The sequence below is a fragment of the Tiliqua scincoides genome, chromosome 3 (assembly GCF_035046505.1).
Source record: "Tiliqua scincoides isolate rTilSci1 chromosome 3, rTilSci1.hap2, whole genome shotgun sequence".
In the NCBI taxonomy this organism is placed as follows: Eukaryota; Metazoa; Chordata; class Lepidosauria; order Squamata; family Scincidae; genus Tiliqua; species Tiliqua scincoides.
Window position 1 is genome coordinate 182,612,336 of NC_089823.1, and position 72,089 is coordinate 182,684,424.

The 72,089-nt window shown below is 44.9% G+C and overlaps 1 protein-coding gene and 1 pseudogene across 1 annotated transcript; one reads left to right on the forward strand and one right to left on the reverse strand.

Moving 5' to 3' along the window:
• Positions 1 to 17,490: 17,490 nt before the first annotated feature.
• On the forward strand, positions 17,491 to 26,939 carry LOC136645225 (protein FAM200C-like). Its single transcript, XM_066621463.1, has 4 exons — positions 17,491 to 17,505; positions 18,271 to 18,402; positions 19,963 to 21,375; positions 26,835 to 26,939. Exons 1-4 carry the CDS (start codon positions 17,491 to 17,493, stop codon positions 26,937 to 26,939), a joined length of 1,665 nt encoding a protein of 554 aa, XP_066477560.1.
• A 2,431-nt stretch (positions 26,940 to 29,370) lies between these two features.
• On the reverse strand, positions 29,371 to 29,489 carry LOC136646705 (5S ribosomal RNA; annotated as a pseudogene).
• Between the last annotated feature and the right edge of the window lie 42,600 nt (positions 29,490 to 72,089).

Here is a 72,089-nt window from a genome sequence, read left to right on the forward strand (position 1 = left end):
TGGAAAAACAAAAGAAGGAAAAGAAAATGGCTAGTTTCTGAAAGGATTTCTCATGCCTTTCCGCTTAATGAAGAATTCTGGTGATTGACACTGGTTTTTAAGCAAAAGCTAGGGGTGTAAAGCGAAGGGCCATCTCAAGGGCGACTTCAAGAAGCAAGCCTTTGCAAGGCATGCTAGTGTGGAAAAAGACACAGCCTTAGGGCCCAACCCTATCCAACTTTCCAGGGCCAATGCAGCTCTGAAGTAAGGCAACAGTCATTACTATCATGAAACTAAATCAGTGCCCAATTGTGTAGATGAAGAAAAAAAAAATGGACTGAGCAAATCCAAGAAGTATCATCTTTACTGCTGTAGGAGCTCCTACTGGTAGTAAGGGGTACTTCCTTCTTGAGTGTTTTTTGGGGCCCATTTTCATCAGATTAGGACCATTCTTGTGCTGTTGTATTCCTCTCAGCCTACCCGTTGAAGTGGACTGAGGCACAGTTGCCTACTCATGAGTAAATATGCACATGCAGCTCAGTTTCACTTTCAATGAAGCTCAATACATTTTCCTTGTGGGTTAGCAACTTGTCAGTTTCATGACCCACCAACAAACCCTCCAGTTGGTCCAGACCCGCAGATTGGGAAACTGGATAAAATTCAATAAAAATGGTAAAAAAAAATGATAGAAAAACTTAAATATACATGAATAATGCCCGTGAAAAGGGCCTTGGCACAGTCCTCCTGTGCAAAGCACAACAAGCTGTGTTTGCAAAATATCTTTATTATAGTCTGAGCAAAAATATGGCCAAATTGAAAAAAGGATATTTAATTAGATTTCTTGTGAAAATGTTGACGACAGAATATATAAGACGACAGAAATCTATCCAGGTTGACAGGAATTACTGGGAATAATTTTTTTAGATGCCATTACAGTCAGCTCTGAGTCTTCAACATGCTCTCTAAAAATACACCCACACAGAGTGAATTATTTTCCACATATAGTCTTACTACAGGAAATGCACATGTCACAAACACAAACACACATATGGGTTTACACATGCACATGTACTCAGAAACATGATTAAAGTCATTCCTGTGAGATACAGGCAGTCCAGTCCTACCTATCTTCCTCCTATGATGCAGGCATATCAATCCTATCCCCTCCATTTTGAACCTTCTCGCCCCTTTTCTCTCCTTGGAGTTGTCATATCTCCATGGAGACTCATAGCCAACCCGAAGGCTTATGAGGGAGTAGGGATAAATGTTTTACTTAGTTCCCATTTGTGAAGGGAAACTCAATGCTGCCAGAATTGCCCCAATCTGAAGAACATGGAGCTCTGTAAGTGCTCAAGAATGCAGTCACCCCCCCCCCCATAGTAAAAAGGATAAAAACAGATGCTTGAGCAACTGGTAAAGTGAAACTTTTTTAATCTCATAAAGCTAGGTGGGTCTTGATAGAGTGTCATTTTAAAAAGTGGGTCCCAGTGCTAAAAAGTTTGGGAACCACTGCATTAGACATTTAATTATATGTAACCAGTTGTGGGATTCAACCGGTTCGCCCCAGTTCTATGGAACCCCTACTTAATCAAGGTCTTGGTTCTGAGAACCGTTTGCTGGCGGGGAGCACACGCGCAGCTCTGACGCCCCCTGCGACTGCTCTAAGAATGTAGGAGAGGCCGCGATCCCTGATGAGGGCAAGAGGAGCAGTTCAGCTGCCCGCCGCGCCTCTCCTCCCCAGCAGAGCTAGCCGACTCAGCTCTCCCGGTGGGTCGGGGCATGGGTGGGACGAAGAGGAGGGCACTGGAGCTGCTCCCACCCAAAGAGCCCCCACTGCCTCCGAGGGCGAGCCCCCCCGCCCCGCAACCCCTCCTGCCCGAGCCTGCCTGCCTGACCCTGAGTAGACATGCCTAGCATTGCGTTGTCACTCCAGAGGGGGATCTCCAAGGGGCACCTCCTCCTTCCAGCTCCAGACTGCAGAAGTTTTTGGAGCTCCCCCTCCACCTTTGATCCAGACAAGAGGGTCAGTCTCCCAGTGTCTCACCACACCAGTGGCTCTCCCCAGAAGACTTCTCCATCTCTCACACAAGAAGGGACTGAAGATCACTTACGTCTCCCCACACACTTCTCCAGCTTGGATGGGCTCGAAGGGCTCGAGGTGCCCAGTGAGAGGAGCCAAGGGAAGACTTGCCTTCCCCTGTGAAGTGCAGGTGCAGCTCCGCAGCTGCGGGCCTCCTGCTGCTGCCACTCCAGGATGAGCGACTCCATCACCCCCTTTGCCACTTTCACCTGGAACCGCAGCAGATGGGTTGCGACCCCTGGACTAAGCTAATTACTGGGCTGGGGCACCTTCCTTATGAGGAAAGGCTACGGTGTTTGGGCCTCTTCAGCCGAGAAAAGAGGCGTCTGAGGGGGGACATGATTGAGACATACAAAATTATGCAGGGGATGGACAGAGTGGATAGAGAGATGCTCTTTGCACTCTCACATAACACCAGAACCAGGGGACATTCGCTAAAATTGAGTGTTGGGAGGGTTAGGACAGACAAAAATATTTCTTTACTCAGCGTGTGGTTGGTCTTTGGAACTCCTTGCCACAGTATGTGGTGATGGCGTCTGCCTGGACGCCTTTAAAAGGGGCCTGATGGCATCCACCCAAGAGTTAAACTACCTTTCGGTATATCTTTTGGTATACTGGTAAATGGTCATTAGGATATAGAACCTGTTGTTAATTGATTTGAATCCCACCACTGTATGTAACCATTCCAGCCTACAACTGCAGACTCGGGAAATACTTCATCTGATTTGCACAAGAAGAAATCACTGTCAAACTCAATATTCAAATCATCTAGATTGCATCCAATTTGCTCTGAAAAGAATCCAAGTTGTTTTTTAATGGAACTAGGTTAGCTGGCTTTTTTCTGAGCCAATTGAACTTCAAAAGTTGCTATCTAAGCAAGCTTCCCAGTGCAACTCCCAGTCCTTCCAACTTGGGCTGCAATCCTACACTTCCCTGAGAGTAAACTCCTGTGTATAGAATACATAGGACTTAACTTCTGTCTAAACACATATAACAGCTATTTTCAACCACTGTGCCGTGGCACACTGGTGTGCCATGAATGGTCCCCAGGTGAGCCGCAGGAATTTGGGAGAGGGTAATTTTTTAATTGGCCATTGAGGGATGTGAGCCCCTCATTGGCAGCACAGTGTGCCTTGTCAATTGTCAAAAAAAGGATAGCGTGCCTTGACCATTTTAGTGCCTTGCCAATGTGCCATAAGATGAAAGAGGTTGAAAATCGCTGACATATAAGATGGTGCAGTTAGCTGAAAGAGCCTATTGGAAAAACTACATTTCCCAAGGGTCACTGGGTGTTTTCATACTAGCGTGTTACTACACTGCTCATCAGCTGAAGCCAGTGTAATCCCTCTTCTATCTACTTCTTCTCCCCAGGACAGGACAGGACTGGACTGCAAGCAGTGCCTGCTGCAGCAAGCTTGCCAGGTAAGTTCTATGTAAAGAGAAGGGAGGATGGAAATTCTTTTCTATGTCAGATTTTTGTAGGAGTTAGTACCCAGAGGCCTTACTTCATCTTTTTGGTAAGCATTGCAAACCCCCAAAGTGCATATCTGGGTGTAAGTTTGGTGAGCTTTGCCTTATCTCAGGGGTGCCCAAACCCCGGCCCGGGGGCCACTTGCAGCCCTCAAGGCCTCTCAATGCGGCCCTCAGGGAGCCCCCAGTCTCCAATGAGCCTCTGGCCCTCTGGAGATTTTTTAAAGCCCGCACTGTCCCAACGCAACTTCTCTCAGCGTGAAGGCAACTGTTTGACCTCTCATGTGAGCTGTGGGATGAGAGCTCCCTCCACTGCTTGCTCTTTCACATCTGTGATGCAGCAGTGGCAGCAAAGGAAAGGCCAGCCTTGCTTTGTGCAAGGCTTTTTATAGGCCTTGAGCTATTGCAAGACCTTCATTCATTCATATAACTTCATCTTTCATATATTCATTTGTGTAAACTTATGTAAATTTATTCAAATTTTAAATGTAAATTAATTCTTTTTTTTCCTCGGCCCCCGACACAGTATCAGAGAGCTGATGTGGCCCTCCTACCAAAAACTTTGGACACCCCTGCCTTATCTCTAGGGTGCTAAAAATGATCTTGAGCAACAGCCCAGCAAACACTCCATCACATACTCAATAAGAAGGCCTCAGTGCGCAATGAAAACACCTGTCTTCCTAACCAAACAACCAGGGCATCGCTTAAGTGGCACTCAGATTGTATGTTTCCTCTAAGATCAATATTATAGATTTTGTTTTTCTTTCCCAGATAAACATTGTTGGTCTCAGTGGGTGCCTGTAGCTAATAAGTAATGCTATTAACAGTTTAATTAGTAGCTTCCTTTGCAAATATAAAATGGTCTAATCCAGTGGTTCTCAAACTTTGGGGAAGATTTACTCCCTCAGTAAGTCTTTGCAGGGAAGGGGCAAGGGCAGCAACAGGATCCCGAGGATTGTGTTGCTAAGGAGGAGGTGAGTGGGGTGCTTTCCCCTTTTTTTAAGTAGGTAGGCTGCAGGAGGTGCTGAGAGCCCTGCACAGCCCTCCAAAGTGCTCCCCGAGGCTTGGAATGTCCAGTAAAAGCAGGTGCAAAGCACCTTTGCGCCCACTTTTACTGAAGATTCCAAGCCTCAGGAATGCTGTGGAGGGTTGCACAGGGCTCCCTGCACCTCCTGCTGCAGCCCTACCTACTTAAGTGTAAGTCAGGGGTGCCCAAACCCTGGCCCTAGGGCCACTTGTGGCCTCGAGGCCTCTCAGTGCGGCCCTCAGGGAGCCCACAGTCTCCAATGAGCTTCTGGCCCTCCGGAGATTTGTTGGAGCCCGCACTGGCCTGACGCAACTGCTCTCAGCATGAGGGCAACTGTTTGGCCTCTCATGTGAGCTGTGTAGGATGAGGGCTCCCTCCACTGCTTGCTGTTTCATGTCTATGATGCAGTAGCAGCAGCAAAGGCTGGTCTTGCTTTGTGCAAGGACTTTTATAGGCCTTGAGCTATTGCAAGACCTTCATTCATTCATATAAGTTCATCTTTCATATATTCATTTATGTAAACTTATGTAAATTTATTCAAATTTTAAATGTAAATTAATTATTTTTCCCCTGGCCCCCGACACAATGTCAGAGAGATGATGTGGCCCTCCTGCCAAAAACTTTGGACACCCCTAGTGTAAGTGAAAACAAACCCCCTTCACCCACCATAGAGATGTGATCCTGGGGATTGCTTCCCTGCCTCTCCCCTTCCCCTGCCCCTTAACAGGATAGGGGAACCTTTACACAAACCGGTGGGTCACAACCCACCAGTTTGAGAACCACTGGTAATTTGTTTATTTTACTAGGGTAGAACAGCAATAGATTAATTGTACCAGAGAAACTATCCAAGAAGTCTGTCTCAATGCAGGACTAGTTTTGACTCATTGTCCCAAGTATCTTCCATGAAAGGAAGAACAGCTATAGCAATTAAAACAAAGAAAACCCCACTGGATTGAGGATTAAGAAGCTCACCACCAGACCTGTTTTCTACTTTGCAGCCTCTACAGCACTAAAAGAAAGGTTGCTGAGGACAAACTACTGAAGTCCATATGTAGTTTGGCTCTTGGTGAAATAATACTGTATAGAAAAATAATAAAAAAAAGTCCAAAGCTCTGTGGACAAAAAAACATCTGCACAAATACCAGATGAATTTGGTAAATTCCAGAAGAAATTCCAGAAGAAAGAGAGAAGGTAGTCTAAGACCCTAGAGTGCTGTTAGTCACAGAGTTGATAATACTGGCTAAAGATAGGCCAGCGGTTTGGCTGAGTATAAGCGGCTCCAAATGTTCAAGATTACAATTGCGGACCAATCTTAAAGCCCAAACCAAACTAAATTCTCTGCCAGTGGAATGTGTGTTCCATTGGTGGAGCTGGCAGGATCCAGGTGGAAGTGCCTGGACTCAGCTGGAAGTTGTGCAACGTTGTTACGGGCTCTAGTGCCTTCGGCCATTATAGTGAGACTACCAGCGCAATTGCTGACAGCCACTGTGAAGGGCAGCAGCCAGGCTACCATCCACCTGCACAAGGTAAGGTGGCAGTGAGGGTGAGCAGAGGGAGGGACGGGCGTGGGAGGGGAGGACCAGAGGCGATTCTGGGCAGGAAGGGAGGCAGAATGAGAGAGGGAAAGAATGAGTTCGGTGGTACAAGCATGTGGCTGTGTCTTGTCTCTCTCCCTATCACTGTTTCATGCCTTGGTCCTGTGCCAGTAAAATGAGCTGAAGGAATTGAGAATTCCTTATTCTTATCCATCTTTGCAGTGGAATAAGGCAAAGAACTAAAAAACACCAGAGACATTCTAGAGTGAGTTAATCCTTTTATAAGGGCAGCAGGCTTATACACATTCACCTGGGAATAAGCTCCATTGAATTAAATGGGGCTTACTGCTGAATAGACATGCATAGGCTTGTACTGTAGAAGTCATTTGTGCTTTTTGGGGTCATGAAGTATGATTCTAGGAGGACAGATGGAAATGGGATAAAGCTCACTAAAAGTGGAAACAATCGTTTTTTAGAGATTGGCTTGCTGACCGAACAAGCTTCCTTGCTAATAAGCCTGGCAGATGTTGGAAAAATGTGATAAAAATAGTTGCTTCAAGAAAAAGGAAGACTTGGGGAGATAGTTAACCATATCTTGGAGGGCTTGGGTTAGAAAGCAGCTTTAATGTCTTTATAATGATGAAACCCCCCTGGGGGCTGGGGATAAGAATAGGCCCTCAGTTTGGCTGTACTTGTAAGATGCGACTAAACAGCCACCGGGTAGATGGGACTCGTCAGCCTGGGAAGGCAGCTCATCTGAGAGAAGAAAAACTCTGATCCCAAACCTCCACTGCCTTGTGGCTATATCCAGTTATGGAAAAGGCTTCAGGAGTCATCCTCAAGGCAAAATCCGGAGCCGGAGTCCCTGAGGCAGTTCATGGCTGAACACAGTCACGTTCTGGCAACTCCTGCGACGCCGCTGGAACCAACCGTATTGGCCTCTGCCTTTCCATTGGACCATTTCAGCGACGTGGAGAGGGGGGATTTGCTGCATGGGTAACAGCCTATCCTCCATACCTGCTTTACCCAGGCTTTGCGCACTGGAGAGGACACTCTGTTCCAGAACCACCATTCAGAGCGTGACACCATAGTCTTCCAAGACTGAAGGATGCCAACAACAAAATTATGAAAAATGTTTTAGAAGAATTTGAATTGCAATGCAGGATAAAAAAAATATGAATTGAGAAATGATAGCATCACATCCATGAGTAGAACATATCCTCAAATGTGTATGTGTAGTATAGGAGTATAGTATGGGAACTATAAATAGCAGATTTGTGATATAAATGATGAAATGAAGAGATCTGTGACAGACAAAGGTCTATCTTTGAGCAAGTATGAAAGGGTCTGTGCAAGGCATATTTCTGACATCTGGTTAGGTAGTCAAACTAGTCAAAGCTAAGATGATGCCCATGTAGTGATTGGCATGGAACAAGACAGACATGAGTTTCAGGCTTGCCAGTTGCTGAAACAAAAGTTTATTGGTCTATATAGCTAAGAGGCTCCCTACTTCTGATCTGTTCATTCATATTTGAATATCCTGTAAATCTTTTTGCACACTTAGTACACACATAATTATTAGTAATCAACAGCACCCCTTTAAAGAAAAATATATATATAAGGCTGTGCTAGCCAGTGTCAGTCAGACTAAATAATAAAAAAGATTGCTTATGGTCTCTTGAGTCAGATGGCTGTTCAATGGAGTTGTCAGCCTCTCTTTAAATGCAAATTGTGATTCATCATCTGGGGACCATCATGAACTCCAAAGAAGCACTAGAGACAAGTGAATCTATCCAGTTCATTAAAACATATCCCGTTTTAATGAAAAGTATCATTCTCTCAAGAGTATTGACTGGTGAAGTTTGCTCTTAGCCGAGTCTGCTTCGCCAAGAGCGCACAATATTTTAGTTACTTTAAATACAGAATGCAAGTTTCATTATTCTAATGCAAACTTAGCCTGTGGGGAAACATCTTTGATCCTGGAAATAAGTCTGTAGCAGTTCTGAAGACTGTAAGGTTAGACAGGACATTAGGCTTCTCTGTATCCTTGCAGATTGAAAAACACCAAATCTATATGGGAAAACCAATCTTTGCGAAATCTCTGCTATTTTCTCTAAATGTTTTAAAACACAATAATATAGGGCATAAACAGAATAGCATATACTAAGTAGGCCATATTTGCAAATATTGACAATATGAATAAGATACAAGTGCACTACTGCTCTCTTGATGCTGTCCTTAGCGTGGGATTTGCTTGGTCCCTTTTTCCACACAAGGAAAGAGTGGGCAGTTGGAAGCATGCTGTTGTCTGCTTCATGGAAAGGTGGGTTGAAGGCAGCCATTAACTCAGCATGCCTTCCTTCAGTGTAGTGTGCCTTGAGCTGCTTTTTACTCCCACCCACCAGATGAATAGTCTGAGGCTAGCTGAGGCTTGCCAGTTGGGCCCAGGTAGAATTTGTTTTTACGTACATCTGATTGGTTGGTGGTGAGCAATTTTTCTGTCTCCCCCAGACTGTTGATAAGGGTGGTGCCTTTTACTAGGCAGGTTAGTTACAAATGGTACATGTAGTGTGAGAATAGGAAACTTTGGTGAGCACCTTGAGACAAGTGAAAGTTAGTGAAGGAGCCAGTGCCAATCTCCAGAGCTGTGATGCTCGGAGATGATGTGGCTGGTAACCACAGGGCTTGGTTTGTAAAGTCAACCTCAAAAGCTTTCTGGCTTGGGGAAGGCAGTGCCTCAACCCCATCTGGGGTTGGCATTGAAGTGGGAATTGGCAACAGATAGGTTGAATCTTTGTCTGTATGGGAATACTTGAAGGGAGAATTGACAGCTGCTTGAAATCTCCTCTAGAGTTGGTTCCTGCAGTAAAGGAGAGAGGAGTGTTTGTGAGATAGGACTTGCTGCAGGACTGCCAGATTGCTGACTGGAGCCTGGAAGAGTAGGTCATTTAACTCCTATTCCATGGTCAGTCGTAATATGGTTTTATTCTGATGCAATTATCAAATTGCTCTTGTTAACTTTTATTGTTTTAATTGAAATGTTGCTTTTGATGTAATGTGACTGCTTTACTGTTGCTTTGGGCACACATTATTATGAAAAAGTGAGTTCCACAGTTTTTGAAATGTTACTACTAGCAGTTTAGCTAAGTGAATCACAGTACTATCCTATGCATGCCTGTTCAGAATTAAGTTCCATTTTACTCAGTGGGGCTTACTCCCAGCTAAGCTTGCACAGAATTTCAGCCTAAATCCATGTTTCTTAGAGACGTGGGGGTTTCTAGCATCCCTCAATCCAGAGAAGGCAGAGTACACATAAAGCAGAACAAGGGACAAGTTTTCATCCCTATACTCTATTGAAACAGGCAGGATCACATCCTGTTACTCCATATTCAAACTCAAACATACTAACTCTTCTCAAATATATAGTCTGGATAGACCGAACGTGTGTGTGGTGGTGGGATTGTGGCAGTAAGCCCTCTTTCCAACCTATGCACTTTCAGTTCACTGTCTGATCATGCACATACTCACAATATGTGTGACCAGAACCCTCCTTGGGGATGGCAGATGTACTGTATCTCCACCTTGGCTGCAATACATTACTACCTCTCATGTGACATTCCATTTGTGGAGGGCGGATTTTGCAGAATATGTTTTGCTTGTATGAAAATTCAGCTATTTACTTCCTGAAAATGGATGCCGCTAAAACAGTATAATGGGCATGATAGGAATCCTGAAGCTCCATTTTCCCTTGATGCATCAATTCCATATCCAATCATTGCAAGTAATTATCTGTCTCAAGTTATACAAGCTCTTCAGTTTGGCTGAGGTCATCTATTGATAATTTATTTAGAAATCAAATCCTCTTGGGGGGATGGGAAAGAGAAGAAAAAGTTTTGAAATTAATTTTTTCCCCTTAACATCCCATGGTCATGAATAAGTATCTCTCATTTGCTGCAATTTCAATTCGAAAAGGTTTTTCCCTTGGGAATATGTTTACCTCTCATGGTTTGCTCCTGTGAAAATTGGTTTTTTAACTATACTGTAGGAACAAGCAATTTATAGTGCTACATTAAATTGTCCAATTTCTGCACCCCATCCTATTGTTCATGGCATTACTGCACAGACCATAATGCCGTTTTGTTTGAAAGGTGTGGAGGGCAATGTTTTAATGTGGTTTTATTCCAAGAAATGTTGTTCTGCTTTGGGCTGTAGAACAGTATGCTTAACTATAGAAAATAAAATAAAGAATGTCAGTGAAAAAGTGACCTGCTCTTAGTTAATACTTGGTAAAGTTTCAACCGTGAAAGACTTCAGACTCACAAATACCAACAGAGGCTAGTCCAGTCTTTTGTTTTATAGTAGGCAGTTCCTTCCAACAAATGAAACCAGCTGAAGTGGGTGACATCTCCAGATGATTCTCTTCTTCAGGTTGGATGCTTATGTATCTCATTGTTTACTCAGAGGTGATAATTTATGTGTTTGGTACCAGATGATTCCATGATCATAGCAATTGCAAAACAAAAACAGGAGCCAATTAGTTGGGGAGAACTAGTAGTAACAACTGCATCGCTACGATGGCAGTGTCTGCACGAAATCTGTAGACATCCTTTCAAACCTGTTCAGTTTGTGGGCAATATAACCTGTTTATGTCCCTTTAATCCTTGTGCTCCTTTAACTGTCTCTCTCTGCTAGAATTGTTATTGAAGCTCCTAGGAGCTATGCTGTAACACTAGGATAGTTTCCCCCCCGTTCGTGCTGTAAGAATAGACTACACACTGCTTTCCCAGTCAAGCCTTCTAGGCTAGACCTGTAGTTCCTCTCCTAAGAAGGCTTTAGTGGGCTATCCTGCCACATGTTTTCTATTCCCAAGGAACTGAGTAGTCTGTGGACTGATCAATGACCATAGTCCCCTGATTCCTCAATGCCTTACCTTATTCCCTCACTCTCTTGTCTCCCTAACTTGGGAGCAGGTGAGTTATACTTTCCTACTATAGTGTTGCTCCTGCAACCTCTTCATTGCCTCTGATGGCTTTCTGTTATGGACAGCTGTTTCACTAGATACACTAGACTAGCACTAGTCTCTAGCATTCCACTGAGATCAACAGAGATGCTGCCATTTCCACATATTGTTGAAATACATGCTAAGGCTTGTACAGCCCAGCCTACATAAATCTAAGGTGGTCCCATCTTCTGACAGCTGAACAGAAACCTACTCTCCCAGAAAACAGTGCCAGTTCACCAACTGCTAGTGGATATCATGTCTGCAAAGAAGCTCAAAAAAGAACTTGTGGCACTTCCCATATTCCCCTGAGATACGATTATAAGAATCACAGATCCACTCTTGGGGATAATTTTAATGCTCATCTTGGCTAAAGAATAATCTTTGGAGGGTTTCATCCTCTCACTTCATTAAGCAGCGTTTATACTTAGTTTTTCCTATTGAGAAATGTAAGCAAACAAGATGGTAATTTTGTTTTCAAATGTGCTTTGGAATCAAGACTACAATTTTATGCGTTCTTATTAAAACTTAAGTGATTAATACTAAAGTTTGTAGTTCTTAAAAGATTAGGCATTCAAAGTGCTTCTCAGCAGTCTATGCTAATTGGAAGCCCCCAGTGGCACTAAGAGACTCCTAAGCATATCAAGAGAGAGTTTAGACTGAATTACACAGAATTGGCCTGGGCTTTCAGGGTTCTAGTCTGGAAAAGAGCAATTATGAAAAGATGCTAATTGCTTAAAAATGAAAGTCATAATGGATTCTGAAGTTTGAGAAGTATAAGCAGGAAGATTAACAAGCATAGGTGAAAAAAATATAATTTGGTACCAAAATACTTTTGAGTGGGTGCAGAGCCAAGGTGACCCATGTTGGGTCATCTGACTCAGGAGGGGTGGATAGGATGAGGCGGCGGCTGCCATCTCTGCCCCCTGCTGGGTCTGATCCTCCCCTCCCTTCGCCCCGTTCTGCCCACTCCCTGCCTCTCCCAACCTTGAAAATACTCACCACTGGCCAGTGATGGAAGAGTGCCGGCTGGCCGTCCGCATGGTGCTGAGGCCCTGTGCCAACTGACACTGGTCCAGTGCCGGCGGCCCCTCCACTCGCCGTGGATATGCCTTATAGGTACAGAGCTAAGACTGGTTAGGACTGGGCCCCAAGTCTGTGAAAATAAATTGATATGTGCATTTCATGTCAATGGAAGTAAATACATTAGCTACATTTTATAAGAACCTCAGGCATAGGGAATAAGTAATTACAAAAGTGGAAAAGAGCACAGCACTCAGTTGGCAGCCATTTTACAAGCACTTTCTCTAGAGGCAGCCGTGACACAATCACACCAACAGACTGTGCCTGCCAGACCAGTTTAAGGTAGTGTGGGGGAGAGAGCGGAAGGAAGGGAAGGTAGGGGGAATGGGAGGGGATGTGTACTGGCATGCATGAGCTGTCTGGTCATGGGCAGGAGGTCTGGTCTAGAGGGTAGAGCCTCCATTTGCCTGAAGATTAACATCCACAAGGTCGCCAGTTCGAGGCCACCGGCACCGTGCGACCTTGAAGCAGCTGACAAGCTGCAGCTGAGCTGTTCCATCTGCTCGGAGCGTGGGAGGATGGAGGCCAGAATGTTAAACCAGATCGGAGTGTAACACCTTGAATGTGGTGGTTCTTGAAAGAGAGAACCTTCTTTCAATTTGTAAAAATCCCTGCGTGGATTTAATAAGCCTGCCTGTGTAAACCGCCTTGAATAAAGTCTTGAATAAAGACCAAGAAAGGCGGTATATAAATACTGTATATTATTATATTATTATTATTATCCTATCTCGCTTCTCATCTCCCAACATGCCCCCTTTCTCTTCCCTTCTCTCCAGAGAGGACGTTGGAGAAAGGTAGTAACAATTAAGCTATTTGTTGCTTTAAAAGGGGCAAGGGGCAAACTATAGGCTGCAGGAGTAGTGCAGGGCCATGGAAAATGATATTAGACCAGTTTCATCAGAACCTGGAAATTTCAGGTTGTTCAGGAAGTACAACTTTTGCTCTGAAGTCAAATATTTGGATGCAGAGAATATTTCACTACAGCACAGTGGCCTACTCTCAAGAGCATCCTTTTTTGTCTAGCCCTCCCAAATACGTAGTTTCCTACGCAATTTTCCTGTGCCATTTTCTTTTATTCTTTTTGCTATTCATTAGCTGACAAACAAAAATGCCAGAGAATGTGCATGTTTGAAATACGTTGGTTGTGGTTTATAATGCCGGAGAGTTGTTCTGATTTAAAACTTTCGGGGATGAAACTCTTGATGATTCCAATCTCAACTTTCCTTAGATGAGGATTGCATTTAAGAGAGCTCTGTGAATAAGCCACTTACTGACATTTGGCTATTGTAATGTTTTTTCAAGCTACTTGCAAGGAAATAATAATTTTCTAAGAAATTCATATAGAAAGCTTAATAACTCCAATGCATTTGCTGTTATGAACAAATGGCAGTTTGGGGGGGGGGGGGGAAACTGAACTGATGATAGACTGAAACAAGCTACTCAGGTGTTTTAATGTAATTTTTATGAAATATTTTGTCGCAATTATTAAACACAAAATGGGGGCCATAACAATTTGCCTTGAAACTGCGATTGTTTTCCCCACGCTGCTGTAGATAATTCTCTACAATTTTCTCCACATGTTTAGGATGACTACAAATGAAAGACATTGCTGCTGTTTCAGAGCCCTAGACAAAAAGCAATTGTAGAGTTTGACATATTTCAGAATATGTGTGATGAAAGCCCTGTTTCTTCCTCTCCCTTTTTTGCCTATTTTTCTGAATTTTGGGAGACTTTTAACTCCCCAGATGTTCCTTTGCAGCTTCAGCAGCCTAAGGAGCTGCTGACAACCAGCCTTTGCCCTTTGTTTGTTTGAAAATTGCCATCCCCAGACAACTGCCCATGTGCTGGTTGTAGATTTGTCCTGTCTGAAGAAACAATTCTGCCTAGAGATAGCCTGCACCTGGCTGCAAAGGGTGGGATGGAGTGACCAGATGGTTTCCACTCCCCCCAGTGAAGAGACAATGACATCATCAAGCTAAGTTCTTTTAAGCCCCAGCCCACTGGAACTGGGTGCGTACTACTGGTCCTGCCATGGATCCATAATGCTGGTACATGAAAGCACATCTGCTTACTCACCTGTAAGTGTAAAGGATCAGGAATCCTTGGACAAATGTAAGTCGGTACGGCTAAGGACCATTTCTAGCTAGGGAATGCTACTACCCTTGATCAGCCTGCCTTCTCCTTGGACTCTCTTTTTTTTCTGCCCTCTGGCAACAGGTTCTATCTAGTCATTAAGAAAATTCATAGATTTCTCAAGTTTGACTTATGTCTTTTGAACTCATGCCAAACTGAGAAATTTATAGATTTTGCTAATGACTAGATAGAATCTGTTGCCAAAGAAATAAAGAGAGTCCCAGGAGATGGCAGGCTGACCTTTGGAACTCTGGATATTTTATCCAAATCTGATTGTAACCAAACAATAAAGTAGCCCATTTTTTCACTAATCAAAATAATCAAATAGGCATCCCAATTGTACCTAAATTCCTGCACCTCCAGAGCACATGCTGCATCCTGTAGTGGCAGTCCTAAAAGTCTCCTCTGGGTAAGCCCTCGCTGCCCCACTGGGTCTACTCAGACCTGCACCAACTAGTGGAAGTCTGAGTGGAACCAGGCAGGTGGATTGAGGCCAGGATGTTGCTGCCAATACCGCCCTCTTCCCAGCCTCAATCTGCCCTCCTGTCCGCCCTGATCTTGGCCACATTCCTCCCCACGCTGTTCCACCCACTCCTCCATCCAGCCACCTGTGCTGACTTACTGGAACTTGCGGTTGTGGTCACGCCTCTGGTGCACTGCTGTGGCCACATGTTGCTTGTGGTGGCAGCTTGGCTGAGCTAAATGGTGTATCATCTTTTCCATCAGCCATAAAGGACCTTGCCCTGCTGGAATGTCAGTTCTGGCATTGCAAGGCTCCATTAGAATTGGGCCATTATAGTGCAAGCCCGTGCATGTCTATTCAGAAGTATGTCCCATTGTGGTAAATGGGACTAACTCCCAGGACTAACTTCTAATTAACCTGACAAGGTGGCGCAGATCCGAGCAGAATGGAGCAGCCAGAATGGAGCAGCTCTGCGCTGCCTGGGAATGGGAGCTAGGATCTGGCATAACTGCTGGGTCCTGACCCCACCTCCTACTCCTTGCCTGCCCACCCACGGGCGCACCCACCGCTGCCATGAAACACCTCCTCCCCCCCTCCTCAGACCCCTGCCCTGGCAGAGTGCGGCCAGCGCAAACTCACCTGTTGTTGCCACCGTGGATGCTGGATCTGGCCTCTGTGGGCTGATGCACTTGTATGCACCAGCGCAGAGGGAGGTGCAAATGTGCTTTACAGCATGTTGTGGCCCTCCTGGGCTAGCAAAAGGGACTTGTGCCGGCCTCTAGTTACTTAGCACACTGTTGAGTATACTCTTGTTGAATATTATTGCCAGCATGTGACAGCAAATGGCACACTCTGATCTAGGAATGCCATGGAAATCCACCAGATTCAATTCCAGACATGCAGCAGACAGTGATCCTAAACCAGCCTGTAAAGTTTACTATAAATAAATATTACTGGAAGAACAACATGACTGTTTTTCTCTTCGGATCTTACCTGAACTGTGGACGGTGCACTCCAGTGATCTGCTCCCCCTCTCAGACTCCATATTGAAATGATGTTCTCCCCCTTAGGAAAACAGTGTGTGGAGGGAAAGCTGTGTGTTGATACTGGGACATGGCTCTCTGGCAGGTTCCCAGTCAGTTATAGCCATGGACTCTGTGAATAGTTGAGGTAAGTTCTGAACAGGGTTGCTCGGCTAATCAGATATTATGGCCCCAACGTTCCAATTTCCATGGCTTTCCAGAACATGCATTTCACTTACGTTCTATTACTTCCAAGGTTTGATCCTTTTGAAACACTGCTTTTGGAGTTGGATATTTCTTCCTATCTTTCTCTATTTGCACAAAAATAGAACTCCCCCCCCCCACCTCCAAGACATATGGCTTCTGTCACTTTAACATGTAGTACAGTATTTCTTTTCGGTCTGTGCAGTGATGGGCAAGTCATCTGTTGAGCCTTGAACATGATGTTTTTAATGTTCCACAACAGTTGGCAAGCTGACAATGACAACAATGCCAGGTAAACATGTATTCCTTGAAGAGAAAGAAAAAACCATAACGCACAGCTCCAGATTTCCAGATATAAATGTACTTCCCTTAAATGCAATTTCTGAGGAAGTTTTTCCTCAGTCAGCAAAAGATTATTATATAAACACTGACCATATAAAGCCAAGAAGACGTGTCAAGGTCATACAGTCAATTCTCGTTCTAGCACAGGTCAGCTTTGAAGGGTCAGCCACAGAAAAATGGACCAAAAATGAATGGAATATTGTCCAAATTCCATTTAAATGCCTAGGGAAACAATTGTTCCATCTTATTTATAGATTAACTTTCTTGCAGAATAATTTTATTTTCTATAGAATATAAATGATAATGACATTTTGGAGAGCACTGCCCTGGAGCACATTCATTGTTTTGTTATTTAGATATATATCTTTGAAGAATCCAAAATGGGTGGTAGGGGTTGGTTTTGTATATTTTAGAAACTCTAACAACACCCACAGCCCAATCCTATAGAGGGCTTATGGCAACGAATATCTTTATCTACTGCTGTGAGTCCTCTAATGGTGGTGCAGCTGTCACACCGCTATCGTGTGCATGGTGCTCCCACCACATACAGACCCAGCCAATGTCAGAGCAGTCAAGGTGCTAGCAGCAGCAGATTTTGGACATTTTGGGGAGGTTAAGGGCAGGAGGGGGTGGATCCTGGTGAGAACAGCCCTGCTGGATCAGGCCATAGGCCCATTTAGTTCAGCTTCCTGTATCTCACAGTGACCCACCAAATGCCTCAAGAAGCACACGAGACAACAAGAGTTGCAGAAGACACCAAGAAGACCTCGGGCAGATACTGCTGCCCAAACGGCCCGTCCTGACCAAGGAATTGTCAGATAGAGGTTAAAAGAGAAGATGTTTCAGACCTAATTGGCAAATTAAAGATCAATAAGTCACCAGGACCTGATGGCATCCACCCAAGAGTTATTAAGGAATTGGAAAATGAAGTTGCTGATCTCTTGACTAAAATATGCAACTTGTCCCTAAAAAAGGCCAGAGGATGGGAGAATAGCAAATCTCACACCGATCTTTAAAAAGGGAAGGAGAGGTAACCCGGGAAACTATAGGCTGGTCAGCCTAACATCTATTCCGGGTAAGATGGTGGAATGCCTCATCAAAGATAGAATCTCAAAACACATAGATGAACAAGCCTTGCTGAGGGAGAATCAGTATGGCTTCTGTAAGGGTAAGTCTTGCCTTATGAACGTTTTAGAAATCTTTGAAAAGGTCAATAGGCATGTGGATGCAGGAGAATCTGTGAACATTATATATCCGGACTTTCAGAAGGCGTCACACAGTCCCTCACCAAAGGCTACTGAGAAAACTCCACTATCAGGGAGAAGGCAGGGAGAGGGCAAGGCAGGGAGAGGGCAGATTGGGAACTGGTTGAGGATGCCTGTTCGACACCCTGACCCTTGAGGTGCGGGGTGCCACAGGGTTCAGTTCTGTCCCCCATGCTATTTAACATCTACATGAAAACGCTGGGAGAGTTCATCCGGGGGTTTGGAGTGGGGTGCCATCAATATGCCGATGACACCCAGCTCTATCTCTCCTTTCCTCCAGACTCCAGGGTAGCGGTCGAGGGCATGGAGTGCTGTCTGGAGGCAGTGAGGATCTGGATGGGGCTAACAAGCTGAAATTAAATCCGGATAAGACAGAGGCTCTCCTGGTTCGGAAATCCTTGATGCAGGTGCTGGACTATCGGCTTGCGCTGAATGGGGTTGCACTCCCTCTGAAGGAGCAGGTCCACAGCTTGGGGGTCCACCTGGACTCGCAGCCGCTCCTGGATTCCCAGGTGGCGGCTGTGGCTAGGGGGGCCTTCACTCAGCTTCGGCTGGTGCGCCAGCTGCGGCGGTACTTAGATCGTGCAGACCTGGCCACGGTGATCCATGCCTCGGTGACATCGAGGTTAGATTACTGTAACACGCTCTATGTGGGGGTGCCCTTGAAGACGGTTCGGAAATTGCAACTAGTGCAGAATGCGGTGGCCCGTGTGGTTACTGGAGGTAGGCGAGTTGACTCTGACAGTCCGCTTCTCCAGCGGCTGCACTGGCTGCCCATTCGTTTCCGGGCCCAATTCAAGGTGCTGGTTTTGACCTTTAAAGCCCTATACTGCTCTGGGCCAGGGTATCTTAGAGATCGCCTACTCCCGTACAATCCGGCTCATCCTCTTAGGCAGTGGTCGGGGAACAGGGGTAAATTACCCCAAATGGGGTAAAAGTGAAAATCTGGGGGTAATGAGGAGGTTGCGGGGAGGTAGCGGAGGGAGTCAGCGCACCCGCTCTCCACCCGCTCCAGGGGGCCGGCAGCGGGCTGGTGCGCTGTGTGCACACCGCCCGCTGCCCTGCTCCCTTCCGCTCACCTTCAGATGCGGTGAGCGGAAGGGAGCAGGCGATACACTCAGGCTGTATCCACAGCCTGCGTGTATCGCAGCCGCCCGCTCTCTCCGCTCTGTGCGGGAGACTGGAGCTGCCCGGCGCTGTAGTGATGATGTCATCACACAGCGCCGGGCCGTCAGTGTCTCCCGCCGAGCGGACAGAGCGGGAGGAAGAAGAAAAGCCGCGCCGACCGACGTGGGATCGAGGTAAGGTGAGTATTGTTTATTTTTATTGGGGGCATCGTTGGGCTACCTATACTGGGGGGATCACCGGGCTACTAACTACCTATACTGGGGGGTCATCTGGCTACTGACTACCTATACTGGGGGGATCACCGGGCTACTAACTACCTATACTGGGGGGTCATCTGGCTACTGACTACCTATACTGGGGGATCACCGGGCTACTAACTACCTATACTGGGGGGTCATCTGGCTACTGACTACCTATACTGGGGGGTCATCTGGCTACTGACTACCTATACTGAGGCATCACTTGGCTACTGGCTACCTATACTGGGGCAGCTACACCTCTGTATGGGGGATTCTGTTGTATGCAAAAGACTTGCGAAGATACTGTCCTCCGGGGGGGGGGGGCAAGTTGAAAAGTTTGCTAGGGGGTGTGCTGTTTGGAGGAGAGGGGTCGGGGGGCCTGGTGGTCATTGTCATCATGTGCAGTCCAAAGTGGGGTGCTGGACCTGAGGGTGAAGTGTATGACCTGGTGCTTAACACAGCTTTAACAAATGCCAAATTTCTGTGTCTTGCACCCCCATCAGGGTCCATCTCCTGTACTGCCGCTGCACTGCTACTGAGAGTCCATCTCCTGTACTGCCGCTGCACTGCTATTGTGGGTCCATCTTCTGTCTGCCAAGTCTCCACCGTTCTGTCCTGTCAAGGTATGAGCAATGGCTACCCACTCTAGCTCTAACTACATGACCTTAAGCCTGGTTTGTGCACCACCTACAAAAAAGCCCCCCAACTCTGCCTTGGCTGTCTCTAGCAAGCACATCATTGCCAACACCACTCTGCTAGCCATTGATAATGATGATGATAAAATCCTCTGTGAGATAGCAAAAATATAATGCAACTTGCTAGGCACGTTGGACACCTAACTACTCACTATATACCACCCCATGGCTGGTGTGCAATGTGTTCCAGTAAAAATAATGCACATCTTTATTAAATTTGGTGCATCCTGCTAATTCGGTACACAGCCTGTCAGTCAGGGTTACAACTTTTCCAATCATTGTCTTTTTCACCCTTCAGATGACATCAATTAGAAAAAGAATATACCAGGAAGAATTCCTTGATTATGGGTTTACCCAAATTGACGACAAAGGAATAATGAAACCACAGTGTGTTGTTTGTTTGAAAGTACTGACTGCAGAATCTTTGAAAAAGAGTCAATTGAAGAAACACTTGGATAATTTGCACCCACATCTGGCTTCAAAACCACGGGAATATTTTGTCAATTTGGAAATGTCTGTCAAAAGACAAAGATTGGACAGCAGCTTTAGAGGTACATTCAGTCAATGTTCAGCATCCAAGGCTAGCTTTGAAGTGGCCTGGTTGATTGCCCGAAACAAAAAACCTTATACTATTGGTGAGGATTTGGTTAAACCAGCAGCTTTGAAAATGGCAGAGATTATGTGTGGTCAGAATGAAGCCAAGAAACTAAATTGTGTGCCCTTGTCTGCAAGAGTTGTTAAAGAAAGAGTTTCTATTTTAGCAAAAAATGTGAGGCAACAAGTTATTTCCTCAGTAAAAGAGAGTAAATACTTTGCTATTCAGCTAGGTGAGACTACGGATGTTAGTAGTAATTCTCAGCTGATGGTATATGTCCGCTACAAAGGTTTACATTTAATTGAAGAGGAATTGTTGTTTTGTTCTCCTCTTGACTTGCGATCTCGTGGAATTGATATCTTCAATAAAGTTAATGAATACTTTAATGACGTCAATTTAAAGTGGGAAGACTGCCTTGCTGTGTCTGTTGATGGAGCTCCAGCTATGTTGGGTCATGTTAATGGTTTTGTGGCTTTTGTGAGAGAGAGAAACCCAAAAGTTGAAGTAAACCACTGTATTATCCATCGCCAGGCTCTGCTTGTGAAACATTTGGAACCTACATTAGAGGCCGTCATGCATGATGTTATGAAGATTGTCAATGTTGTCAAAGGACATGCACTAAACACGCGATTATTTCGTGAATTATGTAAAGCTGGTGATGCTGAATATACAGACCTACTTTATCATACTGAAGTGAGGTGGCTCTCACGTGGGAATGTTCTGAACCGAGTGTGGGCTCTCAAAACTGAACTTGAAAGTTTTATGGTTGAGCAAAAGCATGTTCTTGCAGAGAAGTTTACAAACCCCTTGTGGGTTGCACATCTTGCATATTTAGCAGATATGTTTGAGCATGTTAATGTATTGAACAAAGAATTGCAAGGAAAAAACATAAATATAATTTCAGCCAGAGAAAAGATTTCTGCATTTGGATCAAAGCTTTCATATTGGAGGCAAAAAGTTGAACAGAAAAAGATAGCTACCTTTTCAACGTTAGCTTTGTTCTTGGAAGATTGTGAAAATATTACTTTTGAAGACATCAAGGATACAGTTATAAGGCATCTTACTAAACTCAAAGAGCGGTTCTCTGATTACTTTCCAGATCTTGATTCACATGCTGTCAGTTGGATTGTAGACCCCTTTAAATGTGAAATTTGTGCTGTACCAGAAGAGCCTCAAGGGTTGGCAGAGTCACTTCTTGAGCTTCGATGCAGTAATGAAGCACAGATTGCATTTGAAAACAAAGCAGATCTTTCACATTTTTGGATGTCAACACCTGCAAAGGCCTTCAAAATTGCACATGAGGAAGCATTCAAAAAGTTGCTGCCTTTTGCAACAACCTACCTTTGCGAACAAGGATTTTCCACTCTTACGAACATAAAAACAAAGACAAGAAATCGATTGGACCCGGAAGACTGTATCCATATTGCTCTGACATCAAAATGTCCCAATATTGATGATCTCGTATCCAAGATGAAGCAACATCATTTCTCCAAAACCTGAAGTTTTCAAGTAAGTTGAAGCTTTCAAAGTAATTTTAAATACAGTATTTGAATTCAAAATGTTATTGGATGTATGATTTCCTTACTTTCAAATCAAGGGGGTAACGTCTGCGTTTATAAATTTTTTGGGGGGTAAGAGGTAAAAAAGTTCCCTGACCCCTGCTCTTAGGTCATCAGAGAAGGCCTTTTTGCAAGTGCCGCCACCTAGGGAGATATGTGGGGCGTCGGCAAGAAATAGGGCCTTCTCAGTAGTGGCACCAACGCTATGGAACTCCCTTCCCCTTGACTTAAGAATGGCTCCCTCTCTTGAAATTTTTCGGCGAGGCCTGAAGACCCTTCTGTTTAAACAAGCCTTCTGAGTTCTCGGCCTTTTTAAACATCTTTTTAACATCTTTTAATATTTTTTACAGGCCTGAGTCTTATGATTTGCTGCTGCTCTATGCTCTTTTTTACCTAACTATTTTTTGTCTGACTGCTGTTTTTATGATATCTGTTAATATGTTTTTATTTGTTTTAAACTATGTTTTTAAGCTGTTTTAACCTGTTGTAAGCCGCCTTGAGTCCCTTCGGGGAGAAAGGCAGGGTAAAAATAAAGTTATTATTATTATCCCAACAAGAAAATATTATGATGCGAGCCCAGGAAAAATGTAGTATTCCAACAATAGCCTGCTCCCACCTCCCAAAAGGGGTAAACTCCTTGAGCTGTGAAAGTTATTCCAGAGTAATAAACTCTGGAAGATCTGACTGTCAGAATGATTGCAAGGTTTGTCTTTTGTCTGCAGCTCTTTATTTTTCATACTTGCAGTCCAAAGGGAATCTGCTGTGTCTCTATCAGTTGTTAGAGAGAGCTATCTCTTCTCACACATTCTCATTATTATGCACAGTGCACATAGCATAAGAGCATTTGTAATGACCTTCAGATCCCGTGTTGTACATTTCCTTGCCAATAGCACAGTCTCTTGGAAAGCTGCCATCTTTGCGCATACATTACTTAGATTTTCTGTTACACATAGAGATGCAGCAGCTGCGACCCCAGAGGCTTTACAACCCAGGAGAGCTGCTCTGCAAAGTTTATTGCATCTTCCAATTGCATATTGCATCTTCAGGTAGGATGGCACCCTACCTGAGGAACCTTAGGTGAGATGAGTGGCATGAACATGGTACATAGCCCTACTGCACAAAAGTTATGGAAATTGGATGCCATTGCATGCTCCAATAAAAATTGTGCCATCTCACCCATCTAGGATGCTGAAAGGCTCCCTGCAACAGCCCAGATAAAGATTAAAGAGACCTTCTTTGCATTCTCACACAGTCTGCAGCTTTAAGTCAGCTTTCTAGCCTGAACATTCCTGCTCTTAGTCCATTGTTGCCTCTACTTTGCCTTTCTCCTACATCTCCTAAAGTCATGTTGCTTGCCCATAAATGTTCCATCATGACAGCATCTCTTGGGAGCTGCATGCAATTCTACTGCCTGTGTTTGCAGAAAGAGAGAGAGAGAATTATGAGGAACATGTTGCAGTTCCATTTTCAAAATTATTTCTGTTGTCCCAAAGAATAAAACTTTATTTCAAAACAGGAGAATGTAATCTCCTCCAGTGCTACAACATATCCACCACACCCTATGCATGCTAGTAATGCATGTTTATTTCTAGCTAAATAAATCTCACTGTTTTCAATCGGGCTTATTCTCAGGTCAGTGAGTGTAGGATTGCAGCCTTACAGTGTGATTTTATGCTGTTTTGCTCATTTCTAGGGGCTTGTACGGGGTGTCCTCCCAGCATTGGCCACTCATTGCACTGCACCTGCACCAGCCCTGTTCAATTCAAGCTGGTGACTTTCCTCCTCTGGTTGCCAGTGTCTCCTTAGACATTCCACCGATGATACACACAGATGACTTGCAGGCTTTATGGCGATGACACGTGGATGTCATAAATGCAGATGATATGCTGACTTCATGGTGATGACACACAGATATCATGCTGCCGTCAGGATGCTGCTCCATGGATAACAGGCATTGTTGGTGCTTGCATGGACACTGGGGGTATTACTGAGAAGGACTGTGCCAGAATTGCTTTGCCAGGACATGATTAGCCTTTGGCTGTTATAGCGCTGTTGGCTTCGTGTTGCCAGGATGGGCTTACTGTATGATGAACATTATACCAGTTCAGAATGAGGGCAATGCTTTCTGCTTTAATTCTAACCCTGTAAAAACTTTCATAGGACAGTTGCCATGACTGCAGTTAACAACTCATCATTCATTAAATTTGAAACTGTGTTAAGGAATAAACACATCAAAATATAAACAACTAAAAATGATCAAGCAGTAGAATGTTCACATCATAATCTTATTCTAACAAATATTCAGATCAAAACAAGTTGAGAACACACATCACAGCAGCTACTTTGACCCTCTTTATAATTTCTCATAAATGCTTTCATACTTGGTGACGTTTTTGTAGATGACTAACAGCCCAGTCCTGAGCTTCCCGGCACCCGCTGGAGCAGTGGCACCAAAGTGGCTACTGCTGTATCCAGCGGGCACCGGGAAGTAGCTGCAGGTCTCCTTGGGGAAAGCCCCAAGGCCCTCAGTGGGGTTTCTCAAGTCTGCACCAACTATTTTGCTGGCACAAACCTGAGAGACTCTGTGCCTTCCAGCTCAACATGGAGTTCTGGATAAAGCAGAGCAAAGCAGAGCTCTGCTGATCCTGCCCCATCCCACCCTGTTTCCTCCCCCCACTCTTATTCCACCTTCCCCCCCCCCCCCACCCCAGAGACCATACCACCTCCTGTCAGTTGCTCTCACCCCCAGCTGCAGCATGTCCTCTGCCTGCCAGCTCTGGGCTCTGGCTCCATTGAGAACTTGATTGTTATATGTACAAAAAGAGCAAATTCCTCAAAGGACATTAGAAGCAATTACTAATTAGCCAGAATTCTTCAATAAACCACTAAGAAATTCCACTCATGGTACTTTTTGGAATGAGGAATGGAGAAGGTTCATATACATGGTTCATATGGTTCTTATGCATGAGTTCCTGCTCCCATAGTATATGAGGGTACCACTCTGTCATGAAAGTTGAGCATGTGGCTACCTGGAGACATAGCAAATGGGCATGTCATTGCTGGATGTCATTGCCCATCGGTGTCATTCTGTTCATATTTACAGATTTCAGAAGAATTTTATGTGAAGGGGGCTTAGTGCATATGGATATATGAGTAGGTATTAGAAAGATCACATTTAAATGAAGTTGAGATACTGCTGGTTGTGTGAAAAGTAGAAGTGTATTTCTAGAAGTGAGAGGCTCATATCAACTTCATGTTTTCTTTGAATAACAAATGCCAGACAGGCATGATTAAACCTGAAATAAAATTTTGCAAATTTCAAAAGTCTGCCTCAAAATATGATGCCCACTTTAGGGAATACATGCTATTCCTTCACTGCCACTTCGTGGCATGCTCCTTATCCCATCCCACCATCACATGAGGCAGGGGTAGGAAGATTACTGCACCCTATTTGGTTTGGTGTTGGGTGGGTAGGACATTTGTTGGCTGGCGAACACCACTAGCTATCTGTGTACCAGTTCAGATTCACCTTATCTCATAATTTCATGTCTTGCTCAATGTTCATTATTCAAATCTATTATTCTGTCTGAAGCAAGTGATATGATTATAACCTATAGCCATGAGTAGCCAAGCGGATGTGAGCTATTGATGTGGAAATTATTTGTGGAGGATTAGTTAGTCTTCCACTGTAACCCTCATGTTGTGAGTTTCAGATTGATTGTAGTTAATCCTAAGGCATAATAATTGACCATAAGATTCTTTTTCTGTTTGTTTTCCCATCAGTGAAGAAAGGACTACATTAACAGCATCTAGACTGTAGTGAAGTTTTTAACCATCTTATTTTAGCCAGGTTCAACTTGCACAGCAACAGGGGTTAGGACATAAGGAACATATCTTCTTGGTTCCTATTCTGTGTATAATTATCCCTGAAATTGTTTTGCTTGCAAATTAAGTTCTTCACATCCTTCTGTACAGGGCTTCTACAGATTGCCTGAACAATGAGTCCAGACAGCCGCAGACCTCCGCAGCCCCGCACCTGTGGCAGAGCTCTGCAATGGTGCCCCCTGTGGGCTATCGTCACCCCCCCTGCACAGATATCTGCCCCCCCTCACCAGAGGCTCATGGAGCCTCACACGACCTCCAGCCACACTGAGGAGACCTCTGTGAGGTTCCCCGGCACTATAAACTGTGCTTCTGGCAAACCAGAAGCACAGTTTCCACCCCCGTCGGCATCCTCAGAGAGGCTTCCGTGGGGTCCTAGCGGCTGGTGCCTGGGGCATTTGCCCATGTCACTGTATGGTAAGCACGCAACTGAGTCCAGAATGCAAAAAGGTCAACATGATATTAAAGGTGGTATATAAATCTGTAAAGTAGTAAGAACAACTTGAGGGTTATCCCTCAATATGAATATTTACCAGTAGAAATTTTACATTTCTGATAATACATAGTTTATCACGTCATTTTTAATTTCACTGTAGAGAATCTGTTTAAAAAGACACTTAAGAATTGTTGCCTTTAGATTATAACAGGTTTGTTTATTGACATTTTGGAACACATCTTGACTTCTTACAAAATGCTATCAGCAGGGAAGGATTTATACTTGTTTGTTCTTATCTATGTAAACACCAGTTGGTTGGGCATCAAAAGAATCCATCCTGTCTTATGTCAGGAGCTAAGCTGATCAGGTGAGTAATTGGAGCTGACTTGCTTAATGGGGGGCAGCCCAATCCTGAGCTGCCTGGAGCTGCGGGACCTGGTGGCTCCACAAAGGGTTCCCGCCGGATCCAGAGCCTCCCATGCTACTGCGAGAGGCTCCTCGGGAGAAGGGGACATTTGCCCCCTTCCCCCGGGTAAGGGAAGCAGCCCCGCAATGGGGCTACTCATTTTAGTGGTGACTGTTTGGATCCGCCTCTCCCCCGCCCCCAGAACGTCACCCCCACGCCCCCGACCACGCCTCCCCCTCCCCGGTATGTCTCCCCCATGCTCCTGACCACGCCCCCATTTCCCGTTCCGCAGCCTGGCGATCACAGAGACCGCCGAGCCGTGGAATGCGGGTGCCCGCTGCGCGCTGGCTCAGCACTGGCCGGAGCTGAACCAGCTCCGGTGGTAGCCCGGCGGTAAGCCCTGCAAACGTGCCTTACAGCACATTTGCGACTGTGGTCCGTGCCGCAGTGGCATGGCATGGACCACAGGATCAGGCTCTGCAGTAGTTCTGAAGATGAATATTATTACTTGGGGAGGGGGGGGCCTGGCTTCATTAAGATGCCAGTCAAAAACTGGCTTGAAGCCGCATGCTAGTTTCCATCATAGCTGTTAAGCACATCTTATTAATTAGGAAATGTCTTTCTGGAACTGATATGATGTCTGTTAAGTACTTTGGCATCCAGGAGAAATGAGAATTCTGTTTAAGGAGACTGTTGAACATAGGATTTCTAGGTCTCAGAGGACTGAACTTCATGTTTTGCTTTCATAAGTTTAAAAAAAGTGATGGTCAAATTGGCTTCTGTTTACATTGTTGAATTATTCTCATGCCTCAAACGGCCTGTCCTTTCCATTAATCATTTGTTAATATTTCAATTAAAATGGAATACTGTTAAAGTGCATTCTCTTTGTTATTCATGTTGAGGTGCTCTTTTTCTATGTTGCATTTATATACCTTCCTTTCTCCAAGAAGCTTAGGAAAGCACACAATGGTCTCCCCCCTCCCCCTTTATCCTTGGAGTTTTTCTGTGAGGTAGATTAGGCTGAGAGATAGTGATTGGCCCAAGGTCATTCAAGAAGCTTCATAGCTGTAAAGAACTGAATACAGATCTTCCAGGACCTAGTCTAACCATCATACTGCACTGATTCTACTTTTAAGTCTTTAAAGATTTTCAGAGATTTTTAAATCCCAGCACAAAGAGAATCACACATGCTAGCCTCAGTGGTACACTTGATTACAGATATGGACTGGGAGAAAAGTGGACAGTGAATTGCTATTGATGACAATTCTCCATTATTCTTTGACATAGTTGAAAGGATCAAACATCACCATGTGGCTGACTGCATGGAGGAAATTATGCCCACATACCACCTTTGTGACTGACAGGCAGAAGTGTTGCCAGTTGGGTCTGAAATGGTGAGAAGCACCTTGGAAAAATTCATTGAAAGAAGCTGGTTGACACTATGAATTTTTTATGTGACATTTTTGTTGAAACACTACCAGTTTTCCTCCAACTTTAAACCTGTGTGCCATTGCTACTTTAATTAGTAACTAGGGGTGACTCCAGGTGTTGGGGTGCCCTGGGGCAAATGCCCCAAATTACATGCTCTCCATTCTTTGGAAAGCATGCATGCCCACCAATGACCTCTTTATGGTGTCTGGAAACTTGGCAGGTGCAGGTCCTCTTAATGTCACCACTGGCAGCTACAGCATCAGCAGTGAAGGAGGTCTTTGACCTATATGCTCCCTAGTTAGCTTTCCAGCTAGGCTTGCTATGGGGCAGCTTACCAGGAGATAGTGGGGAGCAGGCAGGCTGTTTTCCAGTAGCATTGGGAACACAGGGCACCAAGAGATTATAAAATGGCACTGGGGAAAGAAGACAGCAGACACGAACCTGCCCTCAGTGGTTGTATATTTGGTGCTTATTGGCAAGGGAAAACACTGCTAAATGCACATGGTCCAAGGAGTATTAAGGAATTTTTTACATACACCCACTCAACATCTCTCACACATTTGCACACGCAAACACATGCACAGCTCCCTTGCACACCTGTGTGCTGTGATCAGTTGGTAGAAGTAAGGTGGAAGCTTGCCTACAGTTCATCTTCCTCCCCATGCCACAGATAGTTTCTTAAGAGCCATGAGGTCAAGACTGCTTTTGCCAGCAGACTGTTCCTCAGCTGATGCAAGGCTAGTTAAGTTGCAGGGGTCTGTGCTGAAGGAGACACTGATGTGGCTTGTAACTGTATCGAGGGCATGTGTAATTTGTCATATTTTTGTATGATCAGAGGTGGAAGTGGCCAAACATGTTAGACAGAACGTCACCTGAGCAATAGCTGCAAATGAAAAGTGCATTGAAACTCATGTTCCTGCAAAATACATTTATTACATTTTACCAAGTAAGTTTGTTTGGACGTCACACTGTCATAAGTTTTGTGCTGGTGCAGAATTCAAGCTGATTTCCTTGAATAAATGCTCCTAATTATCTGTTAACTTTCTGTTAACATAAATGTCTACTTTCTTAATTATGATGCTTTGCATTTGTTGACAGAAACACGTGGCTGCCCTCTGACCAATACTTTTGAAAACTGAGTTTGGCTTTTTGGAGAAGAATGCTAATGTTTTCACGGTTAATGGATGACCTCCTGGCATCTTCTATTCTTTAACTATTCTGTAAGGCCATTCTCCTTGAATGACATTGATCTTATTCTCCAAAATCTGCTGGCTAATAAAAAAAAATAATAATTAGAAAAAGGTCAGAGCTTTGCTTGGCAGTTTTGATTTGTAAGCAATTGCAGAGTCACAGGTGGACATGGTTGGCAACCTTCAGTCTCGAAAGACTATGGTATAAGCCTACAGCACCCAGTATTCCCAGGCAGTCTCCCATCCAAGTACTAACCAGGCCTGACCCTGCTTAGCTTCCAAGATCAGATGAGCTTGGGCATGTGCAGGGTAACAGGTTTGCAAATCAATGCTCTCACTTAATATGACTTAGGGCACAAGCCTAACCAGGTCTACTTAGAAGTAAGTCCTATTGTGTTCAATGGGACTTACTCCCAGGAAAGTGAGGTTAGGATTGCAGCCTTAGGTATGTTTTTAAACAAAATATGTTGGTCAAATACTGCAATTAAAAGTACAAAAGAAAAAAAATGACACTATCTGGAATCATCTTGCACTGCAAAACATCTACCCACTAAAAGTGATTTAGAGTTAATGAGTGTACATTAGGGAAAAGCAGGACTGAGGTGGCAGGTCCGACCCTGACCTCTGTATATTCATTTGAAAGTCAGAATAGAGGCTGCAATTAGTCATGAAGGAGGACAATTATGTTGATGCTAATTGACTAGAGACTCATGCCAGAAATTCAGATTGATTTTAAAAAGTCGTTTTACTCAGCTTTGAGTGATGGGCAACAAAGGGTCAAAGAGAATTAGGACTAGATTTCTAAGTGAACTAGGAAACCTTTTATGAAGGTGGACTGGATTAGATGGTCCTTTGTCTACAGACTCCTCTTTGCGCCACGAGCAGCACGCTCAACCCATTTACCAGCATGTTGGCACTTGTTATTTATATAATGGGGGCAGTTCATTAAAACAGCACACATGCTCGACATACATGCTAATACTACTTTAAGGGCGCAATCCTACCCTGTGCTGGAACAGGCAAGCCAAGAGGCTTGTGCTGTATCCAGTGCAGGATAGGAGCACGAGGTGGCTCAGTCAGAGGCAAGGATAAACTTTCCCTTTCTCCTGAGGTGGCACAAGTCCGAGGAGAATGGAGTGGCTTTATGCTGCTCCAAATTCCCCGGGGGTTGGGATCTAGCATAAGTGCTGGATCCCACCGCCTCCCGCTCCCCCCACCCGCCCCTGTTACCGCCCACCACCTGCCCTCCCCCCGCCCAGGAACACCTTCCTCCTGCCCCCTCCCTGTTCACCCCAGAGCCTTGTGTCGGCTCAGCCAGGCTGACACAATCCTCACCAAGGATGCCAACGTGGAGGTGTGTCAGGTGGAGGCGCACCTCTGAGCACTGGCCCAGCTTCCTCCCGAGCAGGTGCAAACATGCCTTATGGCATGTTTGCGACCCTCCTGGGCTGACACAAGGGACTTGCACTCAGGATTGCGCCCTAAATGTAGTAACTCATACTTGTGAATGCTTATTAGTGAAAAACAGTCTGTTTAGTGAACTGGGCTTTTCCAGTGGAGTTATTTGAAGAGGTATACTCGAGCCTGTCCCATCTGAGGTGGCTGGCCAGTTGTTGCCCCCCTTACCCAATGATGTGCCAGCCTCTGCTCCTCCCACTCTCTATGGTTCTAGCTCAGCACTTTCCTCCCCTCCATATTTTCCTCTCTGCCTTCCTTTATCAATCTAGGGAGTGAAAGGAGAAAGACAGGCTGTGGAGGAAGGGAGATGCATAGAGGTAGCTGCCTTCTACCAATCTCCTGCCTGAAACAACAAGTTTGGTTGGCCTCGTGGATGGGCCAACCCTAAGTGTTCTCACAAAGGGCTGGTTCAGATGATACTTCTCTGTCTACCCCTATCTGTGCATTTATGAATCAAACTCACAGTGAGCACCTCATGCGCTTATCAGCATGCTGGCCTTTTTTACTCAATTGTGCCAGAAGCAGTTCATTGATTCACTGGAAAAGCCCTCCTCTTATAACTTACACTGGTTTAAAACAAACAAACAAACAAAAAGACTCCTGGTAACTATGCAGTTCACATGCAGACTGTCTCTAGCTCCTAAACCAGGGGTGTCAAACATAAGGCCTGGGGTCTGGAGGCGGCCTGCGGAAACTCTTTATCTGGCCCTCAGGTTCTCAGCTGCTAAGCACTGCTGAGGTGTTACTGCTGATAGGGCAGCTCACATGAAAATTGGGCTCTCCCATTTCTTGAAATATGATCAGGATTTGCATATTTTCTCTTCTGTCATTTGCAGCTAATGAGTTCCTAAATGAGAAAAAGTGCTTATTTTTTGTTATGACCTGTTTAATGACATCACTTCCTGCTTAATGACATTACTACTGGCCCTCAATAGGCATGATGAATGCTATTCGGCCCTCTGTATCGGTGGTGTAGCTGGAGGGGGCGGAGAACTCAGCCTGGCAGGGAGGTGGGCGAGTGGCCCCTCCCTTTGGAGCCATTCCCGGCGGGGGGGGGGAAACGGAGCCGTTTCACCCCCCCCTCCCGTCCGGGAATGGCTCCAAACGGAGGGGCCGCTCGCCCACCTCCCTGCCAGGCTGAGTTCTCTGCCCCCCTCCAGCTACACCACCGCTCTGTATGAAACAAGTTTGACACTCCTATCCTAGACCATCTGGACCATTTGGACTGTTCAGGCAATGGGAAAGATTGTACAGGCCCAATCACTGTACTCACACAGTCTTCTGCTGCAAAACTGAAAGGCTTCCCCCAGTTCCCTCACACAGCTTCTCATCCTGGGGCTTTTAAACAGGCCATCTACAATAAAGCTGTTTGCATACCAGGCAAAAATCCAGCCTGAAATGTTAAAGTTTGACTGCATAGTGCTTTGTATCCCAGCAACAAAAACATACAGGCATTATTTATTGGCCTTCTATTCAATATCATTAATGCTGGCATTATAAAAAAAATTGACGTGGGAAGGAAAAGAAAATATTTGCTTGAAGCTTCAGCTTTTAGTGCTCCTGCTAAGCCTATAACAGCATGCAGAGGTGGGAGCATTAGCAGGAGGGCTTAAAGCATTTGCAGAGTAGCAATTCGTCAAATGCCAATAACATGCAGAAAGGAGCTTGTTTAGTCTTTAACTTTATGCCATTGTTTCTTATGTTCAGAGCAGAGGTTTACACTCAGGTCAGTATAATCCAGGGCTAAGAGTCTTCCGTGATCTCAAAATTGTATGAGATTGTGAACAAAAACTCAAAATGATGCCATCTTTCCAGTACTCCGAAGAACAGCATGTACTCCTGATGCCCTAGTGAGGGTCACTAAAATTAAACGGAAGCTGTAATAAGAAATTAGCGGAACCTAGGCCTAGGGACACAGCTGTGTCTTGCCAATAGCTCTTGCGAGGCTGCCCACCCTTACATGGGTAAGGATAATGTATGACTTTAATACTTCTGAGCTTCAGCCAGCTTCTGAGCAAAAGTGGGCAAAAAGTTGGCATCTCATTGCTGAGAGAAAAAGTAGTGTGAAACAGCCTTAAAGGGAATATTCTTAAGCTTAACTGTTTCGTTAGATTTAAAATAAAATATAATGATGAAAATATCTTGGAATTTTTATGTATCCAAAGCTGGAATTTTTTAAGTATCTAAAGAGCTGCATGCAGGCATAACACCCTTTGAGTCAATGATGGACCGCATACATGGTGGTGGTCCTGTAAGGTTATAATGGAGCTGCGCTTCCCAAATTGTGGGTCATGGCCCATTTTTATTGGGTTATAGATGGTGCCAGTTGTGGTGCCACAAAGCATTTTGGGGCGTTACCCAGCTGCCACTCCTTAATTTGCATACAGTGACAAATGCACCTAATGACACATTTTGTAGAACATATCCCCATTTTTGAGCAATGCATACCTGTGCATGGTTGCACGTATACTTCTTCTCTTCTTTAATCCTTAGCTGGTGCTTGCAGTGCAGATCATCTTCTCAGCCAATGTGCTGCTGTAGGTGCCGCTGGAATCTTTGTTTCATTCATGACATGCTTCCACTCTTGGCAATTGGCAGCAATATTTCTAGCCTTGTTGATGGTCCATCACTAGTTCCTTAGATCATCCTGGCTGCGAAAGGTGGGTGGTGGTCTCCCAGCCATGGTAACCAGAACAGGGAAACCAGGCAAGAAATAGCAAGGAACAAACTGCATATATCCAGAACTTTGGGCACTGTAATGGAAGATCAGAAGATCATCAGGTGGATGCTGTGGTATTGACAGCGATTCCATGTTTTGACAGCTGGCTGACAGCTCTGGGAAGGGCAGGGCTGGCTCCACAGCTATAATCAATCAAGGCCAATGGAGACCTGGTTGGACCCCTGAGCTTCATTTGACCTTGATGAGACTTTGAATGAGCTAATGAGGTAGCTCAAGCTGAGCTGCATTTGTACTTAATGGGACACAAAGGATAAAAGGCAGCTTCAGAAGGACCAAAGTAGCCAGACGCCAGACACTGACCCAGCCAGAAGCTGACCCAGAGGGAACCAGACCAAGAGGGCAACCTGACCCAGACCTACAGGAGAAAGGGACTGCCAGGACTCTGCTGGAGGACACAGAAGACTGGGAAGACTGGACTGTGCTTTGGAGACTGGATTGGACATGAACTGGAGGCTTCAGACCTTTACCCACTGAGTTAAGTGGAGTTTTGGGGAGGGAAAGCCTCTGGACAAGAGGACTTGCAGGGAGTGTCTGTATTCATAGCAATAAATTTGGGTAGTTGCTATAGATAAGGAGTTCTGTGTTCATTCCTTTGCACACCACAGCGGTTGTTCTAGAGATAAAGAGGGTGTTAATTAGCCAAAAAAGCGGGCATTAGAAGGGAGTTGAGATATTTGGATGGGACAAATTGGCATAGTCGGCAGGATTCAAAAATTAGGATAGAACAGGCACCTGAAGCAGGATGTCACTGCCTCCCTTGCTCTCTGCCTAGCAGCATGTAGTGGACATGTGATGGACTTATTCAGCAGGTGCAGATGTCTTCTCCTCTTCCAGCTGTGCTGGACTGAAAATGGAGAAGGGGATCAGAACAAGACACTGAGGAGACAAGAGTAATGAGTTAGACTAGAGCATTTTCCACCCCAGTCTTCTCTCCTTCTGCTTTTCTTGCTTCCTCCTTTTCAATTCCAGCATGGAAGGAGGTGTAACACTTTGCACCCTTCTCTTTTTTCTTAGCTGTATTGTAACTAGGGATAGCTCCCTAAGTTGCTAATTTGTGATGGGTTCCCAAGACATAACTTTGTGCTGGTAGCTTTCATGACTACAAGTCTTGGAATCCTAAGGTCTGCCCACCCTGCCTTGCAACACCTGTTATGTTCTCTTCTAGTGAAAGGAAAAATATAAGCAGTCAGAAAAATAGTGGAGGGGGAAGGGGACAGTGGAGGAGGAGGGGAAAGGGACTCAATTCCTTTCTTCCAGTTCCACAAATGTGATCCAGTTTCCCCTCCCACATCTACTTTCATCTAAAACAGGGGTACCCGAACTCCGGCCCGGGCGCCACTTGTGGCCCCTGGAGACTCCCAAGCCGGCCCTCAGGGAGCCCCCAGTCTCCAATAAGCCTCTGGCCCTTGGAGACTTGCTGGAGCCCGTGCTGGCCTGACGTGACTACTCTCAGCATGAGGGTGACTGTTAGACCTCTCACGTGAGCTGTGGGGCGAGGGCTCCCTCCAATGCTTGCTGTTTCATGTCTGTGATGCAGCAGGGGCAGTGAAGGAAAGGCTGACCTTGCTTTGTGCAAGGCCTTTTATAGGCCTTAAGCTATTGCAAAACCTTCATTTATTCATATAAGTTCCATCTCTAATATATTCATTTATGTAAATTTATTCAAATTTTAAATGTAAATTAAGTCTTTTTTCCCTTGCACCTGACACAGTGTCAGAGAGATGATGTGGCCCTCCTGCCAAAAAGTTTGGACACCCCTTATCTAAAAGAATCCTGTAGTAATATAATGATAGATGTCTCCGTGTCTAGTTTGGTTCTTAGATCTACCAGTCTCTTGGACTGAATGGTGTGGAAACTGTAATCTTCCTCTTCTGGGAAAATCAAAACACTCTTCCATTATTTTATTCCCTTGGGGAGAGATTTATCGTAGATACTCTCCTATATGTTGATAAGACGAGGGCAGGTTTTGAGCCCAAAATCATGGAATTTGCTATGACCCTCAGATAAGTCAGGGGTTTAACTTAGGGAGGTGTCTGACTATAATTTTGTCTGATTTTACCGTAGGCCAGATCCTGAAAAATGTCCAGTAATTGTTATCTAAGAACTGTACCATCTAATTTATTAAAAATAAAGTAAAATCATAAAATACATTTGTATTCAGTAGCTTTTTTAATTCTGGTCTCCACAACCTTTTTGTAAACACTGTCAGAGTATTAAGTGCACTGTAAACAACATACTAATAGAACAGTGGTTCCCAGCCTGAGGTTCATGTACCCCCAGGGGCACTCAACAGGACCTTTAGGGATACTTGAAAGAGAATGGAATAATGGCAGTGCTCCAGAATGCCTTGCAGGGCCAGCAAGGCAGGAAGGGAGGTAGCTAGTTGACTGTGAAAGCCCCACCAATAGTTAATTTTTGGTGATCAATTCATGTTTGAACCAGTCATTGAAGACCAGCACAGGAAAAAAACTAAAACATTAAAAAAGTGATCGATCACTCTGAATTTCTCAGGACATATCTGGTGCAAAACAGTGCAAAGGCAGAGTCTTCTGCTCTTAAGCCAGAAGCTCTACATATAACATACAACTTGGAACACAACTGGGAGTGTGCAATTCAATTCACAGCAGAGACAAGCAACAGCAAATGGCTGTGACCAAGTGCAGCTGCACATAGCTGAAACCCTATTTACTCAGAAGCAGACCCATTGCTTTCCCTGGGTGTTATTCCTAAGTAATGGTACTCTGAATTGTAGTTTGTGAGGCATTTGATGGGAGTGTTTCCACTTTCAGGGAGGTGCATCCTGCAGCTGCAACAAGCCCACCCTCACCTGGTCTGAGGGCTGTTTCCTCCTCTTGATTTACAGCAGGATCAAGGCTGTCAGGGGAGTTTCACTCTTAAAGAAGTGGGGTGATTCTGCCCTTTTCCTCTCACCCCCAACCCCACTGCTGGCTTAGCTTCACTGCCATCTTTTCCTGGGAGTAAGCCCTATTGACAATGGAATTTACTTCTGAGTAGGCATGCACAGGCTTGGGCTCAAAGGCTGCCATCCTATGTGCACTTTCCTGGGAGTAAGCCCCATTGATGACAGGCATGAGATGTGCTCCAGGCTCCTGCTCCCCTTTCCTGTCCTTTCGAAGACTAGCAGGGGCAGAGGAGGAGGAATGCCTGATTGCCTGGGGATACTACAGAAGCAAGCATGCTCTCCTAAAAGCTTACTACATAAGCAGCTGTTGCAAGTGCTTCCTAGCTCCTGCCAGCATGCAGCTAAGATCTCTGGCTAAAATACCTGTTGCTGCAGAATAATTCTACTCTGCTTTTCCTGTGTTTTGCATCTTTGCAAGGTCTCCAGGACTCTTCCAGTGAAAAGGACACACACACACACACACACACACACACACACACACACACACACACACACACAGGGAGATTGCTTCTCTCTTTCTCACAGATGCTTCTCCCCACATCCACAAATGCAGGGACTTTACCCCTCCAGTCCAACTTCATTGGTGAGGATAGGGGGAAATGAGGTTAGCAAGGAGGTCTGCAAAAAGTTTTGCAAAGGGGAGACTGAAGTGTGACTGTATACAGTAAGGGGAGAGGTGGAGAGGAAAGCAATAGGAGGGAATAGACTGGGAGCCCAATCCTAGGCATGCCTACTCAGAAGCAAGTCCCTTAATAGTCAGTGGGGCTTACTCCCATGAAAGCGAGGCTAGGATTGTAGCCTTAACTGTTTTAAGTGCTCTCTCTCTCTCTCTCACACACACACTCACACACACAAACTTTTCCTTTTATAAAAGTTAACTCTTCCTCTCCCCCCCCCCCAGTACAACTTCATCAGTGGTGAATGATTATGGGGAGAGGGGCTAGCAAGCCTCAGCTTTGCAACAGAGAGTTTAAAGTTTGGATTCAATAAGGGGGAGGGGGCAAAAACAAGAAGGAAAGAGGAGATGGACTTACCTTTTCAATGGCTTGAGAAACAAAGGTACAGCTTTCTGCAGGCTTCCCACCTCTCTTTAAAAAAATCACTCTACCCCATTCCCCACCCTGTCCAACTTCATCTGTGGGGAGATGAGAAGGGGGTTAGCAAATTGGGCTTTCCAATGGAGTGCTTGAAGTTTAAATACAGTAGGAAGGGGGGAAGGGGGAACAAGAAGGAAAGAGGAGATGGACTCAGCTGTTTCAAATGACTGCTTCTCCCTCGCTCAGATGCCCCCTCCCACACACAGCTCATTGTCTCCTGCTCTGTCTTGGGTGCTGCTCCAGAGATGCCTCCATTGGCGCTGGTGCTGAGCAAGGGGGGCTGCTGATGGCTGCAGTAGCAATTGCCCTGCCCTACACTTGGAGCTTCTGCAGCTGGGCAACAGCCTGAAGGAGCATGTGGAACACACCTGCAGGCAGCTGCAAACACTCAGCAGCAGCCCCAGCCTCCTCTCAGCAGAAGATCACTTGCTCTCTCCCTCCCACAATAGTGATTGGTTGGCTGGCTAACTTGCCTCCTCCCCACCCTCGCTGCTTACCTGCCCCGGAGATAAGGCGGGGCAATGATTCAGGCTGCTTTTCTGGGAAGAAATTTTTTGCCTTATAGGCGAGTATCTACGGTAATTTAAGAGAAAAAAAATACCTGTTTATATTTCTGTCATCTGCTTTTCCAGCGAGCTCAAATGAATTAAGGATGTTTCCATTATATTTTTGGCTCTCTCACTAGCAGCTACAAATTAACTGAACGGTTTAGCCAGGTGTTCTTTTAAAGAAACTCCCATGTTAAGAATTGCTGCTCACATTCTCAAGCATCTGTGATCACAAGGTTGAGAGGGTGTTGTTGCTTTGCTGGTTGAGCCAGCTCATTAGTTAGATAGTTGGTAATGACTATAAACAGTTACTTGAGATATTAGTTCTTATTATTTCCACTTGAAGCATAAAAAAGGCTGAACATGTGGGAGGAAACTCTAAATGACTGGCAGCCCAAGCCTGAGCTGCCTGGTGCTCAGGGCTGCAGAGGTGCCAAAAATATCTGCTGCTGTATCCTGCGCACTAACCAAGCAGTGCCAGCGGCTCCTCAGGAGAAGGGGACTTTTATCCCCTTTCCCCGACCAAGGCAGATAACCCTGCAGTGGGGCTACTTGATTCTACGGTGACCCAAGGGCCCAACAGGGAGGCTCAGGATCCAGTGGATCCAGATCCCGCTTCCCTCCTGCCCCTCTCCCTCCACCCAGCATGCCTCTTCCCCACCTTCTGTCCACCTCCCTCCACCCTGGAATGTCTTCTCCCTGCCCCCCCACCTCTCCAACACCCAGTGGTCCATGCAACTATGGAGCAGCAGTAGTCTACTAGCACTAGCCCAGCACTCGCCAGTGCTGAGCTAACACCGGTGCTGAGGGCCGAAGACGTGTCTTATGGCACATTTGTGACAGTGCACTCTGGCTGTAAGGTGTGGGTGGTAGGAGTGCTGGGAGGAGGTGTAACAGGATGAGCCATGGCAAGAAGGGGCAGGGGATGGGCAGATCAGATCATGGGAGGGGAGCGGGATCAGTGGCAGCAATACATTTCATATCCTATCCTCCCTGAGCCTGAAATTCTGACACAGCTCCACTCAGCCGTGCGCTAGTGAATTAGAAGGCACATGCCTGTTTGTGTAGGCTGTGCGCCTTCTGTCCTGCAATGGGTCTCTTCAAAATTGCTTTAAAAATTGCTGGTGCAAGTCTGAGGAAAGAAAGGGGGCAGGTAGAGGGAGACCAGACTGCAGCTTGTGCAGTCCTTCTGCCAAATTTCCTCTTTTTTTTGGAGGGAGAGGCACAAGTACAAGAAATGCAAGAACCCTACCTTTTTTCATTTTGACTTCCTACTTATTCAGCCATCATCCTAATGTAGAAAAAAATGCATTTTCAGTCATGCTTTTGGAGTTTCAAACATATGCTTTATATAGTTCAGTGGTCTCCAAGCTCATTTCATTGCCCCAGTTATCCTCAGATCGTCTCTTTTATTTCCAGTGTACAGAAATGGAAATCAAAGAAATACAGCTTGCTCCAGGCTGCCTGTTTAGCCCGTGGCTTCCCAAGGATTCGAGCATGTTCCTCCATGGTTCAAATAAAATATTCTGCTTATTGGATTCCACTGGCATTGAATTACGAAGGTTAATTATTCGTCATGTGGAAGAGAACCACGGGGATGGTTGCTCCATTCATTTCAATAGCTGTGGCTGAGTAAGGTCAAATAGAAGAGCAGCATATTCCTTATGGCTTCTCAATTTTGATTTGGATTTGCACCAGGTCAGTTCTGTTCGCTGAGTGAAGGACGTAAAGTGACTTTAAGGGCTAAAAAATGAGAAAACATTTTTTTGTGGTGCAATTTTGTGGTGTTGGCAGGCAGCTGAATCCTAACCGATGCCAGTGCAATGGTGCCAGCACAGCAGTGCTGCATTCTGTGTTGAAACTGAGCAGGCTGAAGGTCTCCTTCAGGAAGGGGACATTTGTCCCCTTGCCCTGGGAAAAGCCCCAGCCTTTTCCCTGAGATGCCTGCACAATGGATCTACTAGGGCATGTGCCTTCTAATTTACTGGCACATGTCTGAGTCAGTGGTGTTGCTAGGGAAGTGTGGGGGGTGCGGGCCGCACCAGGTGACACACATAGGGGGGTGACATGCACTGGGGAAGATGATGCGCTAAAATCACGGTGGTTAGGAATAACACCATCATGTTATAGGCCATTCTTTTGTGCTGTCACAACATGCGTTTCATCACATTTGTGACACTGCGCGGTCACTGCACCGGTACAAGAAGATAATAGGATTGTGCTGTTAATCTCGCAACATATTCTTGATGGTATACTATGAACTAGATATGGTTAAGCCTAAAGGCACTTGTTTCTGCTCACGTACATTGTTCAAGGTTTCAGTGTCTTCTGTAGTCAGCTTTAAGTGTTCAGATACAAACCAGTGCCTTGAATTTTAAGCAGTTTCCCCACCCCCAAACAATTCCCCTTCCAACTTGGAAGTCTTCTAAGCTGCCAGAAATCTTTGCAAGATGCACAATGAACATTTAATTCCCCGGTGTTTAAACCACTTGGTTTATTATCTCATTGCCAACTAAATTTTGTTTATGGCTTGATTAAGCCATTTCTGCCCAACATTGCATATATGCAACAGGGATCAAATATGTACACCTGTGGGCTGGGCAGAAATGGGTTAAAATAAGATCTCAAGGGTACATTCAGAACATTAGTTTGAGGCATATAGTGCTTGCACTCCTTTCCAGGGAATCAAACAATACGTTTTATGTATAAACAAATAGTTTGATTCCCTGGAAAGGAGTGCAAACACTATGTGGCAAGATGTGGCAAGAAGATCCACTATCTGAAATGGCACAGAATACCTTATCCTCTGCTGCATCTTGAATTTTTGCCATTTTCTCCTGCTTGTTCCCACCTGGCTGTGTCCAAATACACAAGCTGGGCAAAACATTTTGGGAACAGAATGAAGTGCAGGGTGAGGTGGCTAGGTGAGCAGGGGGCCAGAGAAGGGCAGCAGGCAGACATAGATATCAGGCATCCCTCATCAGTTCACTGCCTGATCCAGCCCACTACTGGAAATGCCCATAAGTCCATCTCATGGCTGAGTCAGCCTTGTATATAATGGATATAACACTTCTGATTTTCAAAGTGCTATAAAACTTTCACCTTGAGAATGATCCTGTGAGGGGGATCACTAACTCGTATTTTGCAAATGGGGAACTGAGATAGAAGTGGCTCATTCAAAACACACACAATCGTCTATAGAAGAAGTACTACTTACATTTGGGCTTCCCATACCCAAGTCCAATGGGGACTAGATTGGCTCTTAAGACATTCATAGTGTTCACAGTCCCATAGTAATATACGGACTAACAGCCCAATCCTAACTAAACACCCCCTCAGTGTGTAACTGGTCTGTGGAACTCCTTTCCATAGCATGTGGTGATGGCACCTGGCCTAGATGCCTTTAAAAGGGGATCGGACAAGTTTCGGGAGCAAAAATCCATTATGGGTTACAAGCCATAATGGGTATGTGCAACCTCCGGATTTTAGAAATGGGCTACTTTAGAATGCCAGGCGCAAGGGAGGGCACCAGGATGCAGGTCTCTTGTTGTCTTGTGTGCTCCCTGAGGCATTTGGTGGGCCACTGTGAAATACAGGAAGCTGGACTAGCTGGGCCTATGGCCTGATCCAGTGGGGCTGTTCTTATGTTCTCCTGCTGATACAGTCATGCCAAAAGAGTGCATGCTGCATCCTGTAAGGGGCGGGGGCAGTTCCAGAGGCCTCTTTGAAGTAAGGGAACTTTTGTTCCCTTACTCCAGGGTAACCTGGCACTGCCCAAATATGTTCCTCAGACCTGTGCCAGGCATTTTGTCAGGCACAGATCTAAGGAGGGTAAGTGAAAGGGAATAGGGAAGGAACAGGGATAGCATTTCTTCTCTCTCTCTCTCTCTCTCTCTCTCTCTCTCTCTCTCTCTCAAATCTCTCTTTGGCTTCTTTCCAGGACTCTCTCTTCCTCTCAGCCTCAGGCCTCCCAGCCCCTTCCCAAAATCTGCTTGTTTTACAAGCTCAACAAAATGTAATTGTCATTGCATTAATAGAAGATGATGAAGGTGTGATATAGCTTAATTAACAAGTCCCCAGACTTCTCCATTACAATTAGAATCAAGAGGCATGTGAAAGGAGACAAATGGTAACAGAGGAAGGGAAAGGTAATGAAGGCAGGCATGTGATAATGTGTTCAGTGTGTGGAGCAGGCAAAATTCATGATGACTGAACACAACTTTGGTAAGGTTGCTTGAATGTTTCCTTAATGAGTTCACTGTAGAGACAATAAATCAAAGCATAGCTGTCACTTTATTATGCTATTAGATAATCTGGGATTATCTGGCGGTCTGTAGACAGCAATGGATTTTGACAACAGTGGAACAGTGGGGCTCATCAGGTTGAGGAGGGATTCTTCCCTTGTACTCACAGTACCAACTTTCTGGGCCTCAGGGTCATCTATCCTAACATGGGAAGGAATCTGTTGCCTCAGTCTGGTTTTTGAGAAGGGAGGGTATGGTGGTGGGTGGTGGTTGCTGTTCCTGCTGCTGTTGCTGTCACCATCGCCGCCATCGTCATCTCCACTGAACAGCCCTCTTCAGGTCTGTCTCCTCCAGCAGCTATGGAGACAGAGCCTTGCATTCTGCTACTTCATCATCACTGGCACTGGCTCAACCCTTTATACTCGGGCCTGCCTTCTGGGCATGTGTGGCCTCACTCCCCCTCCATGGGGGAGGCATAAGTAGTTGCAGAATCTGATTGTGCTCCCCCCCCCCCCCGCACTGGCTACGCTGATAGATGTCTGTCTAGGTGACCCTGCATGAAGCTCAGTGACAGTACCCAGGAGGGTAGAAGACCATTCCTGGGGGCTTGGTGGGCACAAGGGCAGAGGCAGCAATGCTGTTCCCAGACACCAACACTGTTTTCAATCACTTGAGGACACATTCAGTCAAGGGTCTGGAGGAACAGGCTGGCTAGCTAAGGACAAAAAATACCTTACTACACACTGCTCCCAAAGAAAGAGAGAGAAAGAAAGAAACTCTAAGCAAGTGTCATATTCTGTGGGTTTCTCTTTTCCCTCCAGAAGAATTTCTCAAGTCATTTGCAAGTTGTTAGCATGAAAATAACTCTTCTGTCAGGCGTCCATTCAAAACTAAAGTTCAAATTAAAAAGAAAAGAAAAAAGAAAAAGAAAAAGACATACATAAACCTGGAGTTCTGGTCCACAACTCATACCTATCAAATGCTAATGATACATACTTATCTAGCCCCAATCATCCTGGAGAACTGCATAAACGATGTATAATAATGAAAATCATTTCAACCAAATTGTGCCTTCTGTGCTGTCAAGCGGGACCAGTATATCATCCAAAAGAATGATGACAGTAACCCGTATTCCAGAAAATAAGGTTTTCGTTATGGAATTCAAAGCTCTGCATTTCTATATGTTGCCGTGAAAGAACACATTCTGAAATACTTTAGCAACTGGCACCTTGCAACAGGAGCTCCTGCAGAGCTTCAATACTGTATTGGTCAGCTAGAGAGAAGTGGGATGTGGGGAAGAAGAGTCCAGATTAATGGGGTTCCATAAGCACTGCGGCTGATGCACACGCTGTCCATTGCTATTTTTACAAATCCCAGTGTAGGGCTAAAGCTGTGCACATAGTAGATTTAACCCCAATAGAACTGCAGAGTTTAGGAGCTCCAACTCAGCAGCCTCCCATACATTTAGCAATGGTTCTCTATGCATGGAAACCTGTTCCTTGCATGGGTTCGTTACTTGATTGGGCAGGAATGTTGGGCAGGATGGGTCTCAGGCATTCTACAAAGCACCCACAAAACCTCAAATCTGGCCGATCTGACCTGATACATAAATGTACTGTACTTTTTAACTCCAAAATAATGCTGAAATATGGTACAGCAGCCTGTGTAATAAAAGCTTATTGATTCAATAACCATCCTGTTACAAAGCAAACGGGCAGCCCAATCCTATCCTGGATTGGAACAGGCTGGCTGGCTGTTCTATGTGCTGGAACAGGCTGGCTGGCTGGCTAGTGCAAGCTAGGGCTGGCAGTGGCACCAGTTGGGGCAAGGGTAATTGACTCCATTTCCCCCAGGTAACACGGCAACAGCCCGAATGGGACTACTTCCATCTGTGCCACCTAAAGAGGTGGCGCTGATCTGAGCAGCCGGACACTACACTGGGCTACCAGGGAGGGAGGTTAGGATCTGGCCTAAGTGCTGGGTCCTCGTTCCACCCCCCCATGTGGGCGGGTCCACCCACCCTGCCTCAGAATGCCCCCCCCGCAACACCTCCCACCACTCTCCCCAGACCCCTGTGTTGGCAGCCCACCATCAGTGCAAACATATGCTCCGTGGACTGCTGGGGCTGCATTTGGCTTTTGGAGGCTGGCACAAGTCCCCTGCTCTGGCCTCCTTGGTGACACACCTGGTGGTACAGAAGTGCCTTAGGGAAACCTAAGGAGACTTGTGCCTGCCTAGGGTGCACTTTGGATTGCTCTCTAAGTAATTCAAGGTATTTGCAATTACCTTTATTCAAAGTTTTTTTTCCTCCCTGGGATGCCCTGTTCCCTACCCAGATACTCCAGAAGTAATTTCAAGTGATCTTGAAATGGTAGACTACCAAGACTGTACTCTTATACTACTTTGCAACTTGAAGTGAGTGTCTTTACTGGCTATTATCCAGATATAGTTTTCAGACTGGATTTTATCTGAGCTTTCAGTGACATTAGGGCAAGAAGGATCTGTTTCATTGGAAAAATCTCTGATGTACAGATTTTTCAAGTAAGTAAGTCAAGGAGCTAGCACTATAACTTCAAATTCCCCAAGTTTAAGCTATGAAAAAGGTGGCACCTCTGTAAACATGAAAGTCACTTACTTGTTCAATCTCTTTATTTGAGGCAGAAACAAGTAAGAAACCTTTCCCTACTCCCTTTGTGAAGCTGTTTCCTTGTAACAATGTTTCCTTGTTTCCAATTTCCAGGTACCCACAATGCCCTTCCCCCCCGCACCTTCCATTTCACTCACACATCACTCTTTCCAATTTCCAGGAACCTACAATGCCCTCCCCCCCGCACTTTCCGTTTCACTCACACATCACTCTTTCCAATTTCCAGGAACCCACAATGCCCTTCCCCCCCGCACCTTCCATTTCACTCACACATCACTCTTTCCAATTTCCAGGAACCCACAATGCCCTTCCCCCCCCGCACCTTCCATTTCACTCACACATCACTCTTTCCAATTTCCAGGTACCCACAATGCCCTTCCCCCCCGCACCTTCCATTTCACTCACACATCACTCGTTCCAATTTCCAGGAACCTACAATGCCCTCCCCCCCACACTTTCCATTTCACTCACACATCACTCTTTCCAATTTCCAGGTACCCACAATGCCCTTCCCCCCCGCACCTTCCATTTCACTCACACATCACTCTTTCCAATTTCCAGGTACCCACAATGCCCTTCCCCCCCGCACCTTCCATTTCACTCACACATCACTCGTTCCAATTTCCAGGTACCCACAATGCCCTTCCCCCCCGCACCTTCCATTTCACTCACACATCACTCGTTCCAATTTCCAGGTACCCACAATGCCCTTCCTCCCCGCACCTTCCATTTCACTCACACATCACTCTTTCCAATTTCCAGGAACCTACAATGCCCTCCCCCCCACACTTTCCGTTTCACTCACACATCACTCTTTCCAGTTTCCAGGTACCCACAATGCCCTTCCCCCCCGCACCTTCCATTTCACTCACACATCACTCGTTCCAATTTCCAGGAACCTACAATGCCCTCCCCCCCACACTTTCCGTTTCACTCACACATCACTCTTTCCAGTTTCCAGGTACCCACAATGCCCTTCCTCCCCGCACCTTCCATTTCACTCACACATCACTCTTTCCAATTTCCAGGTACCCACAATGCCCTTCCCCCCCGCACCTTCCATTTCACTCACACATCACTCTTTCCAATTTCCAGGTACCCACAATGCCCTTCCTCCCCGCACCTTCCATTTCACTCACACATCACTCTTTCCAATTTCCAGGAACCTACAATGCCCTCCCCCCCACACTTTCCGTTTCACTCACACATCACTCTTTCCAGTTTCCAGGTACCCACAATGCCCTTCCTCCCCGCACCTTCCATTTCACTCACACATCACTCTTTCCAATTTCCAGGTACCCACAATGCCCTTCCCCCCCGCACCTTCCATTTCACTCACACATCACTCTTTCCAATTTCCAGGAACCCACAATGCCCTTCCCCCCCCGCACCTTCCATTTCACTCACACATCACTCTTTCCAATTTCCAGGTACCCACAATGCCCTCCCCCCCACACTTTCCGTTTCACTCACACATCACTCTTTCCAGTTTCCAGGTACCCACAATGCCCTTCCCCCCGCACCTTCCATTTCACTCACACATCACTCTTTCCAATTTCCAGGAACCCACAATGCCCTTCCCCCCGCACCTTCTGTTTCACGTTGGCGTAGAGCGTGACACCAGGGACTGCTTCCGACGGTGGGAGAGATCATTGCATCTCATTGGGCAGCTACCGCCTGCCTTAAGCTGGGCAGTCCCCAGTCAGTAAGGTGCTGCCTCGCCACGGTCCGTTAACCTCACGGGGTGCGTGGGGTTTAGGGTGAAAACCGACAAGCGGATCGACAACTCTGCACCATGCAACAGAAAACAGAAAACTCCTGCCCTAAAGCTGGGCACCTGGAACGTTAGGACAATGACACCTGGCTTCTCTGATGACCTGCAAGAAATAGACGACGCACGCAAAACAGCTGTCATCAACATGGAGCTGAGCAGACTGCAGATGGACATCATCGCCCTTCAAGAGACGAGGCTTCCAGATTCCGGATCTGTCAAGGAGAGAAATTTCTCATTTTTCTGGCAGGGAAAACCACCAAACGAAACCAGGGAACATGGTGTTGGCTTTGCAGTCAGAAATTCCCTGCTGAAGTCCATCATCCCACCTACTGTGGGAAGTGAAAGAATTTTGTCCCTGCAGCTCCAGTCATCAGCAGGACCTGTCACTCTCATCAGTGCTTATGCACTGACTTTGTCGTCTCCAGCAGAAGCCAAAGACAAATTCTGTGATGACCTGGCCACCACTATCAAGAAGATCCCTGTAAAATAGCCATTGTTCATCCTCGGCGATTTCAATGCTAGAGTTGGTGCTGATAACAGTTCGTGGCCCACTTGCTTAGGTTGGTTCAGCATTGGGAAGATGAACGAGAATGGCCAACGCCTGCTAGAGTTTTGCTGTCATCGTGGTCTCTGCGTCAGCAATACGTTCTTCAACACGAAGCCCCAACATAGAGTCTCTTGGAGACACCCAAGATCAAAGCACTGGCACCAGCTCGACCTGATTCTCACCAGATGCTCCAGCCTTCCCAGCACCAAGATCACACGCAGCTATCAGAGTGCTGCCTGTGACACTGACCACTCGCTGGTGTGCAGCAGAGTGAAACTGCAAACAAAGCGACTGTATCACACGAAAAAGGAAGGAAGACCTCGCATTGATACGAGCAAGACCCGGGATCAGAGAAAAGTGGAGGAATTTGCACGAGCGCTTGAGGAATCTCTTCCAGGCCTGGTCGATGCAAACGCATCCAACAGATGGGAACATTTCAAGAATGCCGTTTACAACACCGCCTTGTCCATATTTGGCAAGAAGACCAACAAGACAGCAGACTGGTTTGAAGCCCACTCTGAGGAGTTGACACCAGTAATTGAGGAAAAGAGGAGAGCTCAAGCAGCACACAAGACCTGTCCCAGTGAGCGCAACCTGCAGGTCCTCCGAGCTGCTCGCAGCAAAGTCCAGCAGACTGCCAGGAGATGTGCTAACGACTACTGGCTCCAGCTCTGCTCCCAGATACAGATAGCAGCTGACACAGGCAACATCAAGGGGATGTATGACGGTATCAAGCAGGCCCTAGGTCCAACACAGAAGAAAATTGCCCCTCTGAAGTGTGCCACAGGCAAGGTCATCCAGGATTGGGCGCAGCAGATGGAACGCTGGGTGCAGCACTACTCTGAGCTATATTCCAGGGAAAATGTAGTCACCGAAGAAGCGCTGAACAACATTGAGTGCCTGCCTTTGCTAGAGGAGCTTGACAGTGAACCAACCCTAGAAGAACTTCACGTGGCCCTGGACTCCCTTGCCTTTGGCAAGGCACCTGGAAAAGACAGCATCCCTGCTGAAGTCCTAAAGTGTTGCAAAGAGATCATCGCTACTGAGCTGCATGAAATCCTCTGTCTCTGCTGGAGAGAAGGTGAAGTACCTCAAGACATGAGGGATGCAAACATCATCACGCTGTACAAGAACAAGGGTGACAGGGGTGACTGCAACAACTACTGTGGCATCTCTCTCCTTAGCATTGTAGGAAAGTTGTTTGCCTGAGTTGCACTAAAGAGGCTCCAGGTACTTGCAGAGAGCGTTTCTCCAGAATCACAGTGCGGATTCCAAGCCAGCAGGTCCACCACTGATATGGTATTCTCCCTTAGACAACTGCAGGAGAAATGCAGGGAACAACGACAGCCACTCTTTATAGCCTTCATAGATCTCACGAAGGCTTTCGACCTGGTCAGCAGGGACGGCCTCTTCAAGATTCTCCCCAAGATCGGATGTCCACCCAGGCTCCTCAGCATCATCAGATCCTTCCACAAGGACATGAAGGGCACTGTTGTCTTCGATGGCTCCACATCAGACCCCTTTGACATCCGAAGCGGCGTGAAGCAGGGCTGTGTTCTTGCACCAACCTTGTTTGGGATTTTCTTCGCTGTCCTGCTGAAGCAGGCCTTTGGAACTGCAACAGAAGGCATCTATCTCCGGACCAGATCAGATGGAAAGCTCTTCAACCTCTCCAGACTGAGAGCAAAGTCCACAGTCCAGCTGAAATGTCTTCGTGACTTCCTCTTTGCCGACGATGCAGCTGTCACTACCCACTCTGCCAAAGATCTCCAGCAGCTCATGGATCGTTTTAGCAAGGCCTGCCAAGATTTTGGACTGACGATCAGCCTAAAGAAAACACAGGTCATGGTTCAGGATGTGCTCACCTCCCTGCATTACAATCTCTTCGCATGAACTGGAGGTTGTCCATGACTTTGTGTACCTTGGCTCAACGATCTCCGACACTCTTTCTCTCAATACTGAGCTAAACAAACGCATCGGTAAACCAGCTACCACGTTTTCCAGACTCACAAAGAGAGTCTGGTCCAAAAGAAGCTGACAGAACATACCAAGATCCAGGTCTGCAGAACTTGCGTCCTGAGTACACTTCTGTACTGCAGCGAGTCATGGACTCTCTGCTCACAACAGGAGAGGAAACTGAACGCTTTCCACATGCGCTGCCTCCGGCGCATTCTCGGCATCACCTGGCAGGACAAAGTTCCTAACAACACAGTCCTGGAACGTGCTGGAATCCCTAGCATGTATGCATTGCTGAAACAGAGACGCCTGCGTTGGCTCGGTCATGTTGTGAAAATAGATGATGGCCGGATCCCAAAGGATCTCCTCTATGGAGAACTTGTGCAAGGAAAGCGCCCTACAGGTAGACCACAGCTGCGATACAAGGACATCTGCAAGAGGGATCTGAAGGCCTTAGGGATAGACCTCAACAAGTGGGAAACCCTGGCCTCTGAGCGGTCCGCTTGGAGGCAGGCTGTTCAGCATGGCCTTTCCCAGTTTGAAGAGACACTTTGCCAGCAGTCTGAGGCAAAGAGGCAAAGAAGGAAGGCCCATAGCCAGGGAGACAGACCAGGGACAGACTGCACTTGCTCCCGGCGTGGAAGGGATTGTCACTCCCGGATTGGCCTTTTCAGCCACACTAGACGCTGTGCCAGAACCACCTTTCAGAGCGCGATACCATAGTCTTTCGAGACTGAAGGTTGCCAATACAGAATATTATTGATAACTGTGGGCATGCATCGCAACCTGTGGGATGGGCTAGTCATCTTTGCAAAGGATAAAAAGCATAAGTGACATCTAAATTAACCAACACTCATGAGGGTTCAAAACACTATTACAATGTCTTGTTTATCTTAATACTTTAATCCTGTCAAAAGTGACAGTTCCCTATTTACTGGATTACTGAATAATCTAACATATTGTTTATTAAGCTGTGTCCCTCAGTGGTATTTTCATGCCTCTAAAAGTTTCCTTCTGCTTTTAGAATGTTTATTACCAAGCCACTGGCTGTCTAATGAAATTTTTAGCACCAGACAGGCCAAGGGAATCTATCAGTGAAGGGTTAACATGACTCAGGCTACAATCCTATGCACACTTTCCTGGGAGCAAGCCCCATTGAACATAATGGGACTTACATTTGAGTAGACCCACTTAGGATTGGGCTGTCACTCAGATAGAAAAGACAAAAAGAAGTTTTTTCCCCCCTAGTTTACCCTTACTGTATCTCAAAATATATATTATTTAAATCCATTGAATAGCTTTTACAGGAGGGTGCCTGCTGCTGCACCATAAGAAGTGGTGCTGCAGTCAAACAGCCTGACAGCATCTCAGTCACTTCAAGCAAGTAGAGTCAAAGCTGATGAGAGTTAGGAAGAAGAGTGAGATGACAAGGAGGCCTGGCTTTGTTGCAAGGTGATGAAGACACTTCCTCTCCTGTCGGAGCTAGCACTCCCCACTCCCACACAATAGCACCCCACTATTGCCATTGTGACCCATAGCTTACGGCAGTGCCAACCAGCCTGAGGAATTCAGGAATTGCTGGTCTCCCTTCCAAATCAGTTTCATTTGCCCTCAGTGATGTCAGCACACAACCAAAATGAGTTCTGTATATATCAGGGGTGCCCAAACCCCGGCCCTGGGGCCACTTGCTGCCCTCGAGGCCTCTCAATGCGGCCCTCAGGGAGCCCCCTGTCTCTAATGAGCCTCTGGCCCTCCGGAGATTTGTTGGAGCCCACGCTGGCCTGACGCAACTGCTCTCAGCATGAGGGCGACTGTTTGACCTCTCGTGTGAGCTATGGGATGAGGGCTCCCTCCACTGCTTGTTGTTTCACGTCTGTGATGCAGTAGCGGCAGCAAAGGAAAGGCCAGCCTTGCTTTGTGCAAGGCCTTTTATAGGCCTTGAGCTATTGCAAGACCTTCATTCATTCATATAAGTTCATCTTTAATATATTCATTTATGTAAACTTATGTAAATTTATTCAAATTTTAAATATAAATTAATTCTTTTTTTCCCTGCCCCCGACAGTGTCTGAGAGACGATGTGGCTCTCCTGCCAAAAACTTTGGATACCCCGGTATACATGGTCATGATGTCATAATCTTGTTCACGATTTATCCCTGAATGGCTTTAATTACCCAAAGAAGGAGCAAGAAGCCCCAATCATGCAAAAAACAACAACACCGAATTAGCAGCAGCTAGAAGAAAGGAGAATAGGCCCAAGAAGAGACAACATTAATCAATCAAGGGTTTGGAAGTAAATGTTTTGATCATCCCTCTCACCTGAAAGCTTTTTTTCAGCCTCCAAATCAAAATGGAACAGCTGTATTTAAAAAGCAGCAGCAGGGAGTTGGGACAACACCTCCCCATTAATCTTCTTTTCCTTCACTGGCAAGTTTCCTGTATGAAGAACTTGCATGGAGAACTGAAGGACAAATGAATCCTTTTTGCATTAACTTTTGTTTCTGGAAAGTGCCTGATATTCTTTCATTCACTTTCCCCCACCATCAAGGTGGAACACTTAAATAGCACTTGATGCTATGTGATGGGGTGATATAAAGAAATTTGACCTTCCGTTTCTGGAATGAAAGACTTTATCCTACACTGCAAACATTGCTTTCCATCTGGAAGAGTGCTCTCAAACCTCTTTCTCCAAAAGTTTGACCAAGAATGAATCATGGATGAGACAGGAATTGAGTTTTGAGTTCTGTTTTGTTTTTTGTGGCCTTCAGACAATAGATTGACAGATAAAATCCATAGGCCTTTTTCAAATGTTAGCTAGTTCCAGCATTCTTTCATTGCCTCAGGGCCCAATCCTATCCAATTTTCCAGTGCTGGTGCAGCCATGCCAATGGGGCATGCACTGTTTCCTGTGATGGGGAGGCAGTCTTGGAGGCCTCCTCAAGGTATGGGAACATTTCCCTTATGTTGGAGTTGCAATTTGGCTGCACTGGGGCTGGAAAGTTGGCTAGGATTGGGCCCTCAATCATTTATCAATTTTTTAATTATACCTGTTTTATTTTATGCATCTGTTTTGCTCACAAATGTGGTGTATCTTGCATATGTGTTGGGCAATACATGTATGGTTCATTCTGAGCGAGAAAATACCTCATCTAATAGCCAATCATTCCGCAGGCATTGACTATAAATGCTTGAGGACTGGTCTAGAGGGTAGAGCCTCCATTAGCCCGAAGATAACATCAGAAGGTTGCCAGTTTGAGGACACTGGCAGCTCCCTGAACAGCTTAGAATGGCAAGACCTTGAAGAAGCTGACAAGCCAAGCTGAGTGATTGCACCTGCTCTTGGTGTGAGCAAGAAGCGTCTTGGCTGCCCTCCATGTGAGAGATGGAGCTGCTTGTCAGCCTGCGTGGGAGAACTGGAGGCCAGAAGTGAGACCAAACCAGGAAGATCCATTCTGAAATGTTGTTGGTTCTTGAAAGAGAGAACCTCTATGATGGTAAAAATCCCCTTGAGGGATTTAGAAATGCCTGCCTATGTAAACAGCCTTGAATAAAGTCAGAGGAGTAATCTGATAACCAGAAAGGCGGTATATAAATACCTAGTTATTAACTTGAGCAGGCCTCACTTGGTTCCAAATTCAGACAAAGTAAAAACTATGACAGAAATAAAAAGTGAAATATCACAAAAAGCAACCTTGAAGGGGTTTTCTCAGGATACTTACGCATCTCAGCAGGAGAATGTCACTCAATTGCCCAGTTGTGCTCAATACAATTTCCTGACTCCCCACAAGGTGTAGTCACAAGGTAAGTTATTTATTCTTTGTGATGTGCTTGTGGCTGCTGGGGCAATTGTGGCAGGGGAACCACCTCCTGTGTCTTGATACCACTTTTAGAAATGGACTTTAGTTTCTAGAATTGTAGACAAGTATGTAACTAGACAAGCATGCAAGGACCTTGTTTTTTGTTTTTTTTTTACCATTTGGAGGAACTTTCTTTTCTTCGATGTGTGAAAGCCATGTAATTCCAATTTTCTAACAATAACTTTTTTTTTTTTTACAAAAAGCAAATTATTTTCCTGCATTGGTCTGTCTGTGGATTTATATCCTCTAAGTCTATCTGCATGTAACAGCTCTGTTTGTTCTGCTCAAAAATGATAAGAAGATATTTTAGAAATTGAGATAGCCCCAAATGCCTAGGAAAGTCAAGGTGATTTTTCTGAGTATTTTAATAAATGTTTTGAAGCTTTCCGTTGCAGATGTTGGTGTATGAGGATAGTAAAGTGTTAGAAGATGGTAAAACCTGCTTGATCCTGGGTTTCCCCACACCTCACCCACAAATATGAAAGACAAAGGGCCCAATCCTATAGTTTATCATGTGATGTTGTTCTTAGAGCTCTGCTGGTGCTGATTGCTGAAAAGCAGTCGGTGCCAGTTGTAAAAGGTGATCTGACAGCACTCGAGTCAAGAGTGCTGCTGGGAGCACCAGCGGGAAGGCCTGCTCCTTTCTGCCCACTTTGGCATGTCTCCTGCCTCTCACCAGAGCAGGGAAGTCGGAGAGAGAGGTGGGAAGGGGTGGGGGGGGGGAGGATGGAATGGGGACAAGGAAGGGATGTAATGGGGCAGGGACGGGAATGGGCAGATCGGGTCTGGGAAGGGGGCAGGGAGTATACAAACAGAAAGAGGCAGGCAGGGAATTAGAGCAGCATTCATATCCCCGTTCCTGCTTCTCAGTACTACAATACAATATACTGTACTTGATTAGACAAAATCTCTCCCCATTCATTCCATACAGGTGAAGGGAAAGAACTGCCCCTACTTCTTGCCTACCTGGTGTCACAAGCAGAATCAAAATGAAATGCTGAAATTCACCCCATATGAAATCCACTACTTGTCAGCCAGTTATGCACAATCAATTTCCCAGATACAATCTACCTTCATTTTATCTCTTTATAATGTAAACGCAGGAAAAATAATCCTCTTCTTTGTGTCCACATACAAAAGAGAACAAATAAATAAGCATGAATCTATGCTTTCTTAAAAGTATACTTGGGTACAGTTCAGGTTTCAAAAGCCACTTTATTTAATGTTTCTCTTCATTGAGATTTGTCTTTTTCTAGAATGCCTAGAGTGTGGGTGGCATCAGAGTTCAGCCAGCTCAGGCACTGGCTGAGAACCCATTTGGGAACCAGGCCAGTTCCGAAAACCTCAATATCAGTGGCAGTGACAGCACCCAATGCAGCACCAGGGGCTGGAGGGGTGTACCATGTAAGACTAGTGCAAGACGTCATCCAAGGGCCCACAGATATTTTTATATTGTTGGTGGAGCAGCACTTGGAACCATATGGTCTAAGTCACTTTTCTATGATAATACAAATATGTTTTATATAATATAATCTATATAGTAATTTCCATATCTGTATAAAGTCCAATTTTGGCTTTCACTAACAATATATACAATGTCTCTCTATCTCATTATAAGGAGGTTAAATTCTTATTTATAATTATGTGTAAATATATTGTGCTTTGGATCGTGGCACATACTGTGTTGCTACCATAAACCCTGCTGTGATGTTGCACAGGCAATGTATGAGTTGTTCCCATGGGCTTCATCATATTGTACAGACAACATCAGAATCTCTGGACCATGTGGAAGGAGTGACAACACAGTTCCTTTCCATACCAGCATTGTTCTAGTTTCAGAAGAGGTGACAATGACGCAATAGTCTCCTCCCATGGGGTCCAGGGATTCTGCTGTCACCCTAGTCCAATGTTACCCCACTTGAGCTGCAGTGCAGCATTTTCCATGCCACTCAGACAAATTCTGAACAGGTTGCTGGTATAGGTTAATTGCTTGAATCAAAATAGACATTAACTTTTAAATTAATCTGGGATTCTTTTTTAGAACCCTTAGCCTAATCTAGAGATTGACCTTTCTATTAATACTTGCAGTGCCTGTGCAGGCCCTCTCGGAGGTCCAGAGAGTTCTGGGCTACTTCAGCTTTTGAGGCCTGTAGCCATAATGATGATAAAAAATGTCTTTTTTTACCCAATCACATCTCTTTACTTACATTTGCAGCTTTAAATCTGAGGCCAAGCTAAATGGCCCTCCTCCCCTATCACGCTCCCTGACTGCCACTATGTACTTGGGGGGGGGGGGTAGGCCTGTTCACTACAAGTGAACAGTGGGACAAGTGGAAGATGGAACTTTTTAACAAATGGCTGAAACCAGATTGAAAGTGTCACTGGATTCCAAGTCAGTGGAAAAAGAAAAAAATTATTACATCCTAAATGAAGACAGCAATGTATGTCCACCTTTTGCTTTCATTCTATTGAGAGAAAACATGGAGCTTAGAACAGTAATGGTAGACATCTAAGTTTTGGTTTTACTACCAATGAAGTAGGTAGGCAAATTTTGTGATCAGGTCTTTGTTTGCATCAGTAGGTGGAGCTATACATTTCACTCTGGGGAAGGGGAGAGAGAGGTTTTTGGTGCTCTTCATCTTCTGTATTTCAGACAACATTCATATAATGAGAAAAGATACTGCATTAACAATGTTCTTACTCAGTTTCTGAACCTTTGCAGGAACACATTTCTTGATCTGTCACCTCCTGTTGGCCTCTAGAAATATAGGCAGCTATTTCCATGTCCATATGAGTATTGTGTCCAGTTCTGGTCGCCGCATCTCAAAAAAGACATAGTGGAAATGGAAAAGGTGCAAAAGAGAGCGACTAAGATGATTACGGGGCTGGGGCACCTTCCTTATGAGGAAAGGCTATGGCGTTTGGGCCTCTTCAGCCTAGAAAAGAGGCGCTTGAGGGGGGACATGATTGAGACATACAAAATTATGCAGGGGATGGACAGAGTGGATAGAGAGATGCTCTTTACACTCTCACATAACACCAGAACCAGGGGGCATCCACTAAAATTGAGTGTTGGGAGAGTTAGAACAGACAAGAGAAAATATTTCTTTACTTAGCGTGTGGTTGGTCTGTGGAACTCCTTGCCACAGGATGTGGTGATGGTGTCTGGCCTGGACGCCTTTAAAAGGGGATTGGACAAGTTTCTGGAGGAAAAATCCATTACGGGTTACAAGCCATGATGTGTATGTGCAACCTCCTGATTTTAGAAATGGGCTATGTCAGAATGCCAGATGCAAGGGAGGGTAGCAGGATGCAGGTCTCTTGCTATCTGGTGTGCTCCCTGGGGCATTTGGTGTGGCGCTGTGAGATACAGGAAGCTGGACTAGATGGGCCTATGGCCTGATCCAGTGGGGCTGTTCTTATGTTCTTATGTTCATGTTTGCTAATGTCCTTTTTCAACCCCATATATCATTTAATTCATGCCTTTTTACCATTCAATGGGGAAACTAGTTCACATATCATATTTGACAGGGTAAATGGTTAAAAGGAATGGTGTTTATGTGCTGTAGTGAAAAGCATTTCTTCCTTGTCTTCAGAAAATGAAATGTTTCATAAGTCAGGTAAGCAGCAAAAATGGTCTGTGGTGGCTCCACCAGCAAAGGACATCATTGTGATGATTTATAGACTTCCCAGTTTCCGCAACTCAAGTCCTATTCTGGAGTTAGCCACTATGTAGCCAGGTTAAGAACCTAATTCCGTCTTTCTTTTCAGCATTTCTTCATATTTGGTTAGTTGATTCTATCAAACTTGCGTGTACACTAAACTCTCCAGAACAGTATTTTTCAATGTGCGCCTAGGAGCCCTGGGGCTCCCTGAGACCCCTTCAGGGGCTCCACGAGCACACTGTAAGTGGCTGCCATCTATCCCACCCTGCACCACTCTGCACATGTGCTGGCACTCTGAGGCTCCCTAAGACTCTGTGCACGTGAAGGTGGGACTCTTTTTAGGAGCATAAAAGGCTCCAGAGACTGAAAAGTTAGAGAACCACTGCTCTGGAGGAATATCCTAATCCATGTCAGAATTTTTGAATGTGTCTTTTTATCACTGCCCCCCCCCCCAAATCTACTCAGACTTGCTGCAGTTATTTTATGGGTGTGAGTCTGAGTGGACTCAGGAAGGTGTATCAAGGCCAGGAAAGGGGATAGGATAACAGCAGTGCTGCTGCCACCAATACTGTCCCCTTCCTGGCCTTGAACTGCTCTGCTCCCCCAGTCTCTGCCCAGTTCCTCTTCTCTCCGTCCCATTCCACCCAACCCTGTCTTGCTCCCACACCCTGTGCTGACATGGTCATAGGTGGACCATAGGTCATAGGTCAAGGGGGTCATAGGTGGGCTGCTGGCATGTGGCTGTGGCCATTTGCTGCTTGCGGTGGTGGACTGGCCATGCTGAATGGCATATCACTGTTTGCAACACCTGTAAAGGACCTTGTGCTGCCAGAACACTAGTTAACATAAGAACAGCCCCACTGGATCAGTCCATAGGCCCATCTAGTTCAGCTTCCTGTATCTCACAGCGGCCCACCAAATGCCCCAGGGAGCACACCAAATAACAAGAGACCTCATCCTGGTGCCCTCCCTTAGTTCCAGGAGTACAAGGCCCCATAGGATGGGGCCATGTGTCTTGTAAACTACCTTCAATGCTGTTAGAACAGAGGGAGGTAGTATTTATATGAATATAATATAATAATAGATATAAAAGTGGCAACTTCTTCTCAAGATTCCTATACTAGTGGAATTAGCAAATAAACATGATACACAGATCTTCTATTAATTAAATGTTTTTTTTTATATACAATACATTAAATCAGTGCAAAATTGTGAATTGCTCCTCTGAGAATGAATAGATTCTATACTCACACTCTCAGGTTGATTTTAAATGCCCTATGAATATGAAGTTCTCCATAGTCTCTGCCATCATGCTCCTCTGACAGCTTCTTTCATTGATTCCACCAGGGGATGCTGTTTCCTTACAGCATGCTTGAGGATCCATCACTTGTTCCCAATTTTGCAACTTTATTAAAATAGCCTGGCCATTGTGGCCAATAAAGCTTAATCATAAAACTGAACTACAGGATGTCGCACCCCTGCCTTGGGGGATTAGGGAAAATCACTAGGATAGGGACACATATGAGAATTCATTCCCTGTATCCTAATTGTACTTCCAGTTTCCAAAGGTTGAAAATATGACCCAATCGTCGCGTCTCTGTCTAGAGTGACTGGGATCATATTGCTATAGTTCAGTGTTTCTCAACGTGTGGTACTGTTACCAGTGGTACTTGAGGTGGTGTATGGTGGTACTTGCGGGACTCTTGGACACCTGCTATCTGACAGCAAGACCAGGAACACTATGCAACAAACAGCGGTAGGAGGCTCGGCTTGGCAGGCATAGCTCAAAAGCATGCATTTCTATGCTTGAAAAAGCCCTCCACTCCACCTTGAGCCTTTTACTGGTCACATCTGGCCTCCTAACCCAGTAGTAACTGGTGTTGATGTCATCACCAGTTACTTATAGTGGTACTTCAAATAGGTAAACCACGTGAAGTGGTATGGTGAAGGATAAACCTTGAGAAACACTGCTGTAGTGTATAGAAGGAGTATCTTGCTGAGGTAAGGTCAAGTCAGAGACTTAGATCCCAAGAGTTACTTAGGTAGTATGTATTAAATTGAACCCTCTGTAAATATCTGAATGTGGCACCTATATATTCTTCTGGTCATCATTTTAAAGCACATTAAAGAGAGTCTATAGCTCAGTAGTAGAGCACATGCTTTGAATGCAGGTCTCAGGTCCCCTGGCATCTCCAGGTTGGATTGGGGAAGTCCCCTGTAGATATCCTGGAGAAAGCCACTGTAAGCCAGTGTAGAGAATACTGCACTAGATGAACTGATGGGAGCTTCCTATGTAATCCTATGCTTTGTAGTCTGTATGTAGATATTGTCCAATATGGGTCACTGGGACTGCAACCTTATGCATCCTTATTTGAAAGTTCCATTGAACGCATTGTGATTTACTCTTGAGTAGACATGCATAGGATTGCAGGCAGTGTATTAAGACAGGGCTATATTTTTCAGGATTCTGCTGTGGAAGACAATTCTGCAAAAACAGGTGAGAATATCATGTGTCCATCTAGCAGGATGTGAGACTGTGGCACTGTGTATTGTGGCACTGGTATGGGAAAGTAAGAAAACACAAATATTGCCAAAAAGGAAAGTAGCTTTAAAAAATACACTTTGTCAAGAAAGGACATATTGGCAGAACAGGTGCACGACCAATCTTGCCTCCTCTGGAAGGAAAATTAATTTGAGTGAAGCATGACATTGCAGTTAATATGTAGGTGGATGCTAGCCAAATTATTCACTTCCTAGGTAATTTTGATGCACATGCAAAGCGAAGTGGGTGTTTAATGCAGGCATCAGAGAATAGAAATTTGAATAAGAACAGTAGAGCATGCTGTCAGTACTGAGAATTACAGGTTGAATCTCATTATTCGCATGGGTTCCATTCCCAGAACTCACTGGATGGCAAAAAACGCACTAAAGCAAATCAATTTAAAAAACAAAGTTTCTTTGCTCTGGTGATTTAAAAACAGCCTTGCTGACCTTTGTGATGTAAGATAAGAGTCCTTAAGAAGACAATCAATCAGTCCTCCTCCAAGTGCTTAGAAAGGCACTTCACTCAGCCCCTCCCTTCACCAATGCAAAGTGATTACCTTTCTTTCACTTGCTCAGGGGGAAGGGAGGGGTCGCCTGGAGAGAGAAGGATTGATGAATTGTCAGCCAGCTGCCCCCACCCCTCATTAACAAGGCTGTGGTTAAAGGACTATTCAGTTTTTTAAACTGATTTTAAAGGGATGCATTTTTCCCCTTCTCCAGGGATCAGCACATTCCTTCTCATTTGCAGTGGCCATTTGTGTTGAGTCAAATCCGTGTATAGAAAATCCTTGTATAACAAGGTTGGACCTGTATTAGTAATACACAAATACAGTATATGCGAATAACTTTAAATACTGTCATCTACTTACAAGGAACAATCACATGTCACTAAAATTCAAAAAAATAAAAAGGTGACTGATTTATTTCTTCAAATGTTTTGTGTGCGTCTGGGCCCACAAAGGTTCACAAAAAAGGAAAAACCACAAAAGTAATATCTTAATTTCTGTATAAAACCAAAGATGTGCTCCATGCTTACAGTTATAATTACCTACAAATTCTCCAACAACAACAACAACAACAACTATTATTATTATTATTATTATTATTATTATTATTATTATTATTATTATTATTATTATTATTATTATCTGGCTCTCAACAATAATTCACCCCAGAAAACATTCTCAAAATCAATGATAAAGCCAAGAAATATAACCAAACCTAACAGCAATAGTTTCTAATCCAAATTTCTGGAACACCAACTCCATCAAATGCTTCCCAAAGAGGGAGTTCTCTTACACAGCTTTTTAAAAGCCACTGAAGATGTGCGGGTACTTCACTCTCACACTCCATTTAGCATAGTGTTCTATGATCCTGGGACAGTGAGTAAAAATAAAGAAAAAAACCATTTCTTGATCAGGTCATCCTGCCCTCCTATAACAAAGGAGCATAAAGCAAATGACTGTATTTTATTCAGATACAATGAATGAAATGTGCACTGTTCTATCAAGAAAAGTCCAGTAACTAGACTCTCTTTCTCTCTCTTCCCCCCCCCCGGAGTGGAAGAAACCCTGCTGTGGGCTTGGAAGCATGCCAGAAGCACCAGCCACCAGTGGTGTCACTAGGAGGGGTGCGGGCCATACTGGGCGACATGCACAGGGGGGTGAAAATTGGTCAAAATTTTCTAAATCTTGGCATTTTGAATATATCATTCGATGCGTAATTTCATGCAGAATACAATGAAACAAACAGTGTGGATCTCTATTCTATCAAAAGTTGTAGCCAAAAAACCAGTGGCGGCCAAGCAATGGTAAATCACAACACCCACTGGCTGGGGCATTGCCTCGCCCACCACAAGGGAGGAGGTCCATCATGGGGGGGTGACATGCTGGCCTCTCGCACTGGGTGACACGAACCCTAGTGACACCATTTTCCAAGGGCCACTAAGACTTTTTTTTCCTGATACATCCTCAGAATGTGACTGGGGAGAGATCAGAACTTCCTCTTCCTGTGGCTGAAGTACCACTGCTGCAGTTTCAATCAGAGAAGTGTTGATTAAAGGAAATACGAAGACTGCATGAGAAAGAAGAAGGGGACGTGCTACTTTCAAAGTTAGATTGGGTTAGAAAATAACTGAAAGTATTTCTAATTTGGGTGTGGGGGAGAAGTAATTCAGGCTTGTTTTTCAATGTGAGCTGGGGGAAGTCACCTGTGGCATGGAGTATGTGGTGTTCTACTGTGTTCACAATGGAAAGTTCCTTCTTCAAGTACACAACAGAAATAGTCATTTCTAACTTGTAAATCACAGAAGAACTGTAAGGAGCTGACACCGTCTTAGAGCCATCAAGGATGATTCTCAGAAAACAAATTACTGTGAGACACTGGGATGGAAAAATATATGCCACAGGAATACCATGATGACTGAACTACATGCTGGGACAAACTTAAGAGTAGAAATATAATGAGAAGCTCAGAAGCAGATTTTCATATTAAAAATGTTCATCACAAGGTGACATTTCACAAGTTGGTATCAACTCTAGTCATTTTATAGATAAAGGAAGGAGAAAAGCACACCTGATTTTCACTTCAGCATTTAACAGTTGGTTTGCCCTCAGTTAATTGCTCATGGCAGCCTATACTTGTTCACTCCATGACTTGCCTGCACAATTGTGCTATAAATTAAAAAAAAAAAATCTGCATCCTTAAATGCATTCAATTAAGCTACATTTTCAAAGCATTAAACACAGTTCCCTTGATATATCTGGAGTGGTTATTCACTAGCATAGGCCCAGAAGGGTATTGCAAAAAAATCCATATTCTTTATTTGTATCGCAGTGCAGCTTTATAGTCTCATTTCAGAGCTGACATTTACTTGTATAATTAATTGGTGTGGCTACTTCCTGACTTGGACTGATTAGTCCACCAAATAAAGTATGAAGGCTATATCTTCAAAAGAACAGAACTTCGCTCAAAATTTCATATTGCAAAACAAACAAACAAACAAACAAACAAACAAACAAACAAACAAACAGATCTCTTGCCCCCCCCCCAACTGCAACTACAGTATTAATTCCAGTAACTGAGAAAGAATTTCTTGGTCTCCATCTCTGCTCCATTTTCCATTTTCTGTAGCTGAAACAACACAAGTGTGTGTGTGTGTGTGGCTGATCACTGACTCATGATAAAGCCATTTTAAAGCTTATTTGCAAACACTGCAGTATAGAAGATATCTGAAAATGCTGATCCCAGCACTACTACTTGACAAGAAATGGATGACAATAGTCTCTAGGTTATAATGTCTGAAACAATTCATTGCCTAGAGTCATTATATCATGTATCGGATTGTACTAATCAACAAAATAATTTTGTCAAACATATATTGCAAGACAGCTTCCTGTCTGCTTACCATCAGTGCTGGAATAGTTTTAGCAGAAAGGAGTTTTTTATTTTTGTTGTTGAAGCTTTTTTTTTTATTATTATACATTCTTTTTCTTTGGCTTTGTTTCAGTTGCCAAGGAAAGATTATTGGACCATTACCTTTCAAGGAAATACACATTTATCCTTCCCTTATAAAATCAGCTATTACAATGCATCTCTGTCAGAGCCAATTTTACTTTATCCTGGATAAAAACTCTAAGCCACCTCTGTAAACTTCAATCAGATTAACATTCCAGCAGATGAGTTTGCAATTAAGAGACATTGGTTAGCAAAAATACAATACAAAATAAAGCTTTCTGGAAATTCAGAACAGGATTATGTGGAACTGGGATATGTGGTCCGAATGAAGATGTGCCAAAAAAAGACAGCAACAATGAACACTTACTAGAGAATCCTGTATGCATGCACTCAATGGTAGGTTCCCACTGCATATATATGGAGGGGAAGTGGAGTTGGATGCACTTGTCACATGTCAAAAACATGTTAAGTGGCCCTGAAGCAATGCACAGCAGGTTTTTTGTTTTTGATAAACAAGACTGTTTAAATGTAGTACACTGAAAGGGTCTTGGGGGGGGGGGTGTTATAGCTCTTTCACTGAGGACATCCATTAATTTGAACATTGTGTAACCATCTTCTAGAATGAGGCCATTCTCCACTCAAAAGCTCCTCAGAGAAGTACTGCCTTCCTAGCTTGGCCACCACAAACACTGGCATTGCATCAAAATACTTGGGTTCTTTTCATCTTTCCGCATCGCTCGTAGTTTCACTGCAACTGCCAAAGGCAGTTATAGTCAACTTATATAGTCAACTGATGCCATGCTGTACATAAGAGCATTCCATTTAAAAACAAGAAATGGACTGAGTCTTTTGTATTCCACAATCTTCTGCAAATGTGTAACAAACATTAACCATATTAGGCCTTTGTTTGATGAACACTAAATCTGTCTTTCATTGGAATGGAATTATATTACCAGAACCTTTTCCCCTATTAGCATAGAATAAATTATGTATCAAACATTGTTTGTAGATCTTTCCTGGTGAGCACAGTGTGCTATACAACTGTCACCAAATTCAGTTGGGAGGTTACAGATAGCAGTAAATATCACTGGATATGTTTACATATAGGATGGACAACTTGCGTGGTTTTTTCCTAGTTGGAATCCAGATGTGATTTTCCTATTCACTCTTCAATGTGAGATGAAGTAGGAAAGGGGGTTGCTGATTTTACATTGTCTTTTTGAGGGGAAAACCTCCAACTCAGTCCAACACCTAAGCTCGTAGTCAGATCCTTCAGGTTACAGCTACCCTTAACCATCCCAGCCTCTCACCATTCCACATCCTGTTCATATTTCCAAGACCTTACAATCTTTGTCCATACCAGTTTAAGCCAATCTTTATCATATTTTAATTCTTTGTAAATTTATCAATAAAACCATTACAAATATTAATGTACAGTGCTGAATAAATCCATTTTACTAACATTCTACAATTTATAACCCTTGCCCACCCAGCAATCCTTTTTGGCTGCTGCTATCTGAGCAAAGTACGTACTATCCAATTGGATTAATCCAGGTTCCACCATTTCTTCTGTCTAATCCAGGGGTGTCCAAACATTTTGGCAGGAGGGCCACATCATCTCTCTGACACTGTGTCAGGGGCGGGGGGAAAAAGAATTAATTTACATTTAAAATTTGAATAAATTTACATAAATGAATTTATTAGAGATGGAACTTATATGAATGAATGAAGGTCTTACAGTTGCACAAGGCCTATAAAAGGCCTTGCACAAAGCAAGGGCAGCCTTTCCTTCTCTGCCACTGCTGCATCACAGATGTGAAACAGCAAGTAGTGGAGGGAGCCCTCAGGTGAGCACACAGCTCAGGTGAGAAGCCGAACAGTTGTCCTCATGCTGAGAGCAGTTGCATTGGGCCAGCATGGGCTTCAGCAAGTCACTGGAGGGCCAGAGGCTCATTGGAGATTGGGGGCTCCCTGAGGGCCTGATTGGGAGCCCCTGAGGGCTGCAAGTGGCCCCCGGGCCAGGGTTTGGGCACCCCTGGTCTAATCCCACAACTCTTTCCCAAAATCCATCCTGACATCCATTTGTACTTGTACCATAGATTGTTCCCAAAATATACCCTTCCAAATGCCAACACAATCTCATGGTACCTCCAATCACACCATGCTGCAGGTTGCTTAAACATGCCTTATTGCTTCCATCAAGTTTTCTCTTCCTCCCATGCCCAATTCACACCCTGTTCCTTCTACCGAGAGTTTTCTAGAGACCATACATTATCTATGTGTCTAGTCACTCCTGCGGTTCCTAATTGCAGCAATCCAGCTGTTGCTCATCCCTTCAGTGTAACCACCACTTTTCAGCAAAGAGCACTGAAGATACATTTTGAAATGCAAGTCTTTTATAGATGTTGATGTTTTCCCTTTCCCCTTAAAATTAGGAGTACAAGTGGCAGGAGGTACAAAGAGGAAGCCAACCTGAAACAATTTGGAACATTCAGGCTTTAATTCAGCTGCTGCAACAAACAGCCACTTTCTTGCAAGTGATTCCCTGCAACCTGTGACAGTAAGATATGTCATGCTTTTGAATTCTTCCATGAATCCTTCTGCTTTAAGTGTTCTACTCGACAATTTCTTTCCTTATTCTGCACGATTGAAACCAACTGGCAGATGGTGATTTCTTACTTTGGAGACATCTTGCCAGCAACTTGAAATAAGTCTCGAGTTATCCTGAGGCATGTGTGTGACAAACAGACTAAATTCTAACCAATTTTGCAGTGCTGATGTAGCTGTGCCAATGGGGCATGTGCTGAATTCTGTGGTGGGGCAGTCATGGAGGCCTCCTCAAGGTATAGGGCTGCATTGCAGCTGCATCTGAGCTGGAAAGTTGGGCAGCATTGGACTGAAAGTTCACTTTGTATGGCAAGGGACTGACTGCCCAATCCTAAGGGGCAGCCCAATCCTGAGCTGTCCGGGGAGCCCCCGCTTGGCGGCACCATGAGGGCTGCTGCCGAATCCAGCGCCTCCCGTGCTACCGCGGGAGGCACCTAGGGAGTAGGGGACGTTCATCCCCTTCCCCCGAGTTAGGCTCTGAAGCCCTTGCAGCAAGAACACCAGAAAACACTAGGTGCCTTTCAGTGAACTGATCTATAGCTTGCTTCTCTTGCTATTTGGTGCAATGAAAATCTCAACTACATGAATATGCAATGTTCCTAAGGCGTGTATATGTCAAAAGTGAGCTTTAAATTGAGATTACCCCAAAAGCAGAATAACAAAACACAGCCACCTTTAACCACTCCCATCTGAAAAGGGAGGGAGAGGAAGGTTAAAGCTGAATGTGTTCTAAGCACCCTACAGCTGTCATCTACTCTTTTTGAGAAGCAAAGAAAAACTTACTGTCATTATTTAATCATGTGGCCAAAGGAACATTCTTAAGACAGCACCTTTCTGTGTTGTTATTGGTCTGGCCCAGTGTCCATCTAAGAGTCATACTTTTGCCTACAGGCAAATCATTAGCCTTATGTTGGCTCCTTGAGTTATGGATGGCTGCATTGGTGCTTTCGAGCAGGAGCTGTATGGCCTTTGGTGCAACTTTTGTACAGGAGCTATAGCACTGGGCCAGCAAGAACAGGATGTTTTGACTTGGGTACGGATTCCTGGAACCTAATCTATACCTAGGTAAGGGACTTATTGTACCCATTATAAGTACGTGTCACCTGGGCCCAGCCCGGGTGGCCAAACACTCTCCAGGAGCAGGGATCTCCTTTAGGGTAGAGGCCTCCTCGGGAGTAAGACCCAAGTGTCATCAAGACTGGGGTCCCTGGCCGAACACCTACCTGGGAGTAGGGGCAAGGACCGGCTGGGAACAACAAGCAGGCACGTGGTCAGAAGGGGTGGGGCTGGCCCAACCCCGGGGGATGGCCTCATAAGAAGCCTGGAGAGGGAAGAGAGAGGAGGCTCCTCTCCAGAGAGAGGGAAACCAAGGGGGGGGGAACCACCCCTGCCTAAGGAGAGAGGGAGAGGACTCCAGAGGGAGAGGACTGAGGTTTGCTCGGGAGAGAGGAGGCTGGGGGAGAGAGCTCCCTGACCCTGGACCAGCTGGGACCCAGAGTGTGACCTCTGGAGAGACGGAGTTATCAGGACAGGGGTTAGCAGCCAACTAAACCCTGTGGTGGCCAGCTGCCCGGGGGACAAGCATGGAGGTATTGGGGGCGCCCCTTAGGCCTGCTAGCCTGTCCCCAACCAGCAGGGTTGCAGCCCTCAAGAACCCTGACCCCTGGCCCAGAGATGCTGGGCGAAAAGATTAGGCTGAGAACGCCAAGGAACGGGCAGGGTCGGGTCCGGAGCCTAACAGATGACGACAGCACGTGTCAGCATGATGTACGGTGGGCTGTGACGTAACAGTCCACATGAATATAAAACGGCTGACGCAATTAAACTGTCTGTGTCGAGCACCTATACCTGCCTCCCATCCCTTAATCCACCGCTGACCTCTGGTCATCGATCTGGTAAGCCCCTTGCGTTCGGTGACAACCTCAGGGAAGGGGCCTCTGCCCGCTATGGACATTACAGTACATTACATAGATGATGACATCTTCTATTTCCATTGCTTTTTTCTGCTACTGCTTATGATCTATAATTAGCATTTTCTATCAGTTATTTTAAACAAATCTTTCCATAAAGATTTAAAGCAAATCTTTCCCTAAGAAACATAAGGTTTAATAGAGAAATTTCATAGTGTTATCTGTGTGCCTTTTTTTAAAGTTCAAAATACTAGATTTCTCTGCTACTATTTATTTTCCAATCTCATTTTGTTCACTTTACTGTAACAAAGAGTGTTTCAAAGAGATTGCTCTCCCTTAAAGTGAATCAGAGGTTCAGGAAGTAGTTATGTGTTCTCTGAAAGAGAATCAAGTGCCATTAAACATAAGGTGACTTCCAGAATGATCTAATTTTCAATTTGTTGTTTTTATTTACAGTCACTGAAGGAGTGTGTACCTTCCATCTTACTTGGGGCACTCTAGGAAATATACAGCATTACTTTGTAGGGATACATAAATCTTGATTTGAGAACTTGTCAGAAGTCTCCTGGCATGCTACCCAAAAACTGCAGAATTTCTTTTTACAAGTTTAGGTTTCTTACAGCCCAATCCTAACTTACCCTGGAACGGTCAGGCTGAGTGGCCTGTGCTATACTCAGTGCAAGGTAGGTGCCAGCTGGAGGGCAACTTGGGGTAAGGGGATATTTTTCCCCATACCCCAAGTAACTCCCCAGCCACACCTATGGGGATATTCAGATCTCCGCCAGCAAAATCACTGGCACAATCTCTGTAAGGCAGGGTCTGGGATGGATGATAGGATTTGGTGTGAGCTGCCACAGCCGATCCCTCCTGGGCCAGATCCACCTCTCAGACTGTCCTCCCCCTGCCCCCAAACACTCCCATCCTGCCTCTTTTCTGTTTCCCACTGCCTTCTCCCATTCCCTGAACTGGCCTACCCAGGCCTGCACAAACTTACCCCATCTGGGCACAGATCCACAGATCCAGTGTCTGGGCCAGTGCGGGTTTCTGCATCAGACTAACCGACTCTAGAGGAGGCATGAATGTGCTTTACGGCATGTTTGCGACACTCCTAGGCTGGTGTGGGAAGCCTACGCCAGCACAACAAGCACTGCAGATTGTGCCCTTAGTACGGGGGTGGGCAAATATTTTGGCAGGAGGGCCACATCATCTCTGACACTGTGTTGGGGGCCGGGGAGAAAAAAAGAATTAATTTACATTTCAAATTTAAATAAATTTACATAAGTTCTGTCTCTAATGTATTTGTTTATGTGAATGAATTTTACTGAGCTTATTTATAATACACATGAGAACACATGAATACAAGCATGTAAAACCACATGAGAACTATGAACTGTTTGCCACACACCTTTTCCACAGTGAAAACATACAGACCAAGCCAGAAATGCATGAAGACATAAGTTGCTCAGAGGCAATTTGGGGGGGGGGGGTTAAAATAATGCCCTGGGAAAAGCAGAAAACACGTGGAGACTATAAAAGGCCTTCTTCTAACTTGACCCACAGCTTGCATCTGGCAGCTGCAACCGGCATTTGCAGGCCAGGGCAGACTCCAACAGTCCCCGATGGGCCAGAGGTTCATTGGAGACTGGGGGCTCCCTGCCCTCCCTCCCTCCCCTCAGTTCAGTGGCATTGTTAGGGGGCTGCAGGGGTGCAGACTGCACCGAGTGATGCACTTGGGGTGTGACATCACTACTGGCCGAAATTGTGACAATAACAATAACAAAATGTGAAAATAACAATGGTAGAAAGATAGCTTGCTTGGAAGAGGGCAGACATGAGAAAAAAAAACACACAAGCCTCTCTATGGCAAGGGTTTGGGTCTCTTTGTGGACATCCACAGTTGAAAGGAGCCAGGGGAGGAGCTGGAACAAGTCACAAAGGGGGCCTCAACAGCCCCTAGGCAAAGCAGGGTGCAGGTAGCTTTCTGGCCAAAGAAGCAGGCTGAGAGACAAGCAAGATGGGTTTGAGTCCAGCCAAGGGACTTTCCCTGGGCAGCAAGGCACTAAACTTTTGCATGACTGGCCTTTTAAATTTTTGTTTTATTATTTTTTTTAAAGAAAGAGATTATATTGCATTTTCTTCCTTTAAAAAAAAAAAAGAACATTCTGGGATATTGCTCATCCTTCTTCATTCTGTACTATTATATTAATTATATCACATCTTGCATATCAAGTTCTGGCTCCCTCCCCCCTTTTGTAAAAACTAATCAAAACCCTGTTGCTTTTTCAAGATCCTTATCTGCAACTGTGAATATGTGATTTTCACTTTGGAAGCAAAGCATTGTAGATACTGTGGTATCTATACAATCTCTTAGTTCATTCTAGCACAGTTTGGAAAGAAGACTATGCTATATTTTAACCTTTAATTTTATTGCCTGTCTGTTCCACCTCTTCCTCATAAGCAAATGAAAGCGAACAGAATAGTCTTCAGCAAAACAAATCAGATAACATTGGAAAGGTCAGCACAATATAGCTTGCTATTAAAGGGGAAGACATTAGCCACATCTAATCGTCATTCTTTTGACAAAGATTCTAACAAGATGAGAAAATGGCAGAGCCTTAATTCATTTGGGTACCAGGAATAAATCTTGATTCCATCCAGCCATTCTTATGCTTAGCTTTGCAGTTGGATTCAGAGAATATCTGTTATAGATCCTGTAAGAAGATCTGCAACATGGACAGCAACAGGACACTGGATGATACAGACTTGGATGATAATCCATTTTTGCATTGGGAAGCTGAATGAAAACTCAGTAGCATGTGATTTAAGTTGGAAGTGGTTCACATTAAGTTCCTATATCTCTGGAAAATGCTGTGGCTTCTGTTTCTCTTTACACAGCCAGGTCTCATTACAAAGCCACACAGATAATAGCGCATACTACATGTCTTACCTGGCCTGCATTGGGCAGAAAACAAATTTTAAATCTTGCTTGATTTTAAATACATGATTTTGTGTACTCTGAATGCGGACACGATATGCAGTAGTTCAGCATCTTGCAACTAGTACAGAATCTGGAACAGTGAAGCATTGTGTTAACTTTCCAAAAGGTGATTTCTAGTCAGAAGAAAGAAAGAAAGAAGGTTTGAGGCCTCAGCTAGGCTAGGAAGGTTTGATCATGCTTTGACCTTGAATAATTTCTCCTTTTTCTCTATATTAAAGCATCTATTTTGCAAGATCCCATGTCTTCTTTTTGTCTTGCAGCTTCTGTCTCTGAACTGAATGGGAGAATAATATATCCTTCCTAGTCTCTCCATAATCGTCTCCTCGACAAATGTAAAGATTGTAATGCATGAATTTCCATAGGAAATTCCATAGGGGAGGGAGCAGTCCCAGAGCCTCATACTGTTGATCACGTAAGTAACGCCACAGTAAGCCTGAACCTGTAACCTGTGCTACTGTGACTACTACTACCAGCTCCATATTGTTGCCAGGGGAGGGGGAATAAAATCAGGAGATTGTTATCATTGAGCTGTGGTGTTATAAACTTCCCAGTGCTATCTGGAGCAAGTGACCTAGACTGGATGGAACTTTGATCTAATTCAGCAAGGCCTACATAGCAATTTCTGTTCTTCTGTCTAAAGGTAACATTGACAGTCTAAAACCATTTTGAGGAAATTAAGGTTTATGCTGCAGTAAAAGAAAAAAAAAAAAAAAACCTTACCTTTCAGGTCATAATATTTTAGCTTATAGGTTCTTAAGAACATAAGTAAACATTTCTGTAGCCTGTGCAATTAAAAACAAAAAAAAACCGCAGTCTATTCCATAAGTTCTTGTTTCAAATGCTGTGGAACATTCACCTTCCAATGTTGGCATTGTAACTAAAAACTTATGGATAGACTTTGCAGATAATAGAGGAAACATACAGCATAGAAGATAGAACTGATAGAGCCTCCATCCCCCCATCCCTTCAGCTAGGGACATATATCCCGTATATATATTGGGGGGAGGGGGGGAAATGTTATGTTAAAACTGAAAAAAATGCTTTCTCTGCAGATAAGATTTTCTAATTGACCTAGTGCCAGTGTAAATCAGAAGATGGGAGAGAGGAGTGCATGTGCTAATGTGTTAATATGGACCAAAAAAATGAAATACCATTAATGGATCTGAAAAATGAAATATTATTAAGTCAGGCACGAATGGTTTGTATGACTAATGGGCTATAATTGCAAGCATATGTAATTTTCCTGATATTGAATTAAAAAAGCTCTAAGGAGATATGCTGCAGTGAGCAGGACAAAAAAAAAATGAAATTTGCTGATTGTTCTTTGATCAAAGGGGAGAACACCTACTGGGAAATTTAATCTTTAATCATCTTCTCCTATAGTAGGGAATGTACTAGAAACATAGTGATTGATCTGCTGTACTTGACTATAAAATATCACATGGCCAACTAAGGTAACAACTTTGAATGCTGTAAAATACAGAAATGAAAATGAAACAGTTACATTTCTGAATCTCCTCTGATTTCCCTAGCAAGACCCTAAACAGAACTACCCAATGGGATGGGCAAGTCCTGGTTGCTCTATGAAAGCTACAGGACATTTTGACTTATTTTAAGTACTGTATTGCCATCATTGTCTAGCTATGGTGATATATTAGTACTATGGCTTTTGGGAGTTAGCAGCCAGATCCTAACTAAAGTTCCCCTATCAATGAAGCTGTGCCACTACAGTATGCATTGCATTCTTGAGGGGAAGGAGCAGTCCCAGAGAACTCTTTGAGATCTCAGCAGTTCTCAAACTTTGAAGGAACTTTACTTCCTCAGTAAGGGCCCAATCCTATCCAATTTTCCAGTGCTGGTGCAGCTATGCCAGTGGGGTGTGTGTTGCATCTTGTGGTGTTGGGGCAGTGCCTGGGGCCTTCTCAAGGTATGGGAACATGTGTTCCCTTATCACG

Bases quoted from the DNA above. Each gene is read 5' to 3' on its own strand.
- LOC136645225 (XM_066621463.1), top strand. The intron at 18,403-19,962 runs GTGCTGGTTTTG...TTCACCCTTCAG, and splicing joins GTTTCCGGGCCCAATTCAAG to ATGACATCAATTAGAAAAAG. The intron at 21,376-26,834 runs GTCAGTTGGATT...CCCGTTCCGCAG, and splicing joins CAGATCTTGATTCACATGCT to CCTGGCGATCACAGAGACCG.